At 42.8% G+C, this 71,733-nt stretch overlaps 1 protein-coding gene across 4 annotated transcripts; it reads left to right on the top strand.

Annotated features, from left to right (window-relative positions):
• Positions 1 to 21,387: 21,387 nt before the first annotated feature.
• BACH1 (BTB domain and CNC homolog 1) lies at positions 21,388 to 67,716 on the top strand. 4 transcript variants are annotated; one of them, XM_042229809.2, is made up of 6 exons: positions 21,388 to 21,461; positions 48,376 to 48,669; positions 52,220 to 53,557; positions 55,151 to 55,357; positions 63,760 to 63,967; positions 66,226 to 67,716. In XM_042229809.2, the coding sequence occupies exons 2-6, from the start codon at positions 48,436 to 48,438 to the stop codon at positions 66,333 to 66,335; spliced, it is 2,097 nt and encodes a 698-aa protein (XP_042085743.1). In that variant the 5' UTR covers positions 21,388 to 21,461; positions 48,376 to 48,435; the 3' UTR covers positions 66,336 to 67,716. The 4 variants fall into 4 exon arrangements, with proteins under 4 accessions (XP_042085743.1, XP_060259813.1, XP_027834290.2 ...); XM_060403830.1 differs by having other exon boundaries at positions 64,879 to 67,716; XM_027978489.3 differs by having other exon boundaries at positions 63,760 to 67,716.
• The last annotated feature ends 4,017 nt before the right edge of the window (positions 67,717 to 71,733 follow it).

Below are 71,733 nucleotides of genomic sequence, written 5' to 3'. Positions count from 1 at the left end.
GGGGAAACTGATGTCTTGTTCTGGTGGCAAGGCCACCAGATTCAGTTTAGGTCAGTTGCTCAGTTGTGTCAGACTCTTTGCAACCCCATGAACTGCAGCAAGCCCACTTGCTCAGTAAGGCCATTGGATTAAGTATTTAATCCAATATTCTGCTGATGGGTGGGGCTGTTTTCCCTCCTTATAGTTTGGACTGAGGTGAAAGGCATAGGAGAAAAGGAAAGATACACCCATCTGAATGCAGAGTTCCAAAAGAATAGCAAGGAGAGATAATAAAGCCTTTTTAAGTGAACAATGCAAAGAAATAGAGGAAAACATTAGAATGGGGAAGACTGAGATCTCTTCAAGAAAATTAGAGATATCAAGGGAACATTTCATGCAGAGTCAACACGACTGAGCAATGGAACTGACTGAAGGGAATACTTCATGCTAAGATAGGCACAATAAAGGACAGAAAAGGTATAGACCTAACAGATGCAGAAGATATTAAGAGGTGGCAAGAATACACAGGAAAACTATACAAAAAAGATCTTAATGACTCAGATAACCACAATGGTGTGACCACTCACCCAGAGCCAGACATCCTGGAGCATGAAGTCATGTGGACTTTAGGAAGCATCACTTCAAACAAGGCTAGTGGAGGTGATAGAATTCCAGCTGAGCTATTCCGAATCCTGAAAGATAATACTGTTCAAGTGCTGCACTCAATATGTCGGCAAATTTGGAAAACTCAGCAGTGGCCATAGGAATGGAAAAGGTCAATTTTCATTTCAATCCCAAAGAAGGGCAATATCAAAGAATGTTCAAGCTACCACACAATTGCACTCATTTCACATGCTAGCAAAATAATGCTCAAAATCCTTCAAGCTAGGTTTCAGCTGTGAGTGAACTGAGAACTTCAAGATGTACAAGCTGGATTTAGGAAAGGCAGAGGAACAAGAGATCAAATTGCCAACATCTGTTAGATCATTGAAAAAGCAAGAGAATTCCATAAAAACATCTACTTCTGCTTCACTGATGATGCTAAAGCCTTTGACTGTATGGATCATTACAAACTGTGGAAAATTCTTAAAAAGATGGGAATACCAGACCACCTGACCTGTCTCTTGAGAAATCTGTATGCAGGTCAAGAAACAACAGTTAGAGCAGGACATGGAACAGATTGGTTCCAAATTGGGAAAGGAGTATGTCAAGACTGTATATTGTCATCCTGCTTATTTAACTTCTATGCGGAATATATCATATGAAATGCTGGGCTGGATGAAGCACAAGATGCAATTAAGATTGCCGGGAAAAATGTCAATAACCTCAGATATGCAGATGACACCACCCTTATGGCAGAAAGTGAAGAACTAAAGAGCCTCTTGATGAAGGTGAAAGGGAAGAGTGAAACACTGACTTAAAACTTAACATTCAAAAAATGAAAATCATGGCATCTGGTTCCATCACTTAATGGCAAATAATGGGGAAACAAACGAAACAGTGACAGACTATTTTCTTGGGCTCCAGAATCACTGTGGATGGTGACTGCAGCCATGAAATTAAAAGACTCTTGCTCCTTGGAAGAAAAGTTAGGACCAACCTAAACAGCATATTAAAAAGCAGACACATTACTTTGCCCACAAAGGTCCATTTAGTCAAGACCCCATGGACTATAGCCTACCAGATTCTTCCATCCATGGAATTTTCCAGGCAAGTGGGTTGCATTTCTTTCTCCAGGGGATCTTCCCAAACCAGGGACTGAACCCTGGTCTCCCGCATTGCAGGCAGATTCTTTACTGTCTGAGCCACCAGGGAAGCCCTAAATAGAAGCACTTGTTTCCACTTGGTTTCAAACTGAGGACTTCTCACAAGTTAGGCAAGCATGATGACCGCTACACAATGGAAATTCACAAAAGTGAAAGTGAAAGTCCCTCAGTCGTGTCCAACTCTGTGACCCCATGGCCTATACAGTCCATTGAATTCTCCAGACCAGAATAATGGAGTGGGTAGCCTTTCCCTTCTCCAGGGGATCTTCCTAACCCAGGGATTGAACCCATGTCTCCCACATTGCACGGGGATTCTTTCCAGTAGTAATGTACGGATGTGAGAGCTGGACAATGAAAAGGCTGAGCTCCAAATAATTGATGCCTTCAAACTGTGATGCTGGAAAAGACTTGTAAGAGTCCCTTGGATAGCAAGGAGATCATACCAGTCAATCCTGAAGGAAATCAACCCTGAACATTCATTGGAAGGACTGATGCTGCAGCTGAAGGTTCAATACTTTGGCCACCTGATGTGAAGAACTGACTCACTGGAAAGAACCCTGATGGAAAAGATTGAAGGGAGGAGGAGAAGGGGACAGCAGAAGATGAGATGGGTGGATGGCATCACTGACAAAACGGACATGAGTTTAAGCAAGCTCTGGGAGTTGGTGATGAGCAGGGAACCCTGGCATGCTGCAGTCCATGGGGTTGAAAAGAGTCAGACATGACTGAGCAAATGAACGACAAGTCTCTGCTGGCTCTCTCCTTGCTTCTTTTCACATAGGCATTCCTCCTGATTGAATAGCTGCATGTTTAAGCTCATCTTGGAGTCTGCTTTTTGGAGGGCCTGTACGGACTCACTTGAGTTCATGTTTGATTTACCCTGGTAATTATTCTAATCACAACTTGCAGAGAGTTTTTCCTGACCCCAAATCTCAGGAAATGGTCTCTATGGTTCTCCTTAGAAGTTCTCTCCATTCTTCCAATGGTTCCTTTGACTTCATCCCTTAATTTCCCTCCATATTTTAACATTGAGATTCCCCTCCTCTCAAAATACATCATTTTCTGATTTTTCTTCTTGCTAGTTATACTTAGTAGACCAGTCTCCATCTGTTCCCTTTTCTCTCTCTCCTGGAAAGGTGTTTTTTTTTTTTTTTGTTTGTTTGTTTTTTTTACTTTATTTTAGTTTACAATACTGTATTGGTTTTGCCATACATTGACATGAATCCGCCACGGGTGTACATGAGTTCCCAATCCTGAACCCCCCTCCCACTTCCCACCCCATATCATCTCTCTGGATCATCCCCGTGCATCAGCCCCAAGCATCCTGTATCCAGGAAAGTTTTAATTGCCATCCTTTAGTAGACTGTTCAGTGGGGTCTGCTTCCTATACCTTTATACCTTCTCAACTTAGAAAAAATTTTGTGATTGAAGAATTTTATTTCTCAGCATGTTTCTCTTCCATTGTCTCAAAGAGTTGAAAGGGTTTACACTTGGGAAAACAGGCACGTTTATTTCTTCATCTTTACTATTTTTATGTAAAGACATGCACATATGTTAACATAATTGATTTCCACTTAAAGCTTACCATTTGCTGTAAACTGTAGAAAAGAAGCTTGTCTTCTAAAAAATACAGCAGACACATAATTGATAAAATAGAAAATTCCCATGGGAGGAAAATTATCTTAAAATAAGATAATTATTATGTGATTGAATATCCCAATTATGCTTTTCGTTGATAACAGCCAAATATATATATTAAATTTTTTTATTAAAGGATAATTGCTGTACAGAATTTTATTGTTTTCTGTCAAACCTCAACATGAATCAGCCATAGGTATACATACATCTCCTCCCTTTTGAACGTTCCTCCCATCTCCCTTCCCATCCCACCCACCCCTCTAGGTTGATACAGAGCCCCTGTTTGAGTTTCCTGAGCCATACAGCGAATTCCTGTTGGCTATCTAGTTTACATATGGTAATGTAAGTTTCCATGTTACTCTTTCCATACATCTCACCCTCTCCTCCTCTCTCCGCATGTCCATACGTCTATTCTCTTGTCTATTTCTCCACTGCTGCCCTCAAAATAAATTCTTCAGTACCATTTTTCTGGATTCCGTATATGTGCATTAGAATACGATATTTATCTTTCTTTTTCTGACTCACTTCACTCTGTATAATAGGTTCTAGATTCATCCACCTCATCAGAACTGACTCAAATACATTCCTTTTTATGGCCGAGTAGTATTCCATTGTGTATATGTACCACAGCTTCTTTATCTGTTCATCTGTCGATGGACATCTGGGTTGCTTCCATGTTCTAGCTATTGTAAATAGTGCTGCAATGAACAATGGGATACATGTGTCTTTTTCAATTTTGGTTTCCTCAGGGTTTATTGCCGGGTCATATGGTGGTTTTATTCCTAGTTTTGTAAGGAATCTCCATACTGCCTTCCATAGTGGCTGTATCAATTTACATTCCCACCAACAGTGCAAGAGCATTCCCTTTCCTCCACACCCTCTCCAGTGTTTATTATTTGTAGACTTTTTGGTGATGGCCATTCTGACTGGTGTGAGGCGATATCTCATTGTAGTTTTGAGTTGCATTTCTCTAACAATGAGCGATGTTGAACATCTTTTCATATGTTTGTTAGCCATCTGTTTTCTTCTTTGGAGAAATGTCTGTTTAGGTCTTTTCCCCACTTTTTGGTTGGGTTGTTTGTTTTTCTGGCATTGAGTTGTATGAGCTGCTTGTATATTTTGGAAATTAATCCTTTGTCAGTTTTTAATTTGCTATTATTTTCTCCCATTCTGAGGGTTGTCTTTTCACCTTGCTTAGTTTCCTTTGCTGTGTAAAAGCTTTTGAATTTAATCAAGCCCCACTTGTTTACTTTTGTTTTTATCTCTGTTACCCTAGGAGGTGGGTCATAGAGGATCTTGCTTTGATTTATGTCATTGACTGTTCTGCCTATGTTTTCCTCAAGCTTTATAGTTTCTGGTATTACATTTAGGTTTTTAACGCATTTTGAATTTATCTTTGTGTATGGTGTTAGGAAGTGTTCTAATTTTGTTCTTTTACATGTAGCTATCCAGGTTTCTCAACGTCATTTATTGAAGAGGCTGTCTTTGCCCCATTGTATATCCTTGCCTCCAATGTCAAAAGTAAGGTACCCATAGGTGCATGGGTTTATTTCTGGGTTTTCTATCTTGTTCCATTGGTCTATATTTCTGATTTTGTGTCAGTACCATACTGTCTTGATGACTATACTTTGTAATATAATCTGAAGTCAGGAAGGTTGATTCCTCCAGCTTCATTCCTCTTTCTCAAGACTGCTTTGGCTATTCTGGGTCTTTTGTGTTTCCATATGAATTGTGAAACTTTTGTCCTAGTTCTGTGAAAAATGCCATTGGTAATTTGATAGAGATCACATTGAATCTGTAGATTGTGTTTGGTAGTATAGTCATTTTCACAATATTGATTCTTCCTACCCAGGAACATGGAATATCTCTCCATCTGTTTATGTCATTTTTGATCTCTTTCATTAGTGTCTTACAATTTTATGTGTACAGTTCTTTTGTCTCCTTAGGTAAGTTTATTCCTAGATATTTAATTCTTTTTGTTTCAGTGGTGAATGGGATTGATTCCTTAATTTCTCTTTCTGATTTTTCATTGTTAGTATGTAGAAATGCAAGTGATTTCTGTGTATTGATTTTGTATCCTGCAACTTTGCTAAATTCACTGATTAGCTCTAGTAATTTTCTTATAGTATCTTTAGGGTTCTCTATGTACAGTACCACGCCATCTGCAAACAGTGAGAGCTTTATTTCTTCTTTTCCAATCTGGATGCCTTTTATTTCTTTCTCTTCTCTAATTGCTGTAGCTAGGACTTCCAGAATTATGCTGAATAACAGTGATGAAAGTGGACACCCTTGTCCATGATCTTAGGGGGAATGATTTCAGTTTTTCACCACTGAGAATAATTTTGCTGTAGGCTTATCATATATAGCCTTTACTATGTTGATGTAGGTTCCTTATATGTCCATATTTTAAAGAATTTTATTATAAATGGGTGCTGAATTTTGTCAAAGGCTTTTTCTGCATCTATTGAGATTATCACATGGTTTTTATCTGTCAATTTGTTAATATGGTGTGTAACATTGATTTATTTGCTTGTATTGAAGAATCCTTGAATGCCTGGAATAAACCCAACTTGATCATGATGTATGAGCTTTTTGATGTGTTGCTGAACTCTGTTTGCTAAAATTTTGTTGAGGATTTTTGCATCTATGGCCACCAGTGATATTGGCCTGATTTGTGTGTTGCCTTTGTCTGGTTTTGGTGTCAGGGTGATGCTGGCCTCGTAAAATGAGTTTGGAAGTGTTCCTTCCTCTGCAATTTTTTGAAACAGTTTTAGAAGGGTAGACATTAGCTATTCTCTAAATGTTTGATAGAATTCTCCAGTGAAGCCATCTGGTCCTGGACTTTTGATTTTGGGGAGATTTTTGGTCACAGCTTTAATTTCAGTGCTGGTAGTTGGGTTATTCTAGAAATAATTTCTATTTCTTCCTGGTTCAGTCTTGGAAGATTGAACTTTTCTAAGGATATGTCCATTTCTTCCAGGTTATCCATTTTATCGCCATATAGTTGTTCTAATAGTCTCTTATAATCCTTTGTATTTCTGCATTGTCTGTTGTAACCTCTCCCTTTTCATTTCTAATTTTGTTCATTTGATTCTTCTCTCTTTTTTCTTGATGAGTCTGGCTAAAGGTTTGTCAATTTTGTTTATCTTCTCAAAGAACCATCTTTTAGTTTTATTAATCTTTACTACTGTTTCTTTCCTTTCTTTTTCATTTATTTCTGCTAGGATGTTTACAATTTCTTTCCTTCTACTAATTTTGGGGTTTTTTTATTCTTCATTTTCCAGTTGTTTTAGGTGTAAAGTGAGGTTGTTTTTCTTGTTTCTTGAGGTAGGATTGTATTGCTATAAACTTCCCTCTTAGAACTGCTTTTGCTGCATCCCATAGGTTTTGAGTTGTCGTATTTTCATTGTCATTTGTTTCTAGAAAAATTTTGATTTCCCTTTTGATTTCTTCACTAACCTGTTGGTTATTTAGAAATGTGTTTTTTAAACTCCATGTGTTTGTGTTTTGTTACAGTTTTTTTCTTGTAATTGATATCTAGTCTCATAGCATTGTGGTTGGAGAAGATGCTTGATACAATTTCAATTTTCTTAAATTTTTTGAGGTTTGATTTGTGACCCAAGATGCGGTCTATCCTGGAGAATATTCCATGTGCACTTGAGAAGAAGGTGTATTCTTCTGCGTTTGGATGGAATGTCCTGAAGATATCAATGAGATCCATCTCATCTAATGAATGATTTAAGACTTGTGTTTCTTTATTAATTTTCTGTTTTGATGATCTGTCCATTGGTGTGAGTGGGGTGTTAAAGTCTCCCACTATTATTGTGTTACTGTTAATTTCTCCTTTTATGTCTGTTATTGTTTATCTTATGTATTGAGGTGCTTCTATGTTGGGTGCATAGATATTCACAATCTTATGTCTTCCTCTTAGATTGATCCCTTGATCATTATGTAGTGTCCTCCCTTATCTCTTGTAATCTTCTTTAAAATCTAATCTTGTCTGATATGAAGATTGCTACTCCAGCTTTCTTTTGCTTCCCATTTGCATGGAATATATTTTTCTGTCCTCTCACTTTCAGTTTATATGTGTCTTGAGGTTTGAAGTGGGTTTCTTGTAGACAACATATATATGGGTTTTGTTTTTCAGGCAAATAATAATTAAAATAATGAAATATACACACATATATATACACCCATGAGTAAAGTCAACACAGTCCAACAAAAATAATGTACAATAGATTGACCCGGCGAACAAAGGAAATAAATTATTTTCACAAGTTAAGAACAAAACTAACTAAAGCACAAACTGGAAAACAAAACTAAAGCAAGGTGCGAAGTGGGATTAGGGCAATGAAAGCAAAACTAACAAATATGCTGAGAGGAAATGAAAGAAAGAAAAGAAAGTAAGAATAGATATGTAAAGTTAAATAGAGGTGGATGAAGAAGATTTTTGTACATTAAAGATTAACTGCAAGGGGAAAAGAACAGTAGGAAAGGCAAACAAAGGAATAAATGTAGAAAAAATATAAAAGGTTTAAAATAATTGAAAGTTAAAATTATAGAAAAGAGAAAAGAAGAAAAAAGTGAAAGAAAAAAGGAAAACTTCACAGAATAGCAAAAGCCCAATGTAGATGCAAAGGTTTATAACAACAATAAAAAGTGTGACTGACTACACATATATATACATATATACCCATAAGCAAAATCAAAATAGCCCAACAAAAATAAAGTACAATAGATTAGCCCAGTGAACAAAGGAAACAAAAATTATATCTGCCAGTATAAAACTAACTAAAGCACAAACTGGAAAACAAAATTAAAGCAAGGTGCCGATTGGGGAATAAAGCAATGAAAATAGAACTAACAAATATGTTGAGAGGAAAGAAAAGAAAGAAAGAATAGATATGTAAAGTTAAACAGAGGTAGATGAAGAAGATTTATATATATTAAGGATTAACGGCAAGGGTGAACAAATGGTAGGAAAAGCAAACAAAGGAATAAATGTAAAAATAAAATAATTGATTAAAAAAATTAAAATTAAAAAAAAGAGAAAAGAAAAAAAAAGGCAAACTCCGCAGAACTGCAAAAGTCCAACATAGAGGCAGAAGTTTATAACAACAATAAAAAATGTGACTGAGACAAAAAAAAGAAAAAAAAGCTCAAAAGCTTAATTATTTTCAAAGTGCCAATAAAATCGACAACTACAACAGAGAGGGGGGTGAAGGAAAAGAAAAGAAAAAAATCTAAAAGAATCTACGGAACAAGTCAAAATGTAAGAATAATAAATGTTTTTCTTGAGCCGCTGCTGTCAGAGTCCTTTCCCTCCCTGGGAGTCACAGTCCACCTCACCTCCCTAGGATGCCCTCTAACACTGGGCTGATCTCTGGACCTGTTGTGTGGGCTGCTCAGATTCTAATCTGGTCCTGTTCCTCTGTGTTCTTGCCTCCAGTGTCCACTGCTATCTGAACTACTGCGTTTTCTTTTGTGGGTGCTCTCAATGACCTTTTATATATTCCATAGACACAGAGTCTGCCTAGTTGATCGTGCAGATTTATTCTGCAGCTTATACAACTGGTGGGAGGGTTTTGGGTCTTCTTCCTTAGTCACACTGCCCCTGGGTTTCAACTGTGGTTTCATTTCCACTTCTGCATGTGGGTTGTCCACTGGGGTTTGCTTCTGAGGCTGCCCTGGAGGACTTGGCTTTACCCCTATGAGGGCCAGGTGTGGAGGTGGTGCAGCTGCTTGGCTCACAGAGGTTCTGGCAGCACCAGCCACTCAGGGGAGTTGGTGGCTCAGGTAGCAATATAGCGCTATAGCAATATAGTGCTCTTGAAGGCTATGGCAACCCGTATTGGCCAATATGCTCCAGTATTCTTGCCTGGAGAACCCCTCTCCCTGACAGAGAAGCCTGGCAGGCTACAGTCCACAGGGGTGCAAAGAGTCGGACACGACTAAAGCGACCCTGTATGCATGGATGCAAGGCTTTTGTTTTGCCTGTAGCAGCTCTGCCCCAGTGAGAGCAGAGTGTGAAGGTGACGCAGCTGCTTGGCTTTTGGGGACCCTGGGGGTGCCAAGTGCACAGAACATGGACTGCCTCCACCACAAGAGTTATGGAGCTATCAGAGTCTTTTTTCAAGCCTCTTGTAGCTGTCGATCAGGAGCCCTCTTTGGCCGGACTTTCTCTGTAGCTCTGCCTGTTCAGGTACTTAGAGAGTTTCCTTGCCTGGGGTCCTTCTCTGTTTTTCCGTGTGTCAGGCACACAAAGGGCCCCCCCTGGCTGGGGTCCTATTCTGTAGATCAGTGCATCAAGCACTTCAGGGAGCACCCTGGTTGGGGTCCTACTCTGTAGTTCAGTGCATCAGGCGTTTTTGTTGGGCCAGCATCTCTATTGTTCAGCTACCAATGCTGGCATGTGGGGCTGCTGCTGCTGCTGCTAAGTCGCTTCAGTTGTGTCCGACTCTGTGCGACCCCATAGACAACAGCCCATCAGGCTCCCCCGTCCCTGGGATTCTCCAGGCAAGAACACTGGAGTAGGTTGCCATTTGCTTCTCCAATGCATGCAAGTGAAAAGTGAGAGTGAAGTCACTGAGTCATGTCCAACTCTCAGAGACCCCATGGACCGAAGCTTACCAGGCTCCTCCGTCCATGGGATTTTCCAGGCAAGAGTACTGGAGTGGGGTGCCATTGCCTTCTCCTGGCGTGTGGGGAGACAGAGGCTATGGTGATGATTCCACCCTCTACGCTGACTCAGCAGTATCGCCTTGCTTCCATAGCTGCCTGGCTTTCCTCCACAGGCATTTCCCACCACAATCTCCTCCCTCACATCCCCTCAATCCAGCTCCCCATAGTCAACAGCCACCCTCGCTCCACAAGGAGCATGATTGCTCCGCAATCCCTAAACTCCAGCTCCCAGCCGCTACATCTTCCAGGGGATCTGTGTTTCTGTCCGGGATATGCATGGCTGTGGAAGGACTGTCTGATTCTCATCGTATTTAGGCTGCCATGCATGGATCAGCTCTTTCACTCTCACCCTTAGATGTTTCTCTTCTGACTCAGACAATTGCTCTCGTGTGTGGGTTGGACCCCTGGTTCAGTTCCCCCACCCGCCAAGGGCACCTTCTAACACTCCTGTTTTTCTTTCTAGTTCCTTCCTCCTACCAAGTTTTGCGTTGGTCTATATATTCTCTTCCACTGGTCAGGCACTCCTGCCCGCTCTCAGCTGGTGTTCTGCATGCACTTCTGTGTCTGAAGGTGTATTCCTGATGTATCAGGAATCCCTCCCAGCATCAGGGTATATGCTATCTAGGTTGGTCATAGCTTTTCTTCCAAGGAGCAAGTCTCTTTTAATTTCATGGCTGCAGGCACCATCTGCAGTGATTTTGGAGCCCCCCAAAATAAAGTCTGTCACTGTTTCCACTGTTCCCCATCTATTTGCCATATGAAGTGATGGGAGCAGATGCCTTCATCTTAGTTTTCTGAATGCTGAGTTTTAAGTCAACATTTTCACTCTCCTCTTTCACTTTCATCAAGAGCCTTTTCACGTTGTGCCATAAGGGTAGTGTCATCTGCATATCTGAAGTTATTGATATTTCTCCCAGCAACCTTGATTCCATCTTGTGCTTCATCCAGCCCTGAATTTTGCATGATGTACTCGGCATGTAAGTTAAACAAGCAAAGTGACAATATACAGCCTTGATGTACTCCTTTACCCAGTTGGAACCAGTTTGTTGTTCCATGTCCGGTTCTAACTGTTGCTTCCTGACTTGCATACACAGTTCTCAGGAGGCAGGTCAGATGGTCTGGTATTCCCATCTCTTAAAAAATTTTCCACAGTTTGTTGTGATCCACAAAGTCAAAGTCTGGCACAGTTAATAGAGCAGAAGTAGATGTTTTTCTGGAACTGTCTTGCTTGTTTGATGATCCAGTGGATGTTGACAATTTGGTCTCTGGTTCCTCTGCCTTTTCTAAATGCAGTTTGAACATCTGGGAGTTCACAGGTTCAGGTACTGCTGAAACCCGGCTTGGAGAATTTTGAGCATTACTTTGCCAGTGTGTGAGATGAGTGCAGCTGTGCAGTAGTTTGAGCGTTCTTTGGCATTGCCTGTCTTTGGGATTGGAATGAAAACTGACCTTTTCCAGTCCTGCGGCCACTGCTGAGTTTTCCAAATTTGCTGGCATATTGGATTTGAAATAGCTCAACTGAATTCCATCACCTGCACTAGTTGTGTTCGTAGTAACACTTCCTAAGTCCCACTTGACTTCACATTCCAGGATGTCTGGCTCTAGGTGAGTGATCACACCATCGTGGTTATGTGGGTTGTGAAGATCTTTTTTTGTGTAGTTCTTCTGTGTATTCTTGCCACCTCATCCTAATATCTTCTGCAGCTCCACACCATTTCTGTCCTTTATTGTGCTCCTCTTTGCATGAAATGTTCCCTTGGTATCTCTAATTTTCTTGAAGAGATCTCTAGTCTTTCTTATTCTATTGTTCCCCTCTATTTCTTTGCATTGATCACTGAGGAAGGCTTTCTTATATGTCCTTGCTATTCTTTGGAACTCTGCATTCAAACAGGTATATCTTTCCTTTTCTCTTTGCCTTTCACTTCTCTTCTTTTCTTAGCTATTTGTAAGGCCTCCCCAGACAGCCATTTTGCCTTTTTGCATTTCTTTCTCTCTGGGATGGTCTTGGTCACTGCCTCCTGTAGAATGTCATGAACCTCCATCCATAGTCCTTCAGGCACTCTGTCTATCAGATCTAATCCTTTGAATCTATTTGTCACTTCCACTGTATAATCGTAAGAGATTTGATTTAGGCCATACCTGAATGGTCTAATGGTTTTTCCCTACTTTCTTTAATTTAAGTCTAAATTTTGCAATAAGGAGTTCATGATCTGAGCCATAGTCAGTTTCCTGTCTTGTTTTTGCTGACTGGTATACAGTTTCTCCATTTTTGGCTGCAAAGAATATAATCAATCTGAGTTTGGTATTGACCATCTGGTGATGTCTATATGTAGAATCATCTCTGGTGTTGTTGGCAGAAGGTGTTTGCTATGACCAGTGCATTCTCTTGGCAAAACTCTGTTCACTACCTATTTACTGAATAGGAAACATTAGTTCCCAAAAGCTGTGCCAGCTCCTGGCCGTAATTCTGAATTGGTCTCTGTCAGTATCCTGCTATTTTGCATCTAATGCCCCTCAATTGCTTTTCCTGACTGCATCACAGTTCTTTAAGTGGCATAGCTCCTCCTAGGTATAGCTTCCAATTTTCTTCTATTTACTGCTACTTTCCTGTCGAAATGCATTTCAACCCCATACACCATGAGAATTTTTATAAGTTTATTCTTACTAGAGTAATTGTGATTGTCCTTAAAGGCAGCTTGATGTACTTGTCCTTTGAAGCAATTTTTATTTTAACAGATAACTTCTGAATGTGCAAAACCTTTATCGTCCCCAAATTAATCTCCAAGGGATTTCAGACACCAAATAGAGAAGTACAATGGGCAAAACTTGATCTCTCTGGATCTGGTAACAGAAGTATGGATTTTGCCTATTAAAGATGATAAAAAAAAGTCTATGTTTATTTTTGCTTCCTTTCTATGGCAAATCATGTGGTGCTTGCACATGGTTTTATGCTTGACTTCTCATTGCTAAGGATAAAGAATTAAACTATATTAGAGCTTGTTTTGGGAAACCCATGGGGCACATGTAGTTAATTAGAGATATGCCCTAGGTTTCCTTTCCTCATTTATCCTAAGGGATATAAAACACATCCCAATAGAGTTTCTTCTGGAAATCTTATTTAGCCAGGAGGCAATTTTTTTTTTTTAATGTTCTCATCAGTTTAAATGGATGCTTTTAGAATGCTAAACTTAATATTAATTCTAAAGTTTCCTTTTACTTAGGAAAAAATTCTCAAATTATTAGTGTGAAAAGACATTTTGTTTGACTAAATGTGATTCAACATCTCCTAATTCTTATAGCTTCATGGCATAGATGTGGATTGCCAGGGTCCAGCCTCAGCAGAGTCCAGGGATACCCTCAGGATGAATGGTGTTGGCAACGGAATGAATGATATGGGGAGACCAAGCTTCAGTGAGTGAGGCCTGTCACTTTATTTTCAGAGGGAGCTTTTATACCCTGAGTTGTACACTGAGCAAAGTGAAAAATGCAGAGTCATGCAGAGTCAGCTCAACATTCCATCAGTATTAACTTTTATCGATACCAGGTTTCTTCCTGCATACCGTTTCATAAACAAGGGTCTTATTTTTTTGTACATTATCTTTTGGCCCAGAAGCCTGTTGACATTTTATGACCCCTTTTTGATAAAGGTTGGTTAGCTAGAACACTTACTTTCCCTTGAAATGTTTTTTCTTACATTCCTTAGCCTGTGTCACCCTTAAAGTACAGAGTTACATTTTTATGGAACAAAGTTTCAGTGGGTGACAGCAAAGAAAGAACCTATTAACTCAAAGTCTAATGTTGCTAATGCTAAGGCTACTACTTGTTTTTTCTACATCCTAACTATATGCACTCCCAGGAACACAATGGATAAGGGATGTGGGAACTAGGCAGCAAGCATTGGCTCAACAATGTTGTAAGAGTCTGGATAAACCTGCCAAATAAGCTAGAATGCTAACGGGTTTTGAATTGAAATACTCCTTTCATGCCCAGAAGATTTATCAACTAGAGCCCTAAGTTGATTTTCTCCAAGAAAGGTGGTCAAGGATAGCCCCCTGTTAATGCCAGAAGAGTTGGTGAAAGGCATAACATAGTAGACAGTAGACAGACAGATTTTGGTTTGGGGTAGATGCTCAAGCAGGTTCAGGGAGTCCCTCGAGTCCTGATCCGCCTTGCCTGTCAGGTCTCTTCCGTATGAGCTTGTCATGGGTGGGATCTCCCATGCTGGCTCCCGGCAGTGGATTTCTTTATTTTGGCTGCAGTAAGTTGATATGCTTCTTTCAATTCTTGTAATCTAACTGCAATGCAGACTTTGATGGTTCAGTTATAAAATGCATATTAAAAGAGGAAGAGTTTCAATTATCAAAATAATTCCCTACAATTCCGTATGCTTCTCAACGTTTTTGAGGAGCTAAAATCCATTGTTCTGAACAATTTTAACTTCCTTCTTGCCCCTCTTGGGCAACCGTCGCACGTTTTAGAAGAGCTATTTCCTGGAATTTTATCAGAGAACTTTTACTGACTTAACTGCACCTCTCTTTTCTTATTTGTGACCTAGTTATACCTAAGAGGATATGGCAATCCAGAAGTCAATAATGATACTCTGCAATTTCATAATGAAATCGATTTTTTGTCCTTTTAGTACTCTCAACACAATCATACTACTCTTCACTGCCATTTGTTGGCTAGCTTTCGGGGTCATATGCATAGTTTGCATATGATCATAACAACTTATTCATTCCCACATAACTTAGGATATGTGACTTAAGGGTTCTCAGGATGTGCTTCAAACAGAGTAGTATGGGGGACCTGGCAAAGCCTGGAAATAAAGAAAAGTTATCCGTTAAGGCTGCCTTTGGCTTCATTGAATCGACACTCAACTCTACAAGCCTGACTGAATAGGGTTTTTTTTTTTTTTCTGGTATGATAAGAAGAGTGAACCCCACAACCGGGACTGGTCAGCTGCTCAAGAAAACTGCCAAGGACTTGAGCTTTTTACTAGCTTCCTGGTCTGCTATCCTTAGAGTGTGGTTCTCATCTTCAGGGATGAAAGAAAAGAGCCCCACCTCCAATCGCTCAAGGCAGGGAAGGCACAAGGCAAAACTGCACATTGGCTGATTTGGTCTTCTGTTATCAGAAAAGTAAGTGCTTTCATGGAACTTCTACTGAGTGTATACACACTTTTATCTGGTTGACCAAGACCTAGGTCACAGGGCTATGGGAGTCTGGGGTGGTGTTTTCAAGTGTTTTTAAGTGCACATTCAATCAGAATTCCCTGGTGGCTCAGAGGGTAAAGCATCTGCCTGCAATGAGGGAGACCAGGGTTCGATTCCTGGGTTGAGATGATCTCCTGGAGAAGGAAATGGCAACCCACTCCAGTATTCTTGCCTGGAGAATCCCATGGATGGGGGATCCTGGTAGGTTACAGTCCACAGGGTTGCAAAGAGTCAGACATGACTGAGCGACTTCATTTTCAACCAAAATAGAAAGAAGAAGGGGTGATGGATATTGGGTAGACAACTAGCCGTGTCCGCCAAACAGGGATTTAGGGAAAGAGAAGTGAGTGGTTGACATAGTGTCCCTGATCTAAAGCTCACTAGCAATGAATACAAAGAGAGTTCTTGTGAAGTAGGGGACTTGGGACAGGTCACCCTGGGCTTTACCTCGTCACACTCAGTAGAATTCTATACTTGCAGACAGAAAACCTGAACTCTACTCCTCTCAGTGACTCTGTCTTTAATACTCACTCACTCGAAGCTGTAGAGACAGGAAGACAATCAGAAAGATTATTTATTAGTTTATGATGAGAATATTGCCAACAAACATACCAACTGTTGATGCTCACTAGTGAAATAATCTTTCCCCATAGGTAGATGTATATGTGAAGCAAATCATTTGAATGAAATCAAAAGGCGATGTAAATAGGATGACTTTGGTGGCTAACCTAGTGGAACTAAGACACAGTAGCCTTTAGCTCCCCATCCTCCCCACGACCTGTATGTAACAGTACCTGGGAATAAAATACAATTTTCCTCACCTGAGAGAAAGTAGAGTGTTCCTATGAAAGCTTTCATAAGCTGAAATGGCATAAAGTTAACAGTGGAAACAGTGTCAGACTTTACTTTTCTGGGCTCCAAAATCACTGCAGATGGTAATTGCAGCCATGAAATTAAAAGATGCTTACTCCTTGGAAGGAAAGTTATGACCAACCTAGATAGCATATTCAAAAGCAGAGACATTACTCTGCCAACAAAGGTCCATCTAGTCAAGGCTGTGGTTTTTCCAGTAGTCATGTATGGATGTGAGAGTTGGACTATAAAGAAAGCTGAGTGCCGAAGAATTGATGCTTTTGAACTGTGGTGTTGGAGAAGACTCTTGAGAGTCCCTTCGACTGCAACGACATCCAACCAGTCCATTCTAAAGGAGGTCAGTCCTGGGTGTTCTCTGGAAGGAATGATGCTAAAGCTGAAACTCCAGTACTTTGGCCACCTCATGCGAAGAGTTGACTCATTGGAAAAGACTCTGATGCTGGGAGGGATTGGGGGCAGGAGGAGAAGGGGACAACAGAGGATGAGATGGCTGGATGGCATCACTGACTTGGATGTGAGTTTGAGTGAACTCCGGGAGTTCGTGATGGACAGGGAGGCCTGGCATGCTGCAATTCATGGGGTCGAAGAGTCGGACACGACTGAGCGACTGAACTGACTGAACAGACTAAGAAGTAATTACCTTCGGATATATATTGCTAATGAATGCTCAAAATAAATTGAGATAAAACATAGATGCTCGGATACAATTCAGAGCTGTGGCAACCTAACACTGAGATGCTGAGTGCAGCTCTCAGGGGGTGAGCTGGGTGGCGCCACTCTTGGCGCACAGGATGTGCGCTGCCTCTATAAAATAAAAGTGTTAGTTCCTTAGTCGTGTCTGACTCTTTGCGACCCCATGGACTATACCGTCTGCCAGGTTCCTCTCTCTGTGGAATTCTCCAGGGAAGAACACTGGAGTGAGTAGCCGCTCCCTTCTCCAGGGGATCTTTGGGACCCAGGGATCAAACCCGGAAATCCTGCATGGCAGGCAGAATCTTTACTGCCTAAGCCACCAGGGCAGCCCTGCCTCTAGGAAGGCTCACTGCAAAACCAAGTGTTAGTCGCTCAGGCCGGCTCTTTGGGACCCCATGGACTGCAGCCTGCCAGGTTCCTCTGAAAGCTGAATGCTATTTTCACCTTTTTTCCGTAAAAACAAAAACCTTCTTCAGATTTCTTTTGGTTAGTAAAACTAAGTACTCATGCAGGTGTTCTGTAAAAATCAAAGTGGTATAAAGCGGACTTTTGAAAATCAGGAGATACCTGTCACCGCGCCCTTGGCTGACGCGCCCTCTCCCTCACACCCCAGTGCCAGCATGTGTTGCCTGCGTTTGCATTTCTGGCTCCCCTCTTCTTGGCTTCAGATTTTGATGAGTTCCTCTTTTTGACAGTTACGTTCTTTCCTTGTATGTGTTTAATATATTCACTCTGGTTATCCCCAAGACTCAACCTGGTGAATAAATCTGGGGACTGGGAGGAAACAGATAGGAAATGGACAGCAGTGCACCCTGAGGCTCAGAGAAGGCGATGGCACCCCACTCCAATCCTCTTGCCTGGAATATCCCATGGGCGGAGGAGCCTGGTGGGCTGCACTCCATGGGGCAGCTAAGAGTCAGACACAACTGAACGACTTCCCTTTCACTTTTCACTTGCATGCATTGGAGAAGGAAATGGCAACCCACTCCAGTGTTCTTGCCTGGAGAATCCCAGGGATGGGGAAGCCTGGTGGGCTGTCGTCTATGGGGTCGCACAGAGTCGGACACGACTGAAGCGACTTAGCAGCAGCAGCAGCAGCAGCAGCACCCTGAGGCTAGCCAAGGTGGAGGGTTAGCATCAGCCCTAGAATCATGTTGCTTTGGTAGTAGCTCCAGCTAAAGGCTGGGCTTCCCTGGTAGCTCTGGTAAAGAATCTGCCTGCCAATGCAGGCAACAAGGGTTTGATAACTGGGTCAGGAAGATATCCTGGAGTAGGAAACGGCAACCCACTCCAGTATTCTGGAGGAACCTGGTGGGCTACAGTCCATGGGGTTGCAAAGGGCGGACACAACTCAGCCACTTTCACTTTCTTCACTTTACAGAGGCAGAGGGCATCCTGAGTGTCAAGAGCTGGACACGTCTTAGTGACTGAACAACAGCATATGTATATGTATATATATATGTGAAGAACAATTTTTAGCATTAACTTCTGAGAGAATAAGAATTTCTCTACTTAATTCTATCAACACAGCAGACTGAAGGAATTTTGGGGCACAATTAATTTGTAATTGAGGAGAATCTCAAGGGTCATCTCAGATCAAGGAGCTTGACACAGGTTTAAAATGAGTCTCTTCTACATATTTCCTGTTTTATTTATTTGAACTTTCCTCTCAGCCTTGACACTGACTTTATGAGTTTTCTTACAAATTTAACTACATTTTCATGCTCTACTCCATTACCAGACATTTTCCTTAACCAAACCACTCTAAGACTTAGTGGCTTAAAACAGCAATCATTTCATTATCTTATGTTTTTATGAATTCATTGGACCCTATTAAGAGTTTTTTGGTTTTGTTTTTGGCTGGGGTTGGAGTCATGTTTAAACTTGACTAGAACAGAACATTAAAGGTGACTCACTCATGACACATTTGATACCAAATATTGGCTGGTTTAGAGACATGGACAGCAGCCTGCCTGGGAAAGACTGAGGGCAGGAGAAGGGGGCCACACAGGATGAGATGTTACATAACATCACTGACTCATGGGTGATGAGTTTCAGAAGACTCCAGGAGATGGTGAAGGACAGGGAAGCCTGGTGTGCTGCAGTCCATGGGGTCACAAAGAGTCGGACTCGACAGAGACTGAGAAACAATAAATTGGCTGCTTGCTCTGCTGGGGGCAGCTGACTAGAGAGGGTACACATGTCCCATGCGGAGCTTGTCACAGCATGGTGACTTGTCCGAGAGGGAGGGTCCCAAGAAAGAGGAAGTGGGAGATGCCAATCTAAAGACTAAACCCAGAATTAACAGAGCATCATTTCTGCAGTGTTCTCCTGGCTATGCAGTTATAGCATCAGATGGTTGGAAAACAAATTCCCCTCTTGATACAGAGAGTGACAACAGAGTTTTGCTATTTTTAATCCCCAACTGGTTTTTGGAGCCACAGGAATTTTTCCCTACTCAGACCCTACACTGAACCACTTAGATTGTCATTAAATCTGGTATTCCAGTAGCACCTCTTTCACCAATTTGGCCCCTGTCACACTAAGCTCTTCTGCTCCAGTATTGTCTTCTTTATTACTGCCTTTTAAAAAACTGAAGTATAGCTGATGTTATACTTATATATTATTGTTATAATATGATAACAATATTATATGTTATATGTTACAGGTGTACAATATAGTGACTCAGAATTTTTAAAGTTATACCTCATTTATTGTCATCATAAAATAAGTATGGCTGTATTGTACAATATATCCTTATAGTAATAGCCTATTTTTAAATTATTTTTGCCTGTTTTAAATCTTAGAAGTTGTGAACATCCCAAGTCAGAGATTACATTCCTTTCACTTTACTTACCATTTTAATATTAAATAAACACAAGGCTTTCCCAGATGGCGCTAGCAGTAGAGAACCCACCTGCCAATGCAGGAGATATAAAAGATGCGGGTTTGGTCCTTGGATTAGGAAGATCCCCTGGAGAAGAGGATGGCAACCCACTCCAGTATTCCTGCCTGGAGAATCCCATGGATGGAGGAGCTAGCGGGCTTCAGTCCATAGGGTGACTTAGCACACATGCAGGCACGAACTCAGGCAGCCTGAAATGCCATCTGCCTTCTCCCTTTAGATTGTTGCATACAGTCTTCCCTCCTTGGCTTATAGGGTCCTATTCTTCAATACAAATGTCACCTCCTGTCCAAATTCTAGGTTACAGTCAATCACTTCGCCGATTGGACCCTGCACAATTTCACTCGTCATTTTCTCGTGTATTTTGGATATAACTCAAATGTCCTGTAGTCTCAGTCTGTGAGTACAAATGTAGTCACATTAGTGACAATATCTGACTTTTGTTAACTAGGTAGCCTTTCTTGCACTGGGAGGTGCAGAGTTGTCTTCCTTCCTACCCCAGAATGAGCCTTCACCTCCTGGTGCTGATGCTGTCCAACCATCAGTGTCTTGTGTTTCAACCTGAATCAAAAGCCGATCGCAAAATCCCAAGATCCGGCCTCCAATAGATCAGCACAGTGAAAGGGACACTCGGGTCTCCGGTTAGATTCGGAAGTGTAGGCTTTTTGTCAGGTGGGCGTCTCTGCCCACAGTCAGTGCTTTGAATTGCAGAGATGTCTACTTAAGTAGACTGGGGACTTAATTTTAACGCCGACAGCTGGATAAACACCAGAATAAACAGCAGAAGAGATGAATGTCTGACCTGGGGCCGAGATGAGCTGGCTGACACCACCAGAACACTGAACCCGGTTCCAAATTTCCTGGCAGCCACGGCATAAAGGGGACACCTGCGAGCCGACGCTGTTGTTTTCTCTGTCAGACACCAGGGCTGCCAGATGCTTTCTACAAAATCTTGGGTGCACTTGATGCATCTTTATCAGCAAGCTCAAATACCTGCGAACCTGGGCGCCCCGCCACACTCAGGAGAAGGCAGAGGAGCGTGCTGCCAGCAGCTACCTCTGATGGGGTCTGGTCTGGGGAGAGGGACGTGGGCCGGCGCTAGTCTTCTCCTCCTGGTGTCCGCTGGCACTCGACTCCGGGTGTCCAGGCAACACTTCGAGAGAGCAGGCCATCAGGCTTTTCCTTTCCTCTTGAAGCAGGGAAGGAGGAGATGATGGTCCTCAGGTGTTGTTTTGTTTTTTTTTTTCAGACAGCGGGCTATGCCTGCAAAGGGGCGACGCCCGCGGAGGTTTCAAAGACACCATCGCCTGCACTATCCTGCCATGCCCGGTATCCGCGTATGGTCCCTCCCTGCATGCCCGTCCGGTGGGCTTCGGGCTTCAGGGAGCAAGCTGCAAGGACCCGCAAAGCCCGATTCCCGGCCAGCGTGTGGGGCGGGCTTTTCGGGAGGGCGGGGTTTAGGCGCGCTGGAGCGGGAGGGGCGGGGCTTCGCGAGGTTGGCCTACGGGGCGGGACCTCCTGAAGCGGGTGGGCGGGGCTTCGGCCCCGGGAGGGGGCGGGGCGGTGGCGGCAGCGGCTTCGGAGAGAAGGGAGGGGTGGGGCGCGGAGGGGGCGGCCGGCCGCGGGGAGGGAGTGAGTCACCTGATCGCTGCCCGCGCGGCCGGTCGGGCTTGCTGGCCGCCGTCAGTCGGGCCGCGCCGCGCCTCGGCTGTGGTGAGTGGCTCGCCCGTCCTGAGCGCCCTTCGCCCGGAGGGTTCGGCGCGGCGGTGGCGGGCGGTCGGGGCCGTCGGCCGGTGAGGGGCGATCTTCGAGCGGGTCCGGAGGAGGCGGCGGAGGGGAGGACGCGGGGCGGCGGCTCTCTGGGTCTGGGCGGCGGGCGCGGGGGGCCTCTGAGCGGGGCCCGCGCGGGGCAGCTCGGGCTCGGTTTCCTGGAAGGGGCCGCGTCCGCCGGAAGGGGCGAGCGGCCCGGCGCGCCGCCGCCAGCGCCGCTGTTTACGGGCCGGCTCTGTACTTTACCCGGCGCCGCGGGGCCGGGGGGGGCCCTCCGCCGCTTCCCGGGCGCACCCCACCCCCGCCCCGATGCCGCGCGCGGTGCACCCGGCTGTGACACCTCAGCAGCGCCCGCCCCGGCTCCGTATTGTTCTCCGCCCACCCTCGGCGGCCGCGGCCCGCGAGCTGTCGGCCTCCCTTCTTCCCAGCCTGGTCGGGGGTAGCCGGGGAGTGTAGGTGGCGCGTGTGATCGCGGACTCAGAAAGGCCGAGTCGGTGGCTGGAGCACAACCACCACCTTGCGGGGCTGGCTGGGTTTAGCCAAGACTGGTTTAGGGGGTAGCCCCTGGGGGATCCCAAGACCCTCTCCCCACCCACCACCCACCCTCTTTGTTGGGAGTTTTGCCCAGCAGGCTGTAATCAAAGGCTCCCACAGTCGGGTGAGAGTGGGTGTTGCTCGTAGAGACGCCAGCTTTGTGCGTGTTTCAGGCGAGTGCCGTCGCTCGCGCGTCCTTGCGCGGCAGTTTTGTGTCATTGAGTAGAATCATGCAGAAAGGCTTTTGTGCAAAGTGAGCGTTGGGTTCGGGCTGATTCCGAGGTACAGCGTAGTAGTCATTGTGGAAGAAACTGCGTGTGGGAGAGCAGGGGGAAACAAGCTGCGAGATCAGGCTCGGCGGAACAAAGGCTGTTTTGTAGGGACACCTTGTCTTTTGGGGGAGAATTCTGTCAGTATCGGGTGTGGAGGGCTAGATCTTGGGTTGCTGTGTTTTGACAGTCCTTATAGCCCGGAGGGGTTTGCCTGTCCGGCGGCAGTTCCGAATAGTAAAGGGGTGGAAACAGCCGGGCGTGCGAGTGACGGAGCGCGATTGAGCGCTTCACATGGTCAAGCAGAGAAGTGGGAAGAGGCCGGCTGGCTTCTTCCTGGTCTTGGGTAGTGGTGCAAGGGCTGGCTGGACTGGAAAAGGCTTCCTACTTCAGCCTTTGGAGTAAAGAAAGATGTTAGTCGTTCAGTCGTGTCTAACTCTCTTGTACCCCGTGGTCTGTAGCCCGCCAGACTCCTCTGTCCGTGGAATTCTCCAGGCAAGAATACTGGAGTGGGTTGCCATTCCCTTCTCCAGGGGAATCTTCCCCACCCAGGGATCGAACCTTGGTCTCCCACTTTACAGGCAGATTCTTTACCATCTGAACCACTGGGGAAGCCTGGGGGCGGGGCGGGGCGGGGTGGGGGAGACACCTGGTGAGTCAGCTTGCAGTAGGACGGCCTTGGTTTAAGTGATAGCCTGGCATCGTGTGTGATTCTTCTTGTTTAACCTATAGCCGTGTCAAGTGCTTTACTATTGTTCAGTTTGTTGGTTGGCTCGCAAGGTAGATGACTCCTTAAAAAGAAAGTTGGGCTGCTGAGTCATTCGCCCCAGCCTGAGAGGTAATTAGGAACAGCTGGTGCCGGTACGCTCATCACATGCCTCCACTATAAAAGGCCAAGGAGCACTCCAGAAGGGTTGCCTCAGAGGCCCGAAGCTGGGGTTGTGTGTGTGTGGATGCAGGTAATCAGTGGGTGAGGTGCCAGCACTCTTAGGAAGAGGCCAAGTAATGCTGAGGTGGTGTTTAAACACAGAGCTGCCTCGTGACCTACTGCCTGAGAAGTTTGTGCCAGTGAGAGCTAAAACAGAGGAAGAAATGTGCAGCTAGGAGTCACCTCCCAACAGTACTGTAACAGAAATATTCATTTCTCTTACTGCACTCAGGGTTTTTTGTTTGTTTGTTTCCCTGTGGTTTTGCTGTTGTGTGGTGTATACATCTCAGAAAATGCGCTTAATCTGTTCTTCATGAAGATTTGGGTAGGAGAATGCCAAAGGAGCCTGCCTCCTGGTTTTTCGTGGACCCTGGCTTTTCAGGCATTCAGTAGTAGTTTCTGGTGGAGGAGAGGAGGACGTGGGTGGAATTAACAGGTCTCTTTGGGTCAAGTCTAGAAAGCGCTGACTGATGGAAGGCAAACCATATGGCTGTCTGTCTTATTGTCTTAAGAGTGATGACGCTGGTGTCTTTCCAAGTTGGATCATTACTTATTGCTTTAAAAAAGAGCCCAGGACCCAAGCATACAGTCCCTATTGTCTACAAAGTTTAGGGATGGGAAATGTGAACTGGGAGCAGCTGGCCCTTATCTGTGGTCACAAGAATGAATCTTTTTTCTTTTTGATAGGCTTTTATTTAAGATATTTTGTAGTAGAAAATGGTGCTTTATGTTTGCAACTAGAAGAGATTAGAAATCATGAATTTTTTAGGGATTTGGGCTTCTAAGGTGGGTGCCAGATGATTCATTTGGAAGAAAATAATAAGCCCTTGGATTTTTTTAAACATCACTTCTATAAAATAAGAAAGACATTAATTTTCAAGGTACAGACTAACAGTAGTACATGCATGTTTTATAACGTAGATTTTTTTGCATGCCCCCCTCACCCCGTTGGGAACATAAAGAGTTTGTTAACCACTGTTAATAGTACTCTTTCAACAACTAGGGTGTTGTTTTTTTTTTAAACTTGTGATTTCCTCTTGAAAGCTATCATTCTTTCAGATGTTCTTAATTTTTATTTCACATGTAGTTTTTTTTTCTAATCCTGTATATTAAAGATTTAGAAGCTTGAGGGTACATTTCATCATTACATTGTTGATGTTGAGAATGGAAAGAACAAAAAGTGCAGAGTTGCCCATTACCTATGATACCATGTATTTTGAATTTGGAGACAAGTCAGGAGGTTGGTTTGTTTCATGGATAGGATCTGAAGTGTAGTAATAAGTGAAAGAGTATAATGGGACCACCGGAAAATAATCTGCACACTGGAGTATAATTTGTATGTAACATATTCTTTGAAAAATTACTTTGTGCTGTTACTTCTCGAAGTCTGCATTTTTAGGGGGCCAAGTTTACAAGGGGCCCCTTTAACAAGGGTTAAGGAGACTACATATTGAGCAGATCACTTGGAAAGTGGCATTTCTCCCCTTAGGAGAATGTGATTTACTCAGAAAGTCAGCCTTCTAGGCATGCTGGGGGATGGTGAGTATTTACCATTCAGTTAAAATCTTGTAGGCCATATGCCTTTTGCACTCCTGTACTGTGAGAAGTGATGTTGAAAACCCCTTTAAATGGCCAGTTGTCAGATTCTCATCACAGTGCTGATCCTCTCCAAGACTTAGGTTTAAGGAATCATCTCTTCCTTCCAGCTTTCTGACCAGTGTTTCTGTTAATGGTGGAATCGTCCTATCCCTAAACTCAACTTCCTGAGGCTTCCATGTAGGAGACATAAGAGACGCAGGTTTGATCCCTGGGTTGGGAAGATTTCCTGGAGAAGGGAATGGCAACCCGCTCCAGTATTCTTGCCTAGAGAATCTGCATGGACAGAAGAGCTGTACAGTCCGTGGGTCACAAAGAGTTGGACATGACTTAGTACATGCATGCACACACTGCTAAATGGTGTATTTTATACGGTGGAATGGATGACCTATGAAACTATTAAAAAAAAAATATGCCAAATAAGGTAATCTGCCCAAGCCCAAGGTATGGGTAATTTGAGCACTAATTGCCAGAATCTAGGCCCCTTGGAGAAAGCAAATGTTTCATGACTGCAGATAAAATAGAGCTGTACGCCCACCATGAAACCTGGGCTTCTGGCTGCCGTAGTATTGACAGAACTGAAGTGGTGGGTCTGATCACTGTACAGTTGACAGAGAAGCAGTAAGCAGAGTTACTGAAAGTGAGTCACCTAAAGCCAGACTGCTGAAGGTCAAGTTCTTGCTCCGTTACTTACCTGCCATGAAGCCTCAGACAGGTTACTTCACTTAGTCGTGTCTCCTTTTCTCATCTGTAAAATGGGATGATGATAATATAATCTGCGTCATAGAGGTGGTTGCAGATTAAGTACATTAATATGTGTTAAGTGGTTAGAACAGCGCTGGCTCCACGGTAAACATCAGTATGGTTGGTTGTTACTGTCTGTTCTTTAGTTCATTGAAGTACTTGGTTGCAGTCCCATCTTGCTGCCTCCTTGAGCTGCTTTCACCCATTGATCAGAGGAGAGACTGGAGAGAAGCGCGTGGGTGTGCCGCACATGGCTGCTGCTGGGGAAACAAGTGAACATCCTGACAAATCGCTGGCAGCATCTCAAACAGAGACCACTTCTGAGGCAAAGAACACAGGACCTGGCTTCTTATTAAAGGGATCAGCTGATTAAACAGTCTCAGCCAAATGCTGTAGAGGCAGTTATAACAGTTAATTGGAATTGGCTTTTTAATAAGTGAAAACACCTGCCATCCTGCATCTAACTTATTTATTCCTCCCTTTATGGTTGAGGACGCTGTGGTCCAGCAGGTTAGTAACCTATCTGGTCTCTTCCTGCTTATTAACATCAAGACAGAACTGATTTATTAATATCGATTCTCATTTACGGCTTGTATGTCGTGAATATTTGCAATGTAAATTTACCTGCCAATTACATCTAGGTGGTGTACTTTTTAAAAAATGACGTCCCTGCATTAATATAGAAAGGTATCGATGATGAACAGGGGATATATTTAGCACATAGCTTCTTGCATCTATTAGTAGTTCAGAAAGGTCATGTCAAAGGTTTTGACCATCCTTTTGACTAGAATGTGTCAGTTTCTTACTGATAATGATATATGTCTTCTATTTTATCTCCATGGAACATTGAATGTGGTTTGGCTGTGTGTGTTCAGTAAACTGTCAGATGCTGCATTGGTGGTATAATGTGGATTCATTTTAGTTCTGTGCTTTGGAAATTGGGAATTTTTGAAAGAGTGAGAGAAAGCAGTGTTTGCTGCACTCTTAAGTTACTCGAAATGTGTACCAAATTAAAACTCCCGATCATTGAGAATTCTGCTTTCCGTTTCCATCATGGGCGTGAGGATTGAGGAAGCAGCTGGATTTAAATCATTCTTTTAGTTCATCTCCTAAGATAGAAAAAAAATTTATCTTGTGACTTTTTTGTCCTTGTAATTGACTTAGGATTAGATTGGGCAAAATATAATTTGGGTTGTCTGGCTACTATTCTCCTTTGATATGATCACCCCTCTAGAACCGATCCTTTGTCTTATTGAGGATCAGGGCCAGTTTAGAGAATATTAATAGCATCATAAAAATTGTCCCCAAGCAAATGTAAGGAACAAAGACAGAGCGGCTGCCAGGATCTTGGTTGTTAACGACTGTCCTAGAAGCACAGTGGGCATGCCGTGGAATCAGCGGGCTGCTGGCTCCTTTCTCAGTACTCTCACCGTTTAGAGAATGTTACCTCCATGCAGCTGAAGCTCTGTGCAAGTCGGCCTTTTGAAAAATAAACGTAAGTCATCTTCTTAATAGCGTAGGAAACTTAGTAATCAAAGGATATTTTTGTAAGGAAATAACAGTCCCCCAGGTACTATCTGGTAAAGTCATTTTTACTTTGTCATTTCTTAGATTGGATCTTAGTCATCGTGGTCAGCTGCACTCCATTTCCCCATCCCCCGTTAAAGTAAAATTATATTAAAAAGCGCTTTATATCCTGGGGTCATTTTTTCCATTTGTTTGTAGCCTGGACATTGGTAATATCCCACCTCTAAGGATATAGACTAACCATGGTATGCGTATAGGGAATGCCTTGCCTTCTCCTTCTGCCTCCCTCTTCCCCTACACACACACTGATCTCTCTCTCTACTGACTGGTCAGCCTCTAGGATTCCCAAGGGAGATGTTTTTGCCTAAGGAGGTGACCTCCTAGGACCCTGTTGGAATGGTACGACCCGTCCACTTCACTTCCTACTTGCTGCTATCTTCATATCCTTAATACCTTATTCTTCTCAAAAGTGTGCCAACGTCTTTTGGAAGTCAGTTAAATCAGTGAGGAGACGTACTTGTCCTTCAGAGAGTTTGCTGTAAAATGGGCAGCTACAAAAGACTTATTAGTCTTTCAATGAATTGATTAGGTTTCAATGATTAGGTTGTCTTTTTGGAGTAAGTGGGGTTTGGTAAGATCAGTAATTTCATTAGATCAGTAATCACTGATTTCATTAGTATTTTGCACTGAACTGTTTTATAAACTGTGGTTGTCAGATCTTGGCCCAAGACACTTTTCATTTTCAAAGAATCTTGTTGTTCGGTCTCAGTTGTGTCCAGCTCTTTGTGACCCCATGGACTGCAGCACATCAGGCTTCCCTGTCCTTCACTATCTCCTGGAGCTTGCTTAAACCCATGTCCATTGAGTTGGTGATGCCATTCAACCATCTCATCCTCTGTCGTCCCCTTCTCCTTTTGCCTTCAGTCTTGCCCAGCATCAGAGTCTTTTCCAATGAGTTGGCTTTTCACATAAGGTGGCCAAAGTATTGGAGCTTCAGCACCAGCCCCTCCAATGAATATTCAGGATTGATTTCCTTTAGGACTGAGTGATTTGATCTCCTTGCAGTCCAAGGGTCTGTCAAGAGTCTTCTCCAGTACCACAGTTCAAAAGCATCAATTGTTCGGTGCTCAGCCTTCTTTATGGTCCAGCTCTCACATCCATACATGACTACTGGAAAAATATCTAGTGTCTCTTTACGTACTGTTTTTCTGAGGAGTGTTCCCAGCATGGCCCAGGACTCTCCTCCAGATAGGATTTATTACTAAAATTAGAAAGGGAAGTAAAAAAGCCATTGCCCTTTTAATCAGTTCTTTCACATTCGGAAGTGACTTTTGAAGTAGAAAAGCATTTTTGCTTAACTGAGTATAGAGTTCTTTGCTTACATCCCTTCATTCCTAGTTGTCATACCAAAGGAAGTGCTAGGTAGGGCTGAATCTGGAACTGCCACCAACTTTGCCTGCTTCGTTGTCTCTTGGACTGTTGCAAGTACAGTTTAAGCTCTAAATGTATTTCTTTGGTGTGTGTGTGTGTGTGTGTGTGTGCGCGTGCGCACGTGCATGCTTGGCCTTTGAGGTGTGCTGGTTGTCACTGGTCAGATTCGTTGCCAGCTCCAGGCCCCGGGAGGGCTGGGATGCCCCTTCCTCCCTGGCACAGGTTGGCAGCAGTGCTGGCCGGTGGCAGAGTCGCCCAGATCCTGGCACACCTCCTCGCCATTGGTTCTGAGCTACCGGTGTGGAAACGCCCTCCCCTCTGCTACTGAGTTAACTCTGACCAGCCCTCTGATTCCTGGAGAGTAAAGAAGAATTGTCTTCAGCTTTCAAGGCACTATGCTCTCTTGCCTTCCTGAGCACTTGTCCTTCTTCCCAGCTTAACACACACAAAGGCATATTCTGGTGTGTGTAGATCGTAGGGTTGCTACACTCATTTCAACATTCAGGATATGCCTGTTTGTTAGGCATTGGATTTCCATTTCATTAATGAAACAAATATTTGTGCTTTATATGCCAGGAACTTTTCTGGATATTGGCAGTGTTTTCAGAGATTATAATCTGCAGGGCAAACCATTACTGTAGCGTGTGTTCATTGCCAAAATAGCAACGTGTCAAATGTGCCTTGAAAACGTAGGATAGAAGAAGCTTAACTTTTGGGAAATTAAAAAAGCCTGGGAATATCAATGATGAGTGCATAGTTTAGTGGAGGAAACAGCTTGTTTTGACAGCTTTTTTGAGAAGAGTAGAGAAGAGAGAATGGTTTTAGTAGGGGGAGGTTGGGTCGGAAAGATGTGTCTGTGTGTATATGTTTTTAAAAGTCAGGTCAGTGAGAAAAAGTTGAAAATGCAGGATATGTGTTTATTTTGCCCACGGCTAGTTCCTCTTATGGTTGCAAGATGACTGCCACAAGTTCAAGTGTACAAGTAAGTATGACTAAGTTTCTTGGAAGAAGACTTTTTTTTCCTGTGATGTCTCTCTCAGTGATAAAAGCCTTTCCCGAAGACTTCATAGTAGATGCTACCCCAGCTTCTCCTCTGTTGAGTCAGCATTGCATAAGTTTACGTCTAAACCAGTCAGTGTCAAGGAAAGGAGGACCACAGTGACTGGCTGGAATGGATTGTGATTCATCTTAGGCTGGGACTAGGGTTTGCTACCCCCAGAAACTCATGGCCTCAGGTGGAGTAGACTTGTAGGCACAATCAGGATTTGGTTAGAAAATGAGGGGGACAAATGATAGCTGGATGGCCCAAGAGGGTCATGCTTGCCTGCTGCTTATACCAACCCTACAGGCAGACGGGTACTTTTTTTTTTTAATTGGAGTATATTTGCTTTACAATTTTAGTATATTTCTGCTGGACAGCAAAGTGATTCAGCTGTATGTACACATATATCCTTAACCACTTAAGCCTCCCCCCTCCCCCAAGCCCCACCAGTCCACTCCTCTAGGTCATCGAAGAGCACTGAGCTGAGCTCCCTGTGTTACACAGCAGCCTCCCACTAGCTGTCTATTTTACACATGGTAGCATATAGATGTCATTGCTACCCTGTAGACACATACTTCTGAGCAGAGAGAGAATATGTGGTTGTCTTTGGATTTGAGGTTTTAGGTGACTTTTTCCCCCCCTCTTATTTTCTACTGTGATCAAGTATTATTTTTACAGTCAGATCACATAAATGTTTTATTTTAACGTGATTTAAAAGTTGTGAAAATTTGCCCATTCTACCCCAAAACTTAGGTGTAGAAGGAATATATTTCTTTCGTTCCTCTGAACAGTTGTGCAGTTCTCTGTGATCCTCCTGCTTGCAGGGAAAGGAGAAGACATAACTGTGTCTTGTAGCTTCTGATCGTATCTAACCCAAGAGGAACCACTCTCTCTCGGCCTCTGTAGGGCACGCCCACCTGTGATGTCTGTGGCTCTCTTGATGGTGAGGCTAGTCTGGCTTGGGGTAGTTGGTTCATTGCCTGGATCGGCCAGGACCCTTTGGAACCCACGTCCGTGAATCTGGGATACAAACAGATGCGTCAGTCCCTCTTTACACACACATTCTTCTCGGAGGGAAAGCTGTCCTGTGGTTAGCTTATTTGCCATACCTGTCAGACGTCAAAAATAATTCCACTGCAGTTTTGCAGTGTTTCTGTTACACTGTAAGTTCGCAGCACTCTGAAATGTGTTCAGAGGACTTTGTTTCATTCTTGTTCCTTCTTCTCAGTCCCAGTTTTTGGTGCTTTGTTTGGGCTTCCCTGGCGGCTCAGATGGTAAAGAATCCGTCTGCAATGTGGGAGACCTGGGTTTGATCCTTGGGTTGGGAAGATCCCCTGGAGGAGGTCATGGCAACCCAGTCTAGTACTCTTGCCTGGAGAATCCCCATGGGCAGAAGAGCCTGATGGGCTACAGTCCTTGGAGTCGCAAAGAGTCAGACACGACTGAGGGACTAAGCACAGCTCACAGCACAACCCTTCCCATAGGAAGGGCAAACAAATAGCATAAGTAAAGAAACACTTAGTGTTGTAAATTCATCAAATACAGAGTAACTGCTAATAGGTTTTTTTTCCCCCTAGTCGAGAATAATGAATAGCTGTGATAGATGGTTAGGGGAGGCTTCTGAAATGGTATTACTTTTTTGGGTAGAATTTAGAAAGACAGTACTGCCAAAACACTTTCCATCTCAGATGAAAAACAATAGTATTTGCCTAGTCAGTTGTTCCTCAAATAATATTTGAACCTAGGAATATTTCAGCTTTTTTAAAAATAGGCCTCAAATTAATATTACTTAGCTGACTAAATCTTGGTATTAAATGTTGGAAAGTAGCTCTTTGAAGGCTAGGTGGAAAGTCTACAGCTCGATATTTTCCATTTTAGAGATGGTAATTTTGACTTCCAAGTTAACATCAATAATGAGAAACAGATTTTAAAATTGTAGTTGTAGCTATGTTTATTGAGATACCTAGCACTGTACTGCCTACCAGGGATTAGTGGATTAGGCTATCTTTAAATAAAGCATTTCGGTTCAGTGCCTCTACTAAAATTAGAAAGTTTCGTGTCTGTGATTCATGTTATAGTTGCTTTACTGCAGCTGCAGTGGTGGTGGTTGGTGATGTCAGCTGCTAAGTTGTGTCGGACTCTCGTGACCTGTGGACTGTAGCCCGCCAGGCTCCTCTGTCCGTGGAATTGTCCAAGCAAGAGTGGGTAGCCATTCCCTTCTCCAAAGGCTCTTCCCTACCCAGTGATTGAACCTGGGTCTCCAGCTTTGCAGGCAGATTCTTCATCAACTGAGCCACCAGGGAAGACCTCCTATAACTGCTGCCGTATACAATTAACATTGTTACTTAATGTTTTTTCCTGTTAATCCATTTTTTTTTTTTTTTTTGGCTCAGATTTATTAGGCGTCGGGATGAGAAGGTATTTCTGGGATGGTTGGGAGTTTCAAGGGCCCCTTTCCCGTGGTTTGCTTGTGCTTTCAGTTGCTTTGCATACTATATTTGTCAAGTCTTAGATCTACAGGAGGTCATCCTGACCGAGGTCTAGTTTTGAGGCTCTCACTTCCTCTAGGCGATCAGAAATCATGTAAATCATGGCTGTAATTTTTACAGCTTGAAAACAAATGCCGTGAATATTTCATTATGAATGTAGGACAGGAACACTTATTATTCTGTATTGAAAGTAACTTTTGGTGAAATATCTCCAGCACTGTGTCCTTCTTTTAAATTTCTACGGATATTTCATTGGGTATAACTTGACTTTAGTTTAAGTTCGGCCTAGTTTAGTGTCAGATTCTTTTTAATGATCTATGAGAGTTTTAATCTATGTAATTCAAGAAATGTTGATCAGAAATTAACAAACCGAATATTACGTAATAAGGGGAAATGTCTACTCCCTAAATGTCCTTTTAATCTTTGTCTAATGTTCTCATCACACTCAGAGTTCACTTGAGGCATTGCCCTCTATTCTTTGTTTTCTTCCTTCTCACTTTTACCCCTGTCCTCAACACAGCATCACTACTTAGATCATGTAATATGAGTTGAAATGTAATATTTCAGTTAAATTGAAGAAGACCTTTTTAACCTTAAGATACTACCCTCTCGGGACTTCAGTTTCCTCATCTGTAACGGAAGTGTGTAGTATTGGATGAATTTCATCTTTTAGTTGGGAATTCTTTGGGTCTATGAGATTATCCATTCTCTTGAGCAGACTTGTGTAATCTCAATACTTTTTTATCTTGTTGTGATCATTACTAGGCTTACTCATACTTTCATTTTTAGAGGTTCCAGAATCTGTATTTTGTAGCTTAACTTTTGGGGTTTGTAGAACCTTGGAAAATGTAGTTTTCTTTAGGTCACTTGCATAAAGTTGGGAATAATAACGATAAGTCTTACTCCAGGCACTGTGCTGTTAAATGCAGCCAACCATTCAGTCCTTGACGTAAGTGTTGGTGGTGTTTTCCTTATGGGGAACCTGTAGGGTGAGGTTAAGGATCTTAGAGATAACACTGTTGCAAATATCTGCATTACCTTAATTCTCTCCCACTACTTGTTCTTTCCAATATCATGCTGCTGGTGGTGCTAAAATTGATTTTCTTTTGCATTTCATAATTCTTTGTATTTTGTGTGTAACTTTATCTTTTTCAAAGGCCTTTGGGACACACGTAGGGCAGGGACTCCCCGCTTCAGTCACAAGGATGCACATTTGCCTGTGTTCACAGAGCTAGACTGGACTTGATGAATCTTTTCTTCTTATTTTCCTGTAACAAGGTCATCTTTTCCCACATCAAAGCATCTTTTAAAATTTCTATGAAATTTAATTATTTTGTAATTACTATGAAGATATCAGTGGAGCCTGATTTAAAACAGTGTTTTAGAGTTACCCATGAGTTTTCTGGGCAATGATAAGTCAGTATCTACTGGTGACTGGAGAAAATATCCATTATAAAGGAGAAAAAGTAACTGACGTTCCTTGGGAGCCCTAAAGACAACTGCAATGGAACTGCCTTTTTTTCTGAAGGCACATTTTTTTGTTTATAGTTTGTTGTTTGTTTGAACATTTTTCTGATTCTAGAGTAATATGTGTTTATAGTTAAGAATTTGAAGGCAGAAACAGGGAAAAATTACCTAAACATAACCATGGTCAGTATTTTGATATATATATCCTAGCTGGAGGTTGAGGAACCAAGGTTTGTGGACCTGTTCAATGTGAGATGTCTGCCAGACACATACAGGTAGTGATTTGAGTGTGCAGTTGGATACATGAGTACAGAGTTTGAGCATAGGCGAGGTTAGAGCAAATGTGAATATGAGAGTACACAGCAAGTCCATCAGTGATCGTGTCTGCGCTGTGGGTCGGGATGAATTCTCGTAGGGGGTGTTACAAAGAGGAGGAGCGATGGGAGGATCAAGTCCTGGTTCCCCAGCACTTAGAGCTCTGGAGGAGAAGGGGGACTCCACCAGGTTGACAAGGGGCTGCTTGTGAGGCGATAAATCAGAAGGCCGTGGTATCCAGGAAGCCAGATGAAGAAAGGATTTCAGGGAGGGAATGATCAACCGGGTCAGTGTTGCTAAGATGCTGTCTGAGAAGATTCAGAATTTCCTATTTGGCCATCTGAAGGCCGCTGATCCTCACAGAGTAATTCCCAGGGAGTGGAGGGGAGAAGGCTTGATTTTAGTGGGCTCAAATGAAGAGAGAGAGGGAAGAGTTGGGAGAGAGGGAAGTGGAGACAGTGTGAATATAAATAGTTTTTTTTTTTTTTTGAGGAGCTTTACCATAAAGGCCTGCTCCCCAGGTGGTGCAGTGGTAAAGACTCCACCTGCTAATGCAGGAGATGCAAGAGCCGCAGGTTTGATCCCTGGGTGGGGAAGATCCCCTGGAGAAGGAAATGACAACCCTCTCCCACATGCTTGCCAGAGAAATCCCACAGACAGAGCAGCCTGGGGTGCTCTAGTCCGTGGAGTCGCAGAGAGTCGGACACGACTGACCACAGCACAGCAGCACTATGAAGGAGAGCAGTAAATTGTACTGTGGTTCGAAGGGTGTGCGGAGGGTCAAGAAATTGTAAGAGCCATTGCAGTATTTTTGTATAACAATGGAAATGTTGTGTATTCCTCTTTTTGTTATAATTTTCCTTGGTGAGACTGCAGAAGCTTGTCAGTTTTATTGGTCTCCTTAAAGAATCAGCTTGTCTTTTAAATCATCAATATTACCAAAAGCAGCTGCCAGATTTTGTTATGTGAGTGGTTTTCTTGGCAGAAATACAGCAGATTTCAGAGAATCGGTGCTCTCAGTTCAGGTGCTCAGTCTTTGCGACCCCATGGACCGCAGCACTCCAGGCTTCCCTGTCCATCACCAATTCCCAGAGCTTGCTCAAATTCATGTCCATCGAGTCAGTGATGCCATCCAACCATCTCATCCTCTGTCGTCCCCTTCTCCTCCTGCCTTCAATCTTTCCCAGCATCAGGGTCTCTTCCAGTGAGTCAGTTAGGCAGTTTAACAGCTTGTTTCCCTAAAAGATACCCTTAAATTTTTAAAGAATGTATTTGAATTGATATCTTTGGCAATATGGAATTTTAAGCAGTATGTATAACATTGTTCCCAAACAAGAAACCTCACTATATTTTTCTTCCCTGACTATCTCCTAGTTTTGTCAAAGTAATCTAAGATTTTGGTTAAATAGATTTTTCTCTTTATCAAATTCCATTTCTATTTGAGGAATCTTTAAAAAGTTGCAATAAGACTCACAGCTAAGTTATCAGCAGTTTAGACTTGAACTGAGTTTCACTTTTTTTAATTTTGTTTATTGTCTGTTTAAACATCCTTTAGGTTTATGTTTTTTCCAAAGTATTACATGTTTTTGATTTAAAGCAGTCTCATCTATCGCACACCTAGTTTGGCTTCAGAGATATTATTCGTCTTTACCCGTTTCTGCTATTTAATGTTCTTTGGTGGTTACCTCTGTCTCTCTAGTTTGTTTATGCCCTCATTATATTTATGAACCTAAGATGTTATCTGTTTGCAGATAACAGTATTTAAGGCAGTATCTTTTGACTCAGTATAAGTCATAAAGAAATACTGCTTTTCCTTTGGGTTCTGTCTGATTCCATCTCTCACCCTGTCCCCTTTATTTGTCAACGTTAATAACATTTCATTTAATAACCATGATTAAGTTTCCCATTATTTGTTCTGAAAAATGAAAACCAGTTAGCAGTGTTCATGTTATTTTACCTGTGTCAATATTGAACACTGGAAAGCTAAGTAACATGCTATTACATTTCTCTCCTTACAGTTTCAAGGTCACCTGATGCCACTCAAAAACGTTTATTTTTTATTGAAATATAGTTGATTTACAATGTTGTGTTAGTTTCAGGTGTGTAGCAAAGTGATTCAGATACACACACACACATATTCAGATTAGTTTTTTAAATAGATTATTTGAGAATATTGAATACAGTACCCTGTGCTATATAGTACATCCTGGTTGGTTTTCTGTGTAGTAATGTGTATATGTTAATCCCAAACTCCTAATTTATCCCTCTTCCTGCCCTTCCTTTCCCCTTTCATAAGCATAAGTTTGTTTTATATGTCTATGGGTCTATTCCTATTTTATATGTAAATTTATGTGTATCTTTATTGTAAGATTCCACATATAAGTGATAGATAGCATATGATATTTGTCTGGCTTACTTAGTATGATACTATTTAGGTTCATACTTGTTGTTGCAAATGGTATTATTTCATTCTTTTTTTAAGGCTGAGTAATATTCCATTGTGTGTGTGTATATATACACGCACACCCCCCACATCTCTATCTGTTTATCTATTGATGGATATTTAGGTTGCTTCAGTGTCTTGGTTATTGAAAGTAGTGCTGCAGTGAACGTTGGGGTGCATATATCTCTTTAAATTATGGTTTTCTCTAGGAAAAAGATTGTCGGATTGTATGGTAGCTCTGTTTTTAGTTTTTAAAGGAACCTCCATACTGTTCTCCACAGTGACTATATGAATTTGCATTCCCACCAACACTGAAGGAGGGTTCCTTTTTCTCCACACTCTCTTCAGCATTTATTAGTTGTAGATTTTTTTGATGATGGCCCTTCTGACTAGTGTCAAACCTATTATAGTTTTGATCTGCATTTCTCTTAATTGTTTGTGATGTTGAGCATCTTTTCATGTGCCTCTTGGCCATCTGTATGTCTGCTTTGGAGAAATGTTAGGTCTTCTGCCCATTTTTTTGATTGGGTTGTTTGTGTTTTTGATATTAAGCTGTATGAACTATTTGTGTTTTGGAGACTAATCCCTTGTTGGTTGCATCATTTGCAGTATTTTTTCCCATTCGTACATTGCCTTTTCGTTTGTTTAATGTTTCCTTTGCAGTGCAAAAGCTTTTAACTTTCACTAGGTCTTATTTGTCTTTTGTTGTTTTATTTCCGTTACTCTGGGAGATGAATTTAAAAAGATATGCTCTAATTTTTGTCCAAGAGTGTTCTGCTTGTGTTTTCCTCAGAGTTTTATAGTATCCATTCTTAAATTTAGGTCTTTAATCCATTTTGCATTTATTTTTGTGTCTGGTGTTAGAGAATGTTCTAAGTTAATTTTACATTGAGCTGTTCAGTTTCCCTAGCACCACCTACTGAAGAGACTTTCTTCTCTTTTGTCTGTGTTGTCATAGATTAATTGACCACAGGTGCATGGTTAATTTCTGTGTTTTCTCTCCTGTTCTATTGTTCCATATTTCTGTTTTTGTGCCTGTACTGTACTGCATTGAATACTGTAGCTTTGTAGTATAGTCTGAAGTCCGGGAGCCTGACTGCTCCAGCTCTGTTTTTCTTTTTCAAGGTTTCTTTGGCTATTCAGGATCTTTTATGTTTACAAAAACATTTCTAACATCAAATTCAAATAATCACTAACAATTACGGAACATGGGTATGTGTCAGGCGCTACTAAGGGCGTTCAGTTCAGTTCAGTTACTCAGTCATGTCCAACTCTTTGCAACCCCATGAATTGCAGCATGCCAGGCCTCCCTGTCCATCACCAACTCCCGGAGTTCACTCAAACTCACGTCCATTGCGTCAGTGATGCTATCCAGCCATCTCATCCTCTATCGTCCCCTTCTCCTCCTGCCCCCAATCCCTCCCAGCATCAGTCTTTTCCAGTGAGTCAACTCTTCGCGTGAGATGGCCGAAGTACTGGAGTTTCAGCTTTAGCATCAGTCCTTCCAAAGAACACCCAGGACTGATCTCATTTAGAATGGACTGATTGGATCTCCTTGCAGTCCAAGGGACTCTCAAGAGTCTTCTCCAACACCACAGTTCAAAAGCATCAATTCTTTGGCGCTCAGCTTTCTTCACAGTCCAACTCTCACATCCATACATGACCACTGGAAAAACCATAGCCTTGACTAGACGGACCTTTGTTGGCAGAGTAATGTCTCTGCTTTTGAATATGCTATCTAGGTTGGTCATAACTTTCTTTCCAAGGAGTAAGCATCTTTTAATTTCATGGTTGCAGTCACCATCTGCAGTGATTTTGGAGCTCCAAAAAATAAAGTCTGACACTGTTTCCACTGTTTCCCATCTATTTCCCATTAAGTAATGGGACCAGATGCCATAATCTTCGTTTTCTGAATGTTGAGCTTTAAGCCAACTTTTTCACTCTCCTCTTTCACTTTCATCAAGAGGCTTTCTAGTTCCTCTTCACTTTCTGCCATAAGGGTGGTGTCATCTGCATATCTGAGGTTATTGATATTTCTCCCAGCAATCTTGATTCCAGCTTGTGTTTCATCCAGCCCAGCGTTTCTCATGATGTACTCTGCATATAAGTTAAGGTATATTATTTCATTTGATCCTCCCAGCAGAGTCAGACAGGAAGGACTAAGCAACTGAACAACAACAACGTGAAGTACTATTCTTGTCCCTTTTCCCCCTCCCTCCAAAAAAAGGAATTGTTAGAGGTACGTAATTTGCCCACTGGCAGGGTTGTCCTCCAGTTATAAAATACCGTTCCGTGCTGTCCACCTCTGATCTCTAGAGCAGACAGCGACCATATTTGCAAGGTTCTGAGAGAGTTAGTCTTAGGTGTGCCCTCTGATGATTAATCTCTGTCCTTCTTTATCTCTAGTCCCTGATTGTGTAGTCTTATAGATATCTGGGGCCAATACTTTGAAAGTGGTGTAGGAACGAAGGTACCCTTGGAAGAGGCTGAGTGAGTTTGGGAATTTTACTCTTCAGGGGGAACTGTTGGAAGTTTTCACTGTGCTTTTTCTTTTCACTTACCCTTTGAGTATCTTGCAGGAGTCCTGCATCGTAACTACTGCACCTCTCTTTTTGCCCATCAGTTGCCTATCTTAGAAAACCCATAGTTAATGTCATATTTCGTAATGAAATATTGAACACTTTCTTTACAGGGGAATAAGGCAAGGATGCCCTTTCTCACCACTCTCACTACTGAATCATTGCAGTAAGGGGGGAAAAGTGTAAAGATGGAAAGAAGTACAACTATCTCTATATGCAGATGACATGAATGTGTACATAGAAAATACTAAGGAATCTACAAAGAAACAGATCTAATAAGTGAAGTAAGGTTGTGGAGAATTCAAGGTTAATATTTAAAAACATCAATTTTATGTCTATATTATCGAAGAGAACCAGAAAGTGAAGTTTAACAAACAAGTCTGTTTATAGTAACTATACAAAAAAACCAAAATACCTAAGAAGTTTAACAAAAGATGTACAAGATCTCTTTCCTAAGAAACTTCAGAATAATGCTGAGAGAATTAAGGAAGCCCTAAGTAAATGGGGAGATATGCCGTGTTCATGCCTCAGAAGACTCAGTTTGTTAGATGGCAGTTCTCCCAAAATTGTTGTTTAGATTCACTGCCATGTTGATCAAAATTCTGCTGGCCCTTTCAACTCGAGAAGAAGACAGTCCAGTTAAAAATGGATAGAATAATTGGACAGACATTTCACAGAAGATATACAGATGGCTCACAAGTGTATATAGAGATGCTCAACAGTATTAGCCACCAGGAAACGCAAACTAAAACCACAGCACTGTTGTTAAATTGTCCATTCGTGTTTGACTCTTTGCAGCCTCATGGACTGGAGGCTTCCCTGTCCTTCACCATCTCCTGCTGTATCACTGTATATTTGTTAGGATAGCTAAGATTAAAAAGACTGACATTCCCAAGATTGGTGAGAATGTGGAGCACCTGGAGTTCCCACACACTGCTGGTAGCAAGAGGAGGATACAATTACATTGGAAAAGTATTTAGCAGTTTCTAAGAAGCTAAACAGAAACTCACCATATCACTCAGCTTCTCCACTTCTAGGTATTTAGTTACCCAAGAGAAATAAAGTATATGTCTGTGAAGGTGTTCCCTGAAGCTTTATTTGAGCAACCCCGAAACTGGAAACAGTACATCTTTATTACAGGCTTCCCAGGTGGCGCTAGTGGTAAAGAACTTGTTGGCCAGTGCAGGTAGATGTATGAGTTCGATCCCTGGGTCGGGAAGATGCCCTGGAGGAGAGTACGACAACCCACTCCAGTATTCTTGCCTGGAGAGTCCCATGGACAGAGGAGCCTGGTGGGCTACTGTCCGTGGGGTGGCAAAGAGTCGGCCATGACTGAAGTGACTTAGCACACGAGCATGCATCTTTATTAAAATAAATAGTGCATCCACAGTTAAATGGGTAAACATATGGTGATATGTACATATAATGGAATACTGTTCAGCAGTAAAGAACCCAAACATGGAATGTACACATCCTGATTGTCATTAAACCGAGTGAAAGAAACCCAAGGCCAAAGTATGTTCTGTTTACATAAATAGAATGTGTTATTCTGTTGACACAAAAATCATGGAAAATGCACACCGATCGACAGTGACATAAAAGCAAATCATTGGTTACCTGGGACCAGGGAAGGAGAGACCTCAAAGAGGCATATGGAATTTTGAGAAGTGGTGGAAATTTATCCTGATTGTGGTGGTGGTTTCATCCAAACATACAAGTATCAAAACTCCCTGAATTCTGTATTTTAAATTTAAAACTCATTGAGTTCATTCAATGTAAATCCTGCCTCTTAGTTGGTAAATAAAATAGTGAGCGACAAGTGCATGATAGACAATATATAATTCAGTAAATAGGCCATATTGGTATGAGCCAATTCTAGTTGCTAGGTCTTGTTTTCAAAATGTAGTCATACTCCATTGAGATATAACAGTCCCATTAAGAATCGAATAGCTGCCACATATGTTACACGAATCAGAGGCTTCGCTGTTTCTTACATTCGTTGTAGTAAGAGGATATAACTAGTAAGAAGAATCTGTTACTCTTCTTTTGGTTCTGGAACTTGGATTTCCTATGTTCTTTCTTCCTTTGTTGTCCTTGACTCTCTCAGGCATGTCTGACTCTTTGTGACCCCAAGGACTGCAGCATGCCAGGCTTCTCTGTCCTTCACTGTCTCCCAGAGTTTCCTCAAATTCATGACTTTGAGTCGGTGGTGCTATTTAAGGGTCTCATCCTTTGCTGCCCCCTTCTCCTATATTCCCCTTCCAATTAATTGAACATTATGGTTAAATGAGAATTGACCAGAAAGTAGTTTTTATTTGAAGTCTTACTGCAGATACCTTTAGGAACTGCCCACATTCCTGTGTAAGTTGATTATAGTGATCATTGTCATATCTTTCACTCCAAGGTATCATTTTCATTTCAAACATTTCCAGGCTATCTTCTTCTTAAATGTGTGGACTGTCTTTTTTGTGTGTGTTTTCACGGCACCAGTCTGCTATATGGCACAGGTAGGCACTTGTAGAGAGAGCATTTGTCACCCTTAAGTGAAAGATGAAGGATGTTTGGATGATGGTCCTTCTCTCTTATATGAGTCCTTGGAGTTAGGTTACTTCCCATGCCCTTCTACATTGAGAATTAAAAAACAACCAAGTTGTGAAACTTTTCACTGAAGTGAATAAAAGTCCAGCTCTTTTGTGCACAGGGAACTTCAACTTCATTCTGAATTTCTGTTCTGAAGCATTATAGATCTGGTTCCATGATGGAATATTCACCTCAGGATTTTAAAAGTTTGTATATTTTTTTCTTTAGATAAATTACCTTAAAGTTATAAAAATGTGGGAAAGCCACAGGAACTTTTTTCATTAAAAAAAAAAAGACTTGGAAAGCAAAATATCAAGAGGTGATTTAAAATTTAAATTGTGTACTGAGCAGAGAGCAGAAGTTATTTCCAAATTGAGATGCAGGAAGCTTTAAAATGCCTGTTCATCCTTTATCAGCATTACAGAATGAATCAGCAGTTTGCTCAGGTCAGTGAACCTTTGTTTCGAATTATAACAATGATTTCTATTTCTAAGAACATAGAACATGCTGCTGCTAACATGCTGCTGCTAAGTCACTTCAGTCGTGTCCAACTCTGTGTGACCCATAGACGGCAGCCCACCAGGCTCCCCCGTCCCTGGGATCCTTCAGGCAAGAACACTGGAGTGGGTTGCCATTTCCTTCTCCAATACATGAAAGTGAAAAGTGAAAGTGAAGTCGCTCAGTCGTGTCTGAGTCTTAGTGACCCCATGGACTGCAGCCCACCAGGCTCCTCCGTCCATGGGATTTTCCAGGCAAGAGTACTGGAGTGGGGTGCCGTTGCCTTCTCGTAGGAATCTAAATTTGGAGTTAATAAATTCACAGAATTTTAGGCCCGGAAGACTGTGGGGATGTTATAGCTTACTGTTTATGTTTGAAAAATGTCAGAAGGTGACTGAGTGTGCCATTCTTAGCTAAGTTAGTTATTCCTTAGTTAATGTTACTTGGTAAAAATAGATTACTGACCACCTAGATGGTTTTCAGAATGAGGAAAGTTGAATTTGAATTTCAGAATAACTTTGTGTAGGGCTCCACACTAGTGAGGCCAGGGTCGGGTGATTGTATTTCTGACTCTGGAAAAGCTATCCAAGGACTTTTCTCTGAGTACTTGGCTCAGCGGCATTGTTCCTCTGTGTGTTGGAGTGGCTGACTATGCTGTGTCTGGAAGATGAAGTTAGACGATCTGCGTTTTGGGTTTATACTAAAAATGCTGTCATTCATTCAGAAGCAGGTACCTGCATTGGGCCCTCTGTTACAAGCTTGAGCTGTGACAGAGAACAAGTCAGGCAAAGTGTTGACATTGAAGCTGAGACCTAACAGGTGAGGAGTTGGCCAGCTGAAGAGTAGCAGTCCAGGGGCTGGGGACAGCATGTGCAGAGGTCCTGCAGCTGGAAGGAGCTTGGTGCCTGTGGAGCGGGAAGGAGGATGGTCAGGCTGGAGAACAGCGAGAGAGGGAGACGAAGGCTTTGAGGCAAGGCTGGGTTAACGGACAACCTGGCCGCGCAGGTCTGGAGGACATGCTAAGGGTTTAGAATTGAGCATAAGGAATTTGGAAGACATTGTGTGGTTTTTAGCAAGGGAGCTATAACTTTGATGGAGGGAAATAAATTGGAGGGGATTCAAGGGACTGAGGCTTTTGTTATTTTTATTATTATCATTGTTAATAGCTGCTAATATTTAAAATTTGTTGGCTTTGGGCCAGACACTGTGCTCAGTCCTTTACCCTCATCGTCTTCATGTAAACCTCACAACCTAGTGAGGTGCTGCTGTTAACCTTGTTTGAAACCAAGACGCAACCCAGCAAGGCCAAGCAGGTTGCCAGGGCCACATAGCCAGTAAGGGACAGAGCTGAGATTTGAACCCAGGTGCTGTATGATTCTAGACCCTGTTCTGTTAGCCAGTGGTCTTATGTTTTCAGCATGTGAGGTCATGGTCCATTGTTGGTTCTTAAAATTTGAGTGGATCACAACTGGATTTTTTTTTTAATAGAGTAGAAATTGGACTATGTTGCACTAGTAAGGATAAAATATTGCTGTGTGAACGTCTGTGTCACTTTTTATTTCACATAATTATAGTTGTACATGTGTGAGCTTGTGAGGCCTTGCAAGAGGATACACAGCATTTGTCTAGGCAAGAGCCAGTGTGGCTTGGACTGGAGTTGTGGCAGGACAGATGGACACAGGTGGGTCTTAGCTGCAAGGGACAGAGGCACCAGGGCTTGGGAGGAGACTGGACCCCAGGGCCGAGCATGGGACGTCTCAGGGTTCTGGGAGGAGTCAGGTCAGTCCACTTAAGAGGAGACCTGACCCTTTTAAGAGGGATCGTCCCAGGTGGCTGTTTGACTCCCTGATTTTCTAGCTTCTCTCAGTTGCAGCTGTTGGAACTTGGTGTTGGCATACGGCCCAAAGCTGTAAGCTGGCCATGAATTTATGAGGTAGCCTGTCAGCCAGAACTGCCTGAACAAGGGGACTGAGCCAAAAATAAACTCTCTTGAGGCGAGTAGTGAACAGACTAGTCGGAGCAACATTAATGGTTGGATTACATGTGGGCTGATAGCAGCTCTGTGGGGCCTGGGCCTTGCTTGTTTTAGGCAAAAATCCCTCTCTGTTTATTATGTGTTCTTCAGTACAGCTTTTTTTTTTTTTTTTAATTGAGGTAAAATTGGTATATAAACATTATATAGCAATAATGTTACTCAGTGGCATCTGATTCTTTGTGACCCATGCCCTGCAGCCCGCCAGGTTCATGGGATTCTCCAGGCAAGAATACTGAAGTGAGTTGCCATTTTCTTCTCCAGAGGATCTTCCTGACCAAGGGATCAAACCCGGGTCTCCTGCGTTGCAGGCTGATTGTTTGCCCTCTGAGCTATCAGGGAAGCCCGTTCCCCTCTAGTAACCAGCAGTCATTGCAGGCTGATTCTTTACCCTCTGAGCTATCACAGAAGCCCGTTCCCCTCTAGTAACCAGCAGTCTAGTCTCTGTGTATATGGATTTTATTTTGTTTTGTTTGTTTTCTTTAGACTCCATATATGAGTGAGGATCACACAGCAGTTATCTTTCTCCATCTGACTTATTTCACTTAACGTTATACTGTCAAAATGGCAGGATTTCATTTTTTTATGGCTGAGTAGTGTAAATGTACATCACATCTTTATCTGTTCATCCATTGATGGGCATTTATGTTATTTTCATATCTTGGCTATGATAGATAATGCTTCATTGAACATGAGGGTGTGTATGTTTTATAGTTGGTGTTTTCATATTCTTTGGATTAATACCCTGAAGTGGAATGGTTGGACTATACAGTAGTTTTGTTCTTCATTTTTTTGAGGAATTTCCCCAGTTTTCCATGGTGGCCTCACAGAATATGAGGGTAGGATTTATGTAATTTTATATCATCATCAGGGCAGATGATAGGACAGAATAAGAAGGCTGGGGACTTGTCCAGGAACACTGCAAGGTACACGGTCACTGTTGAATCCGGCTTGGCTGGGGAGGTGGACAATCTTGCATAAAGTGGAAGGCAGTGGTCCCTGCAATAGCACACACCAGATACACAGTTTCATTGAATGATAGCTCCTCCCCACTACTCTTAACAAAAGTTCCGTATGTTGATAGCTGAAATACCAAGACCAATTGCGAAAGGGAACTTACTACCCTTTCAATGTGGGCACAACCCGAAAATCAAGTTAGTCCTTGGACGTGGTTTTTGAGTTGCCATGATTTCATGCGGTGTGCTGAATCAGTAAATAAATGATAGATTGTGATCCTTGACCTTGGGAAAAGTTTAACCACATAGTGAGAGATTTTATTTTCATTGACTGTTTCTGAGGAACTTAATATTTCAGCTATAATGAGCACCTGAAAAATGAACACATAGGTAGAGTGGAACTCGGATGCATGTCTTGTGTGGTTACTGAGACACTGTGTCTTTGAGGTGGATTCACCTGACTGGGGCTTTCCAGGTGGCGCTAGTGGTAAAGAACCCGCCTGCCAATGCAGAAGAGGTAAGAGATGCTGGTTCGATCCCTGGGTTGGGAAGATCGCCTGGAGGAAGAAATGGCAACCCACTCCAGTATTCTTGCTTGGAGAATCCCATGGACAGAGGAGCCTAGCGGGGTACAGTCCATAGGATCACAGAGACTGGGACACAACTTTGGGCCTGTTCTGTCTGGATTTAGTAGTTTTTACTTCTCCTTTCATTTTTGTTTGGCCTATAGCAACTGTGAAAACAGTAATGTTTATTCAGTCATGTAACATTTGAGGACCTTCGTGTTTTGGGACATGAGTAAGGTTTAGAAGAAAAACAGGGATCACCCTGTGAGGAGCTTGTGGTCCCTGGGTCAGGAAGATCCCTTGGTGCAGGAAATCGCGGCCCACTCCAGTATTCTTGCCTGGAAAGTTGCATGGACAGAATAGCCTGGTGGGCTCCATTCCATGGGTCAGACAGTCGGACACAGTGTAGCAACTAAACTGTCCTTTTTTGGGGGGTGGCTGGGTCAGTTCAGTTGCTCAGTCCTGTCTGACTTTTTGCAACCCAATGGACTATAGCCCACTAGTCTCCTCTGTCCATGGAATTCTCCAGGCAGGAATACTGGAGTGGGTTGCCATTGCCTTCTCCAGGGGATCTTCTGACCCAGAGATTGAACCCAGGTCTCCTGCATTGTAGGCAGATTCTTTACCGACTGAGCCACCAGGAAAGCCCATAGTTGTTCATATGTATGTTGGGTATATATACGATCAAAAATGTTTGGAGGCTACTGTGTATTAGTATGGGCCTCCCAGGTGGCACTAGTGGTAAAGAACTTGCCTGCCAACGTAGGAGACATAAGAGACGCGGGTTCAATCCCTGGGTTGGGAAGATCCCCTGGAAAAGGGCATGGCAACCCACTCCAGTATTCTTGCCTGAAGAATCCCATGGACAGAGAAGTCTGGTGAGTTACAGTCCGTAGGGTCGCAAGGAGATGGACATGACTGAAGCAGCAGCACGCATGCACATATGTTAGTATATGGTTTTAAAAACATATGTTTTTGATAATCTTCTCTTCTGTTTTAGCATTTTGAGAAAACCGAGAGTTCCTCTGTGTGGTAAACCATGTTGTTAACGATGGAGTACTCCTGTTTGTTACCTACATTTTATAGTGTTAAGTAAGACTTGTTATGTAAAAAGATTCATTGCTAGGATCTGGCCTGGCAGACCTGAGTCTTTAGATCAAGGAAATCCTCCTCTTCTTGGTGTTGGAGGAGCTTTGGCTTTTGTAGAACGTGCCCCTTGTTCTGGACCACACCCTCCTGCCTGCTGTCAAGTGTTGGGAAGTGGGGGACACAGAGAATGTGGAGTGCTGTGTGCCTGTTCCACCATTTAGCCCAGTCCAGAGTGTGACCTCCGGTGACCTACACGCACCCATTAACGTCTTAAAGCAACGGATTGGGATGCTACCCAGAAACTTTTCAGCCTTACCAGTTTGCTCATTGGAGGCTTTTTCTTTGTACAAAATTTCTCATTTCAAAGCCATAAAATCCTTGCTTCAAAAGGTCTTCCCCTCTTCACCCCCAAGAATATGTTTCCTATTATTATAAAAATTGCTTATCAAAAACCTCTATTAAATGAAGTGAATAAATGCTTCCAGGCTGTCAGGAGCCTTTTTTCTTTTAAAAGGTTTCTTTTTATTATGTGTAACTTAGGCAAACCCCACTCCAGTACTCTTGCCTGGAAAATCCCATGGACGGAAGAGCCTGGTAGGCTGCAGTCCATGGGGTCGCTAAGAGTCGGACACGACTGAGCAACTTCCTTTTCACTTTTCACTTTCATGCATTGGAGAAGGAAATGGCAGCCCACTCCAGTGTTCTTGCCTGGAGAATCCCAGGGACGGGGGAGCCTGGTGGGCTGCCGTCTGTAGGGTCACACAGAGTCGGACACGACTGAAGTGACTTGGCAGCAGCAACATAGGCAAAATTGTCAGTACATTTTTAAAGTATTTCACGTGTTCTGATTTTCTCCACTGCCAAATCACCGTGTTTCTCCAAAGTCATAAATCTTTGAGATGAGATAGCCCTTTAAAATTTTTTTTGCTGAATCTACAGTTATCATGTCTGTCAGCCTACAATTCTTTTAGTTGGGCCTCTTTAATCTCCAGTGGAATATGGACACACTTTAAAATTGTCCACCTGTAATCTTTGGGATCCAATTTCCTCAAGCAGTTTACTTTAGGAGTGTGTTTAGGGTCAGGAGATGGATCTGCCGAGTTCTGAATTTGAACACCCTCAAAAAATGTATTAAGTTCAAATCACATTCATTCCTAGGCTATCCTGCCCTAGAGCAGTACAGATCATTGGGGTATGCCAGTACCTTTTTAAAACCAGACAGCCGGGTTCTCAAGATAAAATTTCTAAAAAAAAGGAAGCCATCTTTGTTTCATGCCAGCATTAAAATTAGAGTACTAAATCAATACAGCTGATAATTTAAAGGCTTAAGCTAGGAGGGGAAAGCATCAGCTCTGTAGTTCTGGACGCCATGGGTATAGTCATTGGTGCACACCCATCACTTGACCCTGAGTCTGGTTTAGGTAGAAGCTTTTGTTTTCATTTGGGTTTTAGTGATGAGTATTTTAATCTGATGGGGGGCTTCCCAAGTGGCTCAGTGGTAAAGAACCCACCCGCCAATGTAAGAGAGGTGGGTTTGATCCCCGGGTGGGGAAGATCCGCCCGGAGAAGGAAGTGGCAACCCACTCCAATATTCTTGCCGGGAAAATCCGCATGGACCGAGGAGTCTGGAGGGCCAGTCTATGAGGTCGCAGAGAGTCGGACTGACTGAGCGACTAAACAGCAGCCACGTGTTGATGGGTACCTGCCGGGGCTGTCGGGACAGATTTCCTTCCTAGCCGTTCCGTGAGTGACCGCAGCCTGTGTCTCGGCAGGGTTGACAACCGTCAGAAGCATGCTCTCTCGGATCCTCCCGACGCCGCCCCGGACGCAGAATGTGGCTGGGTGAGAACGCGGTGTTCGCCTACGAGTCGTCGGTGCACGGCGCGCACGTGCTGCGCTGCCTGGACGAGCAGCGGCGGAAGGACGAGCTGTGCGACGTGACGGTGCTGGTGGAGGGCCGGCCCTTCCGCGCGCACCGCGCCGTGCTGGCCGCCTGCAGCGCCTACTTCCACGCCCGGCTCGCCGGCGTGGCCGGCGCAGAGCCACGCATCACGCTGCCCGGAGAGGTGGGAGAGCTCGCCCCGCGTTCATGCAACCAACTGTCTCCCCTGGTTGATCCCGTTAGGGCAAAACCCCGCCTTGCCGGTCATCCTTGCCCGTGCTTCTGCAGCCTCACATTTAACTTGCTTCAGCATTTTTTGTGTCAACTGGTTCACTTTATTATTTTGGCCGCACCTCAAGGCAGGCGGAATCGTAGTTCCCCCACCAGGGATCAAACCCCTGTGTCTGGCAGTGGAAGTGTGAAATCTTACTTAACCTCTGGACTGCCAGAGAAGTCTCTGATAACTTTGGATGTTAGTTAATATATGTTGGGCCGTTGAATAACTTGACCCTCTGTTATGTTTTAATGAAATGCCTCACCAGTGGATACGGGCATTCGGAGAGGTCGCACACCTGGGCGGGACTCCCCCTTTGGACCTTTTCCTGTGATGGACAGGGATTAGGGTCCTCCCAAGCCTGCATTTGACTATGACCGACCTGCCTTCATGGACAGGACTGAAAGGGAGTTACTGGGGACAGCCTTCCTATGCCGCTCAGTTTTATTGTTTTAACTATGAGTCCAAGTTGCCAGATCTCTTCGTTTTTAAAGCCAGATGTTTTAGAATTTGGAGAAAACCTAAAAGATTATGCATTCCAGCCTCCTCATTTTGTCTACAAGTGGCTGTTAGGTACTCCAGAAGGGTTCTCTCCCTTTTTTCTTTCTTGAGATTGAGACAATGTGTGGGTAGAAGAAAGGTGATTTTGTGTCATATTTATAGAGCCTTGTACTTACACACCTTTCCCCCCAAGCCTATTGTGGAGCTCGTGCACCTAGACACTTAGGTTCTTGTTACCATCCTGCCACTAAGAGAAGACTCTTAGGGAGGGAGTGCTGGGTACACTGACTGTTTTAACTGTTTGGTTTCATTAGTGATGACAGCTAGAAGAGTGCTGAGCCTTGTGGCATTGGGACACATTTTGTTCACCGTTAAGTTGTATCTGACAATTTGTGACCTCAGGGACTGCAGCAGGCCAGGCTTCCAGGCCCTTCACTGTCTCCCAGAGTTTGCTTAAACTCAAATGTCCATTGAGTTGGTGATGCCATCCAACCATCTCATCCTCTGTCATCCCCTTCTCCTCCTGCCCTCAATCTTTGCCAGCATCAGGGTCTTTTCAACTGAGTCAGCTTTTCACATCAGGTGGCCAAAGTATTGGAGCTTCAGTCCTTCCAGTGAATATTCAGGACTGATTTCCTTTATGATTGACTGGTTTGATCTCCTTGCAGTCCAGGGGACTCTCAAGAGTCTTCTCCAGCACACATTAGAAGTTGTTGAAAGGAATTTGGACAAAGTATATAGAACCTGTCTATGTACAACAGGTTTGTGTGGGCTGTTCTGTGATGACAGTGAGTCTACAGTTTAGCTTATTGCTGGCCATGCAGACATACATCCATGAAATGGTAGCTGCAGGTGGTCAGTTCTGTGGCAGAAGTTGGAACAAATAATATAATACTAAGGCAGTGGCAAGAAGGGCCGGCTATTGGTCACCCGTTGTTCTTTAACAAGTAGCAACACATGTCCTAATGGAGATATCCTCTTTATGATCTGTAGTTTCAAATTACTTGAAAAGACTTTCCAAGCAGAAAATAATTTGATTCATGTATATGGAAGGAAAGATACCTGCATGCACGTGTGTATATATACATTCATTCATTCTAATTTGAATATGAGATACAAATTTTCAGATATTTGAAGTGTCTCATCATAATGACAGATTGAAAAGATCATTGTGGAGCTGTCTTTAAAGCCTCTTGATTATTTTATTTAAAAATTCTCAATTAAAACATTTATTGAGATCATTGTAAATTCACATGCAGCTGTTAAGGCAGAGAGCCCCTTTGCTGCACTCGGCTCAGTTTCTTCCAATGGTGGTGGTTTTGCAAAATTGTATGTCACAACCAGGATTTTGATAGTAGTACAATTCACCCATCTTAGGCTTTCCTGGTTTTACTTGTACTAAATTGCGTATGCTGTAAAATTCTATACAGTTTCGTTTCCTGGGTGGGTCCATGTGTCCACTGCCATAGTAAGGAAACTGAACAGTTTCAGCACCTACCCGAGAATCCCTTGTGTTGCCCTTTTATAATCCCACTCACTTCCTTTCTAGTTTCCATCCATACTCCCTCACCCCCTCCCTCCATTCCTAATCCCTGGCAACCACTAATCTGTCCTCCTTTCTTAAAGTTTTGTCATCTGAAAAATGTCACATAAATGGAGTCATACAGTAGGTGACCTTTTGGGATTGGCCTTTTTCCTCTTACTGTAATTTCTCTGAGATTTATCCAAGTCTTAGGCATCCGCAGTGTATTCTTTTCTAATGCTGAGCATTCCTTACTGTGGGTATACTGGTTTTTATTTAGCTGTACACCTATTGAAGGAAATCAGGCTGATTCCAATTTTGGGCTGTTACAGATAACACTGCAGTGAGCGCTTGTGCAAGATGAGTTTTCATTTTTCTGGCATAAAAGAATAGGAGTGCAGTTGCTGGGACATATGGTGGTTGCATGTTTATAAGAAACTGCCAAACTGGTTTGCAGAGCAGCTGCACCATTTTACGTTCCTACCAGCAGTGTGTGAGTTTTCCTGTTTCTCCACATCTTCACCAGTATTTGGTATTGCTGTTTTTATTTTACTTTATTTTTTTAGCCATTTAAAAGCTAATTAAGTATGCCCAGTTTAGCAGATGTTTAAGAGAATCACAGAAAAATTATATCTTGATCACTCTGATTGGAATTCAGTGTTCTAAAATTAATTTTTGTATTTTGAGCCTAGAATGAAGCTTTCCATGCCCTCAGTAGGTGTCATCTCCCCCTCTCTCTGCAGAGGCAGGTTCAGTGTAAATGTACAATTTTGAGCTTAAAGGTTTTATTAGCTAGGGTCCTTGAATCTTTGCTGAGACTGTACTAGGCACAAGTTTTAGGTCTTCACGTAGATCACTTTGTAAATCTGAATCTTTAAAAATTTTATTAGAAACTCGAAGATAACTGATAGTTAGCCATTGACTGTCCACATGGTTAGGAGTACTTTCATTGCTTTAGCTATTTTGTTCTCCGGCCTTGAATATTCCACGGTAGTAGTTTATCACGGCTGAGGAGTTGTTTGGAATATGGTAACCACGTGGACCTAGGATGGCAACAGACCCCAGCACTTGAAACAGTGTGTTGAACGTTTATCCGTGTTGCTTTATTCCATAGATGCCTTCTTTCCATTAATGTGGAAAGTTGTGGTAATGTTTATATCTTTATCTCATATGAGTAAATCATACTCCATGGATCACCATGAGTGGATATCTATAAAGTGGAGAGTGTGGTCCCAGTGAACAGGATGTGAGAAGCAAGCTTTTCTAGATTCCCTTAGCTTTACATTTCTGAGAAGATTTTTTTCTCGCCAAATTAAAATCCCTGTTTTATAAGTATCACAAAGAGGTTTTCATCTTGCCACCCTGCTGCTTCTCTCGTCCTTATCTGCTAGACAGGTTTTCATATGATGTGTTTGTTTTTGTTTTGTATATTAACAGGTGACAGTTAAAGGATTTGAACCTTTAATTCAGTTTGCCTACACTGCTAAACTGATACTCAGTAAGGACAATGTGGATGAGGTGTACAAGTGTGTGGAATTTTTAGGCGTACCTGATATTGAGGAATCCTGCTTTCAGTTTCTCAAATACAAGTTTCTGGACTCCACTGCAGACCAGCAGGAATGCCCCAGAAAAAAATGCTTCTCCTCACCTTGCCAGAAACCAGATTTTAAGTTTTCACTTTTGGACCAGAAGGATTTAGAAATTGATGAGGTGGAGGAATTTCTGGACAGCAAAAATGTCCAAACCCCTCACTGTAAACTGCGTAGGTATCAAGGCAGTGCAAAAGTGACTCCTCCTCTGCAGGACAGTGCCAGCCAAACATGTGAATCCATGTGCTTAGAAAAGGACGCTCCCCTGGCTCTGCCGTCTTTATGCCCCAAATACCGAAAATTCCAGAAAGCGTTTGGAACCGACAGAGTCCGAACTGTGGAGTCCAGCGTCAAAGACATTCAGGCTGCTTCTGTTCAGCCACATGAGCCGTCGGAAAGTGAGTGTCTAGGAGGAATCCAGGACTGTGCAGACTTGCAGGTGATTTTAAAATGTGAAGAAAGAAAGTCAGTGATGGAACATGAAGAAGCCAAGAAGAAAGATCCCGCTTCCCAGGGCTCATCCGGAAAAACAGAAACGACTCCCTGCCCCCCCAGTTCTGCAGACTCCCACGGGCTCTACTCTCTGTCTCTCTTACACACGTACGACCAGTATGGTGACTTGAATTTTGCTGGCATGCAAAACACGACAGTGTTAACAGAAAAGCCTTCATCGGGTTCCAGTGTGCGAGAGGAGAAGGCTTTCAGTGAGAGTCCGGATGTGAAATCAGACTCCGGCCCCAGGAAGGAGAGTGGCCTTGCCGCGAGTGATCTGAGCAGCGTGGAGCGAGAGGTGGCGGAACACCTCGCGAAGGGCTTCTGGAGTGACATCTGCAGCGCGGACTCTCCCTGCCAAATGCAGTTGTCACCTGCCGTGGCCAAAGACGGCCCAGAGCAGAACTACCCCCAGAAGCGGTCTGAGTGTCCCTGGTTAGGTATCAGGATCAGCGAGAGCCCGGAACCGGGCCAGAGGACTTTCACGACCTTGAGTTCTGTCAATTGCCCTTTTATAAGCACTCTGAGTCCTGAGGGCTGTTCCAGCAGCCTGGAAATTGGAACCGATGACTACGTTTCAGAGCCCCAGCAGGAGCCTTGTCCCTACGCTTGTGTGATCAGCTTGGGAGATGACTCGGAGACAGATACCGAAGGGGACAGTGAGCCCTGTTCAGCCAGAGAACAAGAGTGTGAGGTGAGTGGAAAAGGAGTGTGTGCTCAAGTCATTGTTTGACCACCGTTAACTGGACTGACTGTGTCTGCTCCTGTTGGGAATGTGATCTGGCTCAGGGAGGGAGGAGGAAACCCATACTCAGTTAATTATACCACCGTATGATACATACCAGGAGGGGGTGATGAAGTTGGAAGGACTGCTGTGTTCCTTTATTTCAAGTGGATGTATTTGTTCTGTTAACCGGGGAGTGGATTCCCGCATTGGCTATGTAACTGTTTAAATCAAGTGCCAGGTCCCAAGAGGAAAAAGAATAATGATTCTCTAGTCATTTGATGATTAACTCCTGGTTAAATACAGCATATATTCAGTCTTATTCACTGCCACAAAGACGTCTAGACGTGGGACTTAGTCACTTAGCAATGACTTAGCGATGACCAGTTGCAGGAATGTGGCTTCTGGTCCAAAGTTTTCTTTATACTAGTTTCTCATAGCTATAAATTTTTTTCTTATTTTTCCTTAGTCATTTCATCTATTAATTTAAAGAATGTCTTAATAATTTATAATGAACTACATGTAACCAGTATGTTATTAATCACACTAATCTTGATCTGTGTACTTTGTGTATAAATGTTTGTATTTGATAGATGTTTTTTTGTAAAACTTGACTATATAGTTCCAGTAATAATAAAGGCTTGTTAATTCTTTATCATCACAAACAATGAAGAGGTTTTTTCCCCCCTTGGCTTTGGAAGGAGGTCTTTCATTATTTAATTTAAGAAGTAATATGTAAGCATGAAATTATATATATCGATTTTTGTATGACATTTGTATATGCAGTGCTTGAAACTATGACAAAGTGTTTAAATGAAACATGTAAGAAATTTTAGAATATTTTATGTAACTAATTTCTGTAAGCTTGAAAGACTAAGTAGGTAGCCAGAGAAACTTAACAAATGTTTCATTTCTTTTTGATAATTAAACTTTCCCATAGTACTGTTTTTTAAAGATTATCTTATTATTATTATTTGAAATTTAAATATGTTGAAAATGACTGTAAAATATTTATAAGGTTTTTCTAACCATTTCTGCATTGGCAAGTAAAATGAATTATGTGAAACTGCCATTTTTCTGACAGAAAAATAAATTTTAAGAAATGCCTTAGAAATTATTGGTGGTGGTATACACAATATTAAGTCAGTGCTACACAGTAATAGAAGTCAAAGAACAAAACAGAATTTTTTTGGTTTGAGTAAGAATACATTTAAAACACTTTAGAAAATGCCTTAAAGATCTCTATGGGGTATTGACATGACCTAGTAAAATAATTTAAATTCTGTTTTCTCACCGTAAGTACATTAATATTTGTGTTTATGATGTTTGATTTGCAAAAAAAATCTGCTTCTCAATTTCTCTTCTAAACCCTCTCAAAAATAGAACAGAAATAATGAAGGAAAAAAAAAGAGAAATGTATAGAGATTGGGAATAGAGGGTTTTTTTTTTTTTTAAGTCTAAATAAAGTTCCCTGGAAAACATAGATGTATATTTTCCACTTCCTAGATTTAAGTAAAACCAGAAAATGCAGCAATAATTGCTAATGTTTATTTCACCTTCTAGGTAAAATTGCCATTTAATGCACAACGAATAATTTCACTCTCTCGAAATGATTTTCAATCTTTGTTGAAAATGCACAAACTGACTCCAGAACAACTGGATTGCATCCATGATATTCGGAGAAGAAGTAAAAACAGAATTGCTGCACAGCGCTGTCGCAAGAGGAAACTTGACTGTATACAGAATCTTGAATCAGAAATTGAGAAGCTGGTGAGTCTAGAAGTTTCTTTTTACTCTAATTCCAACAGTTCATTCTGTCTTTTTTATAGGAAATAGCTGTTTCAATTCCTAAGTCAGATGTAATGTTCAGTTATTTTAAAATTTGCCAATTAATATTAAGAAATAAATTATGTGACATTTTCAGAAAGATAAGCAGATAAAAAACAATGAGGATTTTCATAATTTTACCTAAGCAAGTGTTTTATGTATATAGTATGATACTGTCATATGTAAGTTGAACTATTTCTGTGTGTCTTTGTAAAAAATGATTTATAGAGTAAAGATAATTTCACTATCTAATTCTGGTGGTTGAGTAAAAATGAAAGAAATGATAAAACACTTTAATCTCTTTGTGTTGTGCTTGGTGTCTGTAAATGCTAATGTTTCAGTTGTTGGTTTTAATGAACCAGTAACTTGTTTTGGTTGATAGCAAAGTGAACCAGCCAACTTGAATCTTTCATCTAAGGGAAAAATTCATGTGCTAATATAAATAGAAAATTGTGATACCTAATGAGATCCTCAGGGATAAGAATGCCTACTTTGTTACATCTTATTTTTTATTCCAGCATCAAAACAGAAATTAACTAAAAAATGGATTAATTTTCACCAGTGTTTCTTTGTACAGTAGTGGTTGGTACTAATAGAAGGAAGTGTTGTGAGGAAAGATAACTGACAGTGCAAGCTAAAACCGTGGTTAGAGACGACAGTAGGGACAGTGTCCAGATGCAGTAAAAACGTTCATTGGATGTTCTGTTTTCTGTGTGTGCACGGTGTCGCTCAGTTGTGTCTGACTCCTTTTGACGCCCTAGAATGCAGCACACCAGGTTCCTCTCTCCATGGCATGCTCTAGGCAAGAATACCGGAGTGGGTTGCCATGCCTTGCTCCAGGGGATCTTCCCCACCTAGAAGTCGAACCCACATCTGCAGCTCCTGCATTGCAGGTAGATTCTTTACTGTCTGAGCCACCAGGGAAGCCCGGGTAACTCTGGGCAGGCTATGTAATACCTTTGTCCCTCAGTTTTCTCCTCTGTAAGATGGGATAATACCAGTTATTACTTTACAGAAATGAGTATTCATTTATGAAGATTATTGTTGTTTAGTCTCTAAGTCGTGTCCAACTCTTTTGTGACCCCTATGGACTATATGTAGCCTGCCAGGCTTCTCTGTCCATAGGATTTCCTAGGCAAAAATGCTGGAAGTGAAGTGTCTCAGTTGTGTCCGACTCTTTGCAACCCCATGGACTGTGCCAGGCTCCATCTGTGGGATTTTCCAGGCAAGAATACTGGAGTGGGTTGCATTTCCTTCTCCAGTTTATGAAGATTAAATGAGCTAATACATCTAAGTCTTTAGAAAAATGCCTGGCACATAGTACTCAATAAATACTACTTTCTTCTTCTTATTGCTGTACTATTATTCATCAATTTTCAATTTTCTCTCCCTTGATTGTTCCTTTCCTAATGTCTCTGCCTATGCTGTAGACTCTGGGTTCGGACCTCACTGTTCATATTGCCTCTCTCATTATAGAAAGATTCCTTTCATGTTGTCGGTGGAATAACTCTTGGTTAATTTTCAATAGAAGGGAATATTTGGTTTTCCCATGGTTCTTAGGAAATTTTTGTAGTTGCTTCTAAGAGTAATAGCCTAATAGACTGTGGATGGATCAGCACGTGAAAAAATATTTTGATTATAAAATGAATAATGATTTGAAAATAGTATTTTTAAGGTGGGTCAGTGAGATAAAAACCATGTGTGAAGCATGCTTCAGTTCAGTTCAGTCTCTCAGTCATGTCTGGCTCTTTGTCCGATTCATGGACTGCAGCACTCCAGGCCTCCCTGTCCATCACCAACTCCTGGAGCTTGCTCCAACTCAGTGTCCATTGACTCAGTGATGCCATCCAGCCATCTCATCCTCTGTCGTCCCCTTCTCCCACCTTTAGTCTTTCCCCAGCATCAGGGTCTTTTCCAATGAGTAAACTCTTCACATCAGGTAGCCAGAGTATTAGAGCTTCAGCTTCAGTATCAGTCCTTCCAGTGAATATTCAGGGTTGATTTCCTTTAGGATTGACTGGTTTAATCTCCTTGCAGTTCAAGGAACTCTCAAGAGTCTTCTCCAACACCACAGCTCAAAAGCATCAATTCTTTGGCACTCAGCTTTCTTTATCGTCCAACTCTCACATCCATACATAACTACTGGAAAAACTGTAGCTTTGACTAGACGGACCTTTGTCAGCAAAGTAATGTCTCTGCTTTTTAATACGCTGTCTAGGTTTGTAGCTTTTCTTCCAAGGAGTAAATGGCTTTTAAGCATGCTTCAGGTGGTCATTATATGCTGGGAAAGCCAAAGGGAGATGTTAATTTGAATTTAATAAATTGACTTCAACAAGAAGTCCTGTCGGAGTCTGTCAGTAACCTTTGAAGAAGAAAAAAGGCGGGTATTTCTTTGGTCGATAAATTGATGGTATTGACTCTTAATCTTTATTTAAAATTTGATAGTATGTTAGACAGAGAAGGCATTGGCAACCCACTCCAGTACTCTTGCCTGGAAAATCCCATGGATGGAGGAGCCTGGTGGGCTGCGGTCCATGGGGTCACTATGAGTCAGGCACGACTGAGCAACCTCACTTTCACTTTTCACTTTCCTGCATTGGGGAAGGAAATGGCAGTCCACTCCAGTGTTCTTGCCTGGAGAATCCCAGGGATGGGGGAGCCTGGTGGGCTGCCGTCTATGGGGTCACACAGAGTCAAACACGACTGTAGCGACTTAGCAGCAGCGTGTTAGAGGTTAGGTATTAGTTCAGTATTGCTTTTACTGTACGAATTGAATATCTATAATTTACAAACCAAAATCATGACTTTTCTTTTACTAGTAAATATAAGATCTTGAACAAAGTTCAAAAATCATTCAACTTGTTAACGTGTTTGACTTACAAAGCTGTCATCTTTATAGGATTCTTCTCAAGGTCTATGTTTGTTCTGTGCTGTAAGATGAAATCAGAAGTTAGAAAATATCTGTCTCTGATACTATTGTGGTCTCAGACAAAGGTAACCTTGAAGTAAACTTTGCTTTTTAAAGAAAAATAATAAATTGCCAAAGTGTAATTTCTCTTAGAAGAAATCAGACATTAACTGATATCAACTTATAAGTGATCAGAAATCACAGTATTCACAAAGTTCTGGAACTCGGGGTTGAGACATTCACAGATCGTTTTGTTTCACTGCCCTTGTCCAGGATGATGGTGTAGGAGTCAAATTACCTCATCTGTCTTTGTGAAGGGAAAGTGTTAGTCGCTCAGTCGTGTCCAACTGTATGCGCTCCCATGGATTGTCTCCAGGCAGGAATTCTGTAGTGGGTAGTAGCCTTTCGCTTCTCCAGGGGATCTTCCCAACCCAGGGATCGAACCCAGATCTCCTGCATTGAAGGCAGACTCTTGACAGTCTGAGCCAGCAGGGAAGCCCAGTCTGTCTTTACTGTTTTGAATTTTGTCGTGAAGATTATTGTGTTAAAAACAACCCTTTTCTGGTCACAGTCTAGCTACGGCTCTCGTCACGTGTGCACTGCTGTCTCCAGTGGGCCCCCTGGGGCCTCCCGGCTGCCACTCTGTGAGGCCCTTGAGCAGCGTGTCTTGAAATGTGGCCTGTGTACAATTGGCATCAGAGTTACCCAGGAGTCCGCCTTCAGAATGCTCCCTCTGAAGCCCCATCCCAGACCTGTGGGAGGGGCCCAGGAACATGCATTCTGCAGGTTTCCAGTGTGAGTCTTTATTACGCACACAAAGTTTCTAGAACCTGCTGCACTAGAATATAGAAGTCAGATGGAGGCTTTGGAGTCAAACAGCTGAAAACTCTGCCTGGCCCCTTGGTGGCTTTGGAGAGGTCGTTGCCTCTCCAAAACCAATCCCCTCATCAATAACAAGAGATAAGGGTAGTATCTCCCTCAGGTCTGGTGCGAGGATGAGATGCAGCCAGAGATGGAAGGCTTTTTGTCCTGCCCCGCACATGTTCAGGGCTCAGTAAAAATCAGTAGTTATGTTTTCTGCGAGTATCTGCTTTTCATTCCATATTAAATGTACTGGGTACCGGGGGAATCAAAGATCAGTGAGACATAGCCCTTGCCAATAAAATGCTTAGAGTCTCATAGGGAGCCAGCTTTATGTGTTTTTATTTGTTCTTCAGAATCATCTTCCTCCTCCCCATTCTAGAAATTTCAAGCTTGCAGGGCAGTTAAGTGGATAGTGTGGTAAACAACCATGTACTTCCCGGGTGGACTCACCAGTCACTGACATTTTGCCATCTTTGCTTCCTGCCTCTTCCTGTGGGCCCTGGTCTCTGTCTCTCTGGCCAGGTCTGTGTCCCCCTGCTCCACTTGGCTGGTCTCTGGGGCTTTGTCCCCCTGTCCCTGTCAGCTGGTCTTGGATTCTTTGTACCTGCAGTTGGGTGATCTTCTCACTATACTCCCTGTCCGTCTTTGTGGCTCTTGTTTTGTGTTTTGAATCATTTGAAACCTACCACATTATGACATTTCACCCCTAAATACTTAAATATGAATCAACTAAAATGATATTTTTTTGATATCTTTATCAAATATTTACCAATATCTTTGTCATACCTGAGAAAATTAATAAATCTTAAATAACATATGTAATTCCTATTCAAATTACCCTTATTGTCCCCAGGTATACTTTATACATATTTTTTCTTTGCAAAGTAGGAGCCAATTCTCACATGAAGTTTTTAGTTTTGTCTTTAGTCTCTCAGTCTAGAACAAATCCTCCCCCTTCTCCCCCCATTTTTCTTAATTAAAAAAAAATTTTGTTTTCTAGGAGAGTATAGTTGATTAACAATGTTGTGTTAGTTTTAAGTATAGCAGTGGGTACCTGTCAATCACTTGCTCACTCACTTGTGTCTGCCTCTTTGTGACCCCATGGACTAGAGCCTGCCAGGGTCCTCTGTGGGAATTCTCCAGGCAAGAATGCTGGAGTGGGTCGCCATTTCCTCCTCCAGGACATGTCAGTATGGCTGAGTAATGTTCCATTGTGTGTGTATATATATATATTAGAACTGAGTCAAATGCATTCCTTTTTATGGTGAGTAATATTCCATTGTGTATATGTTCCACAGCTGCTTTATCCATTCATCTGTTGATGGACATCTAGGTTGCTTCCATGTCCTAGCTCTTGTGAATAGTGCTGTGATGAACACTGGGGTACATGTATCCTTTTCAGTTATGTTCCCTCAGGGTATATGCCCAGTACTCCCCTAAGAGTCCAGGCCAGCGTTCTCATGAAATGTCACACTTTTAATGTTTATCTGATCATTTCCCCTTGGTTTTATGTAACTCCTTCCTGCCCTCTCTGAATTTCATGTGAACTGTGAAAGTGTGTGTTCTTAGATTGGGATTGAACATTCATCGTTGGGTCCTTCATACTGGGTCACTTGGGGAGACACCGTGTAAGGGTGTTGTTCCACTTGAGTGCATGGAGGCAGATCATTTCCAAATTTGGTTTTTTTTTTTTTTTTGGCCTTTGTGTTTGTTTTCTGTGGACTGCTAATTAGGCACTTTGTGAATATCTGGTCCCCCAACACTCCTTTGTCCTTTGGTTCTAAGCATGTGATGATGGCCTTTATAATGGGGACTGCAAAATCGGAGTTTTTCCAATTCTGTTATTCCACTTACATTTATTGGTATTCTTCTTTAAAAAGAACTTTCCTTCCTTCCTCTTTTCCCTCCCTCCGACCACATCCTTTTAGTGTCACAGTGGACTCATGGATTAATTTTTTTCTAGTTTAATTTCTTAGAACTCACAATAGTCATTGGTCTTCTTGATGTTGATATTTTCCCAGGCTTGCCAGGGAGAGCCAGCCTCCTCAGCCAGCTGGTGTGTGCTTTTGCCATGACCCCGTTGGTGTGCCTGTGCCGTTTACAACAGCGTCTCATAGGTTTACCTTGCGTCTGTGTGCGTGCTCAGTCATGTCTGACTCTTTGCCACCCTGTAAACTGTGGCCCGCCAGGCTTCTCTGTCCATGAGATTCTCTAGGCAAGAAGACTGGCGTGCGTTGCCATGCTGTCCTCCTGGGGATCTTCCCGACCCAGGGATCAAACCCAAGTCTCCTACGCTGACAGGCAGATTCTTTACCCCTGAGCCACCTGGAAACCCTTCTCTTGTTCCAAGATGGGGAGCCACCCCTTTCTGTAAAAATCCCTAGTTTCTTATAGCAGGTATTAGACTCCAGAATGCATGCTTGCTGCTGGAGAGTTGCTCCGTGTGTGCGTGTGTGTGTGTGCGTGCGTGCGTGCGTGTGTGTGTGTGTGCGCGCGCATGCTGGAGAGTTGCTCCGTGTGTGTGTGTGTATGTAATATCATGTGTTCATTCAGGATATACATCATGCTTCAGTAAATAGGGGCTTTCCTGGTGGCTCAGACGGTAAAGCGTCTGCCTACAGTGCAGACTGGGGTTCGATCACTGGGTTGGAAGGATGCTCTGGAGAAGGAAATGGCAACCCACTCCAGTATTCTTGCCTGGAAAATCCCATGGACTGAGGAGCCTGGTAGGCTACAGTCCATGGGGTCGCAAAGAGTTGGACATGACTAAGCAACTTCACTTTCACTTTCAGTAAATAGAAGTATGTACCTTGCAATAGAAAAATTCAGTGTTTCTTATTCAGTGCAGTTTTTCGAAGTCTTAAATGGCCCTGAAATATTTAAAACCTGACTATCCATAGTTGGAGGCACCCACTAAAACCTGACTACCCATAGTTGGAGTCAGCCACAGTTTTGTAGAAAAACTTTAATATAAAACCACAGCAGTGCTTTTGTGCAAAGTAGGTTTCTTTTTTAACCTTTTAACGATTTTTGTCCCAGAAGAGCATCTATTTAAAGGTTGGCCATTGTAGATGGCTTCTGTGAAGCAACCTGTCTAAATGTTTAACTGGCAACATTTAACAGCTCCAGCTCCCCTGAAGTTGCCAAAGAGCAGAAGGCCAGGAGATTTATCATACATTTCACAAGAGAAATCTTTGACCCTCTGTCAACATTTATTTACTCTTACCTTGTAACCAGCTTGATGATTTGGTTTTCTAGCTAGATTAGGCACAGTACAGAGGTAGAATTGGAAGGATGAGGTGGTACAATGATAGGAAAAAAGACACGCTGTCCGCAGTAACCAGTGATGGTGGACAGGGCGGCTGGGACTGGGAAAACCTGAGCAAAACTTCATGGTAGGCTTTCTTACAGGGATAATCATTTAACATGAAAATAATAACAGGACCAATAGGAGTAATAATTGTGCTCAGTCGTGTCCGACTCTCTGTGTCTGCACAGATTGTAGCCCACCAGGCTCCTCTGCCTATGGGATTTTCCAGGCAAGAATACTGGAGCGGGTTGCCATTTCCTCCTCCGAGGGATTTCCTGGCCCAGGATTGAACCTGAGTCTGTTGGCATCTCCTGCATTGTCAGGCAGATTCTTGACCAGTAGTGCCCCCTGGGAAACCCTGGTGGCTCAGTGGTAAAGAATCCACCTGCAGTGTAGGAGATGTGGCAGGAGCCTTGGGTTGAGTTCCTGAGCTAGGCAGATCCCCTGGACAAGGAAATAGCAACCCACTCCAGTGTGTCTATGGAAAGCCCAGGGTCACAAAAGAGTTGGACATGACTTAGCAACTGAATAGCAATAATAGTAATTAATAAACACAGTTCCCCTCCCCCTCCATCCTTCACATGTCAGTGACTCTGGGCATGTTACAGTCTGAACCCCATCTGTAAAATGTGTTTGATATTCCTGAAATCAGCAGTCATTGTGAGGATTACATAGTTGAAATGGTATGTTTGGAAACATTTAGCACAACGTCTGGCACAGCTAATGTCCAGTTGTTATTAGAATCTTTGGAGTTATGACCACTTCGCTTCTGCTTTTGTGGAGGTTGTATTTCATCCCCAGAGTCCGCACTGGTTTATCTGCAGTCCACAGATCCAAAAAACTCTGAAAACCGTGCAAGTCAGTTGCGACTATTTTGGCCAAAAAACTGATGCAAGGCTAGATCAGGGTACCCAGTCGTTATGTGTCCTACTCTGTCTATTGATGCTTTCGTGTGTCTTATTTAGAAGTGGGAAGGTGTCTGAGAGTGGGGTGCTGCTTCAGATGCTGCTGGAGGAATTATGTGTGCATCTATACTTTCTCTCCAGAATCTGAGAAGTTCTAAACCCCAAGATATGTGTAGGCCTGTTAGGGATGAGGGCTTATGGGCCTCAGTATTGAGTATATTTTGGAATGGAATTGGCAGGAAAAATTTCCCGTGACCTTACATGAGGAGGAGGTGCCGTGGATATGAATGAATGCACACCCTAGCCATGCTGATGAGCTCATCAACACACCTCACCGTATGCTCTTTCTCGCCTACAGCAAAACGAAAAGGAGAGCTTGTTGAAGGAGAGGGATCACATTTTGTCCACGCTGGGCGAGACCAAGCAGAACCTGACCGGGCTTTGCCAGCAAGTCTGTAAAGAAGCGGCTCTGAGTCAAGAACAGATACAGATCCTCGCCAAGTACTCAGCCTCCGACTGCCCGCTCTCCCTGTTAATTTCTGAGAAAGGCAAGAGCACTCCTGATGGTGAGCTCGCATTACCCTCGATCCTGAGTCTGTCTGAAAGTCCTGCGGCTGGGATGCCTGCTGGGGAGCCCAGCCCATGTTACCCCAGCACCAAGGGCGGCGAGGCGGGTGGTGTGCGGGGCCAGGAGTCCCAGACGGCTGCCAGCACCCTCTCGGAGCCGAGGGAGCCCTGTCGCCAGAGCGGGGGCATCTCAGACTTCTGTCAACAGATGACCGACAAGTGTACTACTGATGAGTAAACGCACCTCCGGCTGTTTCCTACTGACGTTTTGACATTGTCTTAAAAGCCTGATACGGCCACCCGTCTCTTGACAAGTATGGTTTGTCTTCCCTCATACTTTGCTCTTAAGGGAATTCCTTTGACATCAGCCTTTGACTTTTCCTTCATTTCCACAGGAGAGGCAGAAATGATCTGCCACTTGGATGCCGAAAATTCCCACGTGGAAATGCAGTAAGGCTTTGAAAGAAAGAAAGAAAGTGAAGTCGCTCAGTCATGTCTGACTCTTTGTGACCCCATGAACTGTAGCATATACCAGGCTCCTCTGTCCATGGGATTTTCCAGCAAGGGTACTGAAAACTTCTCAGTTTTAAAGAATAACAGCTATTAGCAATGATTCTTCCCAGTGTTCAAAGTAAATAAGAAAGTGAAAAACTGTAGCATATCAAACAGTAGTTAAACAGGTTGAAACCTCTGCAGACACTTCTGCTCTAAAGAAATAGCCTGCAAAAGATTAATCATCTGGCCTTCTTACAACATACTGGTTTAAAAGAAAATTTTCTTCCAAGTAATGCTGGCAGAGTTCCATGCTACTGAAAAGTAAGGTGTCACCTCCTCGGGCATACTGCTGTAGGCCTGAAGTGGGAACACGTAGAGACCATCGCTCCTGAACCTTGGCGTGTTGCTCTTTCAGCTCTTGCTAAAAGTGGAGACTGGTTGGCCTGCAGCTGTGATCCTGGGCTGCAGGATGGATGTTGGAAACAGGAACCCCAGGCAGGAGGCTGGCCTCTGGCAGAGGCTCCTGATCCTCCTCAGTGTCGACTTTAAGAGTCCTGGCTGCATCAGCAGTAGATAAGTGTCATTTCCCTCCTTTCCTCTTCATCTCTTCTATATCTGGGTCCAGCATGATCTTTCTGTTTTCTCACATTCTCATCCTTTTGGGAGGAGAAATAAAACTCAGGACACAGTGGCATGAGCTCCTGCGATGGCAGCCTTGGCTTAGCCTCCCTGGAATCTGGAGTGCTCACCCGGGTCAAGGCTGGGGGCCTGCCCGCCGAAGGCCACTCGTACAAGGGAACCCGCTGTCGCAGGGAAAGATGGCCTGCGTTTATCAGGAGTGGCAGTTCATTTCCCATCCTGTCTCTGAAATTCTGTGGTTTCTTTGTAAAAAGCATTACGATAGATCAAAATGTGTCTACGACAACCATGCAGGTTTGTGAGATAGGCTAAAAACATAATTTTGCTCCATTTGTGGGTTTGAATTTGAAAGCCAGATTTAGTCTTGCTCTCCTCCCCAAATCTAGTACGTAAGGGCACACCCATCATTTTGGACTCGGGCATTTTAAAGTCGGTCTTTGTGTTTATTCAATCCTGTTTTAAGATAGTTTTCTAATAATCTGAACCCTTATCCCATGCCATTATGCAGTGGTTCTTAGCCATTCTGCTGTTACAGAAAGCTGTGGACCTGTCAATGATGAAAGCAACATTGAATATTTGCATTCAGAGAAACATTTGCAGAATCCAGTTTGAAAGGGTATGGAAAGTAATTTTTAGGGTTTGGATTGGAAAGTACTTCATTTCACTGAGGTTAGACACCTGACCTCTATAGATTGCATCTTGAGTCTGGCAGAGGGCTTGTGTAGTTAACGTGTAGGACTGGGTCTGAAGCCAGTAGGCCTGTGAGGCGACGTGGGGACCAGGCTTCCCATTTCAGAGTAATTCGTCAAATGTTACCCTTTTTCACGGGGGCGGGTGTTGTGGGAGCTATTGCCACCATCTTTTCAGTGGTTTGTGTGTTATTTCTATTATCAGCTTAGCTGTTGTAGGAGAAAACTAGTTGGACTTCTTTATTTTCTAGAGGCTTTTATAAGTACATCTAAGAATTTGTCAGGGAGAATATAATTCTATGATAATGAATCCCATCCTACAAAACAGTGATCAATTGTGTGTGTGTGTGTATGTGTACTCCCATCTATTTCTTTGATACTTGTAATTTTAAATTCAAAATATAAAATAATATGAAACCTTTTCTGGTTTACAGCGTGTAAAGTCTTACCAAGCCGATGGACTCCTTCATTCCCTACCTCAGTGTGCACTCGGCTGTTTTCCGCACCGGTCTGTGTATGTGCAAACGTCAGTCTTGTACTTTAATTGCTACTGTAAATAACTGCTTTGAAAGATTACTTCCTATTTTATGATGAAACCTAGCTGTCTCCAGAGTTTAAATACAATTTTTAAGGCACTTGGATTAAATTTCTCGCTACATATAAACAGTTTAGCATTAAGATTTATTTTAATGATACTCTAATTATCAGCCAAGTGTATTATTTCATAAAATAGAGCATTACTTTTAATAACCAGCATGTAATACAAGTAACTACACTACCTCATACCTACATGATTTTCAAGTTGTAATCCAGAGGAACAGAGAGATAAAAATTTTTTTATCTTTGTCTTTTGGCCATAAAGTGGGGAAGTTTTTTATATATTGCATAGCATTACACATTTATGCCTATTTTAACATTAACTTCTAAAGAAGTTTTTTCTAAGAAAATTTGTTTTAAATTGATTTTTTTTGATGCTGCCGAAGACAAATGACAGGATTATGTGTATACAGTGTATATCTTTTCCTTCATGCAGAGTTTTGCAAAGGTGATTTTCAGTTTGTATATGGTGTGTATTTACACGATTATGGTTCCTTATTTTATGAGTTAGCCTTCTCACTGCTTGATGATTTTTAAAAGCTGTTAGGTCTAACTCAGTAAAATAACCATACCTTAAAGCGTTTCTCATTATTTGAATCCTGCAGCTGTAGCAAATAATTTGTTAAATTGCTATATTCAGAACAAACATGGATATAAATCTAAGTACTACATCTGTACATCTTATAATTTACTATAGCTTAATGCTTAACTAATTTAAAATAAGGAATCAAATATATTTGACACAGTAGACGATACAGGTTGCATGTGGACATTCAGCCACATTAACAACTTGGAGAAAAAAAATTAAAAAATGGCAATGTTATAATGAATTCTCAGGTGAACTTTTTTCAGTTATGAAACATCTATTTTGAATTTGTAAATATTTTAACTGTTTTATTAAAGCGTGTAATAAACTATTCTTTGAAACCTGTTGGGCAGAATGAAAATTTAAAGCCATAATGGCAAAAGATGGCATACCGATTGTAAAATAAACAAATAATAACAGCTATTGATTTTTTTGTATCTTTCATAATATAATTTTCTAACAATGCAATAAAACCACTAAATTTATATATCCATATCCTATCAAGGTCATGTTTCATTAAAGGTGAACTTTCATAGTACTTAATTTACATTTTCTTCCTAATGTGCTTACCCAAATGTAGCGAAACTAGAAATGTTAGATGTTGATACTAAAATGACAGTTCAATAAAAGTCTCGAAAACTGCTTCTGATCGACTAGATTTGTACATTCCATTTCCATTTTCTCACCTCTCATACGAATTTACTAATTTCGGTCTTTTGGTCAATAAACAGTATGGCTCTGGCATCTGTATGAAGGAGTCTTTTTCATTAGTTGATTATCATGCCTGAAAAGAAGGTTCTCAGCAATCATTAGGTGTTTAACGAAGCACAGGTTTTAACCTTGTTTCTGATTTAATTTTAGTCTTTGGCTAGAGCTGTAGGGTTATTTAAGGGGTATCTCTTTCAGTCCTCAGTTTTCAAAAATTTATCTGCAGAATGAAATCAACCAGGTTACATTCAACGTCTAACCAGGCCTTTGTAATCATGCTTTGGGCAGCTGCTCAGAGTTACCAGCAATCCAGATGAAGGTCTTCTGGTCTAGTTATTGTGAGTCTCCTTTGGGGATAATGTTGCATGGTGGGTGGAGGCTTAGTTTTGACCTTAGGCACTGACTGTTTCTGGGGGAGAGACATCACCATTGCATAATACCTTCATGTGCTCTTACCCTTCCGAGGGGTTTCTGGCACCCAGGATGGATTGAGGGAGAGCTCCCCCTAGGGGCTTGGAGGCTACATCCTATGCTGCTGCTGCTGCTGCTAAGTCGCTTCAGTCGTGTCTGACTCTTTGCGACCCCATAGACGGCAGCCCACCAGGCTCCCCTGTCCCTGGGATTCTCCAGGCAAGAACACTGGAGTGGGTTGCCATTTCCTTCTCCAATGCATGAAACTGAAAAGTGAAAGTGAAGTCGCTCAGTCGTGTCCGACTCTTCGTGACTCGGTGGACTGCAGCCTACCAGGCTCCTGTGTCCATGGGATTTTCCAGGCAAGAGTACTGGAGTGGGGTGCCATTGCCTTCTCCACATCCCTATGTGAACAGGCATATTCAGATTGGAGCCTCAGAGATGAGTAGGCTGCCCCTTGCAAAGCATGTTTAGACCTAAGAAAGCTGCCTTCCCAGGGATGTTTTCTCCTTTACATGGACTTAAGCAATCCAGAGGCACCTACAGACAAGCCACGTGGGATTGCTGAGGGACCAGCCTTGGATCCTCGGTCCTGCATACAGACTGGAATTGGGTGGCAAGCGTAGGGTCAGTGACACTGGCCTGGCACTGCCAGTTAAAAGCTAGAACCTTACCAGCACACTGTAATGCACTGGGACCCAGCTGCCTTGAAAAAAGCAGGAAAGCAGCACACATGCTTCCCAGTTCTAGCAGCCCTGTGAAGTCCTCGCTGGAAGTCATGCCTTGAGGTTGCCTGCCCAGGCTGAGGGCTCACACTGCAGGGCTTTGCTCGCAAGACTGTTGTGCTCTTGGTGTTGCATGGGACCCCTACAGTTGTGCTGCTGCAAGCTCATTTTTTCCATGTTGCACACATTTTCTAAGGTCCTTTTGCTGTTTTTCAGTTGCTAAGTTGTGTCTAACTCTTTTCAACCCCATAGACTGAAGCACGCCAGGCTTCCCTATCCTTCAGCATCTCCTGGAGCTTGCTCAAACTTGTCCATCAAGTCAGTGATGCTGTCTAACCATCTCATCTTCTGTTGCCCCCTTCTCCTCCCACCTTCAATCTTTCGCAGCATCAGGGTCTTTTCTGATGAGCTGGCTCTTTGCATCAAGTGGCCTGAGTATTGGAGCTTCAGCTTCAGTAGCAGTCCTTCCAGTGAATATTCAGGACTGATTTCCTTTAGGATGGACTGGTTGGATCTCCTTGCAGTCCAAAGGAGTCTCAAGAGTCTTCTCCAACACCACAGTTCAAAAGCATCAATTCTTTTCCACTCAGCCTTTATGGTCCAACTCTCACATCCATATATAACTACTGGAAAAACAATAGCTTTGACTGTACTGACCTATTTTGGCAAAGTGATGTCTCTGCTTTTTAATATGCTGTCTAGGTTTGTCATAGCTTTCCTTCCAAGAAGTAAGTGTCTTTTAATTTCATGGATGCAGTCACCATCTGCAGTAATTTTGGAGCCTAAGAAAATAAAATCTGTCACTTTTTCCACTTTTCCCTTTTTTGTTTGCCGTGAAGCAATGGGACCAGATACCATGATATTCACTTTTTTGAATGTTGAGTTTTAAGAGAGCTTTTACACTTTCCACTTTCACTTTCGTGAAGAGGCTCTTTAGTTCCTCTTCGCTTTCTGCACTTGAGTGGTATCATCTGCATATCTGAACTTGTTGATATTTCTCCTGGCAATCTTGATTCCAGCTTGTGACTCATCCAGTCTGGCATTTTGCATTATGTGCTCTGCATATAAGTTAAACAGGGTGACAAAATACAGCCTTGATGTACTTCTTTCCCAATTTTGAACCAGTCTATTATTTCATGCCTGGTTCTAACTGTTGCTTATTGACCTGCATACCGGTGTCTTAGGAGCCAGATAGGGTGGTCTGGTATTCCTATCTCTTTTAAGAATTTCCCACGGTTTATTGTGATCCACACAGCTTTAGCATAGCCAGTGAAGCAGAAGCAGATGTTTTTCTGGAATTCCCTTACTTTTTCTGTGGGCAGGGGTATTTCTGTCAGCTGAATTTAGGTCCATAGGCAGTAGAATCTGGCAAGTGGGCACTGAGTGGTATCAGGGAAACTTGAGTCAAGGAAACTCTCTGGGGTACTCGTCGTCTGCCACAGCCTTTGGGCACACTGGGTATGTGTTCTGGGCATGTAGCTGTGCTAATGGTTGGATATTGGCTCAATTTCAAAACCAAGTGGCACAAATAAATGGTACTCGTGTGTGTCATGATTAACTCTGAGTCACTTTAGAGTCTTGGCATGGAGCTGTTACCACTTCTGAGTCTCCAAAGGAGTGCTCTTGATCCTGTGAAGGGTGACCCGCACCTCTGCTGAAGTCCTGGCACCTATGGCTTAAAGATGTTCACTCAGCCTTTTCAAAAGCCCACAGAGGCAGTTAGGACCCCACAGAAAGTCATATTTTACAAGTAAAATATAAGCCACAATGACCGTCCAAATTCAAAAGGCTCACAGTCTGGTTTAAAATCTCTTACCCAAGCCACTTGTGCTAGCTACTGTGAAAACCCACTGGGCCCAGTGCAAGCCTCCAGGCAACACCAAAGTTAAGATCCCCTGGTCTCCACTGTGCGCCATGGTGCCAGGAGTTTCCAGATCACATGGGTCCTTCACCACCCAATTCTGTTCTGATTGTGGTTTCTCAGTATCTCTAAACACTGCCCTCCGCCTGCCCTCTACCACACCCCCACCGAATATTTGGTATCTGGGAGTCCCTTGGTGGGTGATGAGCAAGTAGAGAAATAAAATGAAGGAATGGTGGGTGGAAAACCAAAAGGAAACAATAAACCATAGTTGAAGATGTAGCTTAGAGAGAGATCTGGGTGTGAACTCTGGGACCAGGCAAGTTTGTGTCATCAGTTCCCTGTTGGAGGAAATGAACGTTTCCCTGCTCCTGGTTTCCACAAAGATTTTGAGAGATTTCCTCTAAGCAGCGGCACACTGCGCGTACTGCCTCTGCTTCATGTGCAGTGGGGCTGAACACAAGAGGTGCTGCATGCGTATCCCAAGAGGAAGAAGGTCCATGCCCAAGTGGAGAATAGCCAGTTATTTTTCCAAATTCATGAATCAACTCCCACCTCTGCAGAGATGGAAGGGGTAAAGAGGTTAACAAATGATCTTCTCCCAGAAACCAGAGTGTAGGAGATTAAAGTGGAAATGTGGGAAGCAGCTATGTGGAGGCAGTGACTGGTGGAGAAGGCAATGGCATCTCACCCCAGTGTTCTTGCCTGGAGAATCCCAGGGACAGGGGAGCCTGGTGGGCTGCCGTCTCTGGGGTGCACAGAGTCAGACATGACTGAAGCGACTCAGCCGCAGCAGCAGCAGTGACTGGTGACTTGGGAAAGCGTACGCTGTTACTGGGTGTGTACTCAGTCGCGTCGGACTGTTTGTGACCTTATGGAAAGCTTCCAAGAGGAGAAACAGCAAGATAGAGAGAGAAGCAGGCCTCAGTGAAGGTCGTGAGCTCATGTTCCCAGCCTCCCCACTTCCTTCTCTGCCTCTAGAGGTTCAGGGTTAAAAACAAAGTGTCACCTTGTGCTTAAGCCCAAACATTTCTTTTTCCTCTCCTTCACCTCT

The sequence above is a fragment of the Ovis aries genome, chromosome 1 (genome assembly GCF_016772045.2).
Source record: "Ovis aries strain OAR_USU_Benz2616 breed Rambouillet chromosome 1, ARS-UI_Ramb_v3.0, whole genome shotgun sequence".
NCBI classification, from domain to species: domain Eukaryota; kingdom Metazoa; phylum Chordata; class Mammalia; order Artiodactyla; family Bovidae; genus Ovis; species Ovis aries.
Note: the sequence above shows the minus strand (reverse complement) of the source record. Positions and strands in the feature narration are given on the sequence as shown.

Bases quoted from the DNA above. Each gene is read 5' to 3' on its own strand.
- BACH1 (XM_027978489.3), top strand. From the start codon at position 48,436: ATGTGGCTGGGTGAGAACGCGGTGTTCGCCTACGAGTCGTCGGTGCAC. The intron at 48,670-52,219 runs GTGGGAGAGCTC...GTATATTAACAG, and splicing joins GCATCACGCTGCCCGGAGAG to GTGACAGTTAAAGGATTTGA. The intron at 53,558-55,150 runs GTGAGTGGAAAA...TTCACCTTCTAG, and splicing joins CCAGAGAACAAGAGTGTGAG to GTAAAATTGCCATTTAATGC.